We start from the raw sequence: 72,089 nt of genomic DNA, 5'->3' as shown, positions 1-72,089 counted from the left end.
CCTGCTATTGTGCTTGGGAAAGCAGCAGAAAATGACCCAATACTTGGGTCCCTGCACTCACATGAGAGACTCAGATAGGATTCAAAGCTCATGGGCTCATGGCTTCAACCTGGCCCAGCCCTGGTTGTTGCCACCATTTGGAGAGTGAACTACTGAATGAAAGAGTTCTATGTTTCTCCCTCTATCTTTGTAACTGTGCCTTTCTGAAAATAAATAAGTAAATAAATAATTTTTTATAAAAAGGAATTCTTCATGGGAAATTTTCATAGAGGTAATTCAGTGTCCTCTACAACCCACTTTTGTCTTGACATTTCTCTCCTTCTGATAAGAGATATTTGTACATTGCTATTTTGGTGTCACGGAAAAATTACTCAGAACTGGAGGGTTATTATGCAAACTGACCTGACACTTGAGTGCTCTGTAACTTTGTTATTCAACTTAACCAACCTGGATTGTGGGTTTATCATTTGTGCATCCTATCCTAATAGAAGAGTATAGCTATTGAAATTGACAAATACTGCCACATCATGAATCTAAATCAATACTGAAGAACAGTGGTCAGTCCCAAACTCTAGTTCATGCAGTATTTTCTAGTAACAGGGATGGGCAGGAACCTGCAGGGGATATCCTGTTCCAACGGGCCCTGGAAGGAGGGATCCTGATTTCTTAGAAGAGAGTCCACCTTCCCCCACTCTCTACTTTCACCCTGCCCCCAGGGCATTGATCATTGCTGCAAAGATCAAGGACAGCAGACCTTCAGTCAGGGTTTCTGTGATTCCAGCCCAGTCTGCCAACCATTGCTCACAGACGGCAACTGCAGGATCAACCTCACTGGGTTCCAAAACTTCAGCCAAAAGTGGTCTGGGACAGTAATACAGTGTCTAACTGAAGTCAAAGTAACGGCCAGCACAGAGGTGTAGCAGGTTAAGCCTCCAACTGCAGGAATGGCATCCCATATAGGTGCTGGTTCAAGTCTTTGTTGCTCCACTTCCCATCCAGCTCTCTTCTATAGCCTGGGAAAGTAAAAGAAGGCGGCCCACGTCCTTGGGCTCCTGCACCCACCTGGGACACTCGGAAGAAGCTTCTGGCTCCTGGCTTCAGATAGGCGCAGCTCCAGCCGTTGTGGCCATCTAGGGAGTGAAGCAGCAGATGGAAGACCTCTCTCTCTCTGCCTCTGCTTCTCTATAACTCTGCCTTTCAAATAAATAAATAATAAATCTTTAAATAAAGAAAAATCAACAAAAACAATGGATCATCAAGGGGCAAATATATCAATGTATGGACCCAAGAAATATGAAAAAACAGAACAAGTGCCTTCAAAGGAACGCAGTAACTCTTTAACATCAGACTGAAGAGATTGCTGAAATACCTGATAAAGAAAGAAAATGAATGATTATAAGGATATTCAAGGAGATATAAGGGAATACAGGCAGATATTTAAATAAAATTAGACAATCGATTCATTATATGAATAAGAAATTCAGCAAAGAGTAAGAGATCTTCAAATAGAATAAACCAGCAGAAGAAAGAATATTTGAGCTTCAAGGCAATTCTTTTGAGATATCTCAGTCAGACCAAAAAAGTAAAAAAAATGAAGAATCCTCTGAGATTTTGATAGCATTAAATAAACTAATTTTTCCATAATGGAAATTCTGAAAGGAGAGAAGAGTAAAGGCACATAAAACCTATTTAGAAAAGTAATAGCTGAAAACCTCTCCAATATGAAGACAGATGTGGAAATCCAACAAAGCTCATATGACCTTAAATGACATGACCACAGGGGCCAGTGCTCATTTGGTTAATCCTCTGGCTGCAGCACTGGCATCCCATATGGATGCCGGGTTCTAGTCCTGGTTGCTCCTCCTCCAGTCCAGCTCTCTGCTGTGGCCTGAGAGGGCAGTGGAGGATGGCCCTGGCACCTGGCTCCTGGTTTTGGATCAGGGCAGCGCCGGCCGTAGTGGCCATTTGGGGAGTGAACCAATGGAAGGAAGACCTTTCTATTTATCTCTCTCTCTCTCTGTGTGTCCATAACTCTACCTGCCAAATTAAAAAAAAAAAAAAGACACGATTATAAAAGATTTTAATGACCATACATTTACAGTCAAACTTTCAAAATACAATTTTAGAATTCTGACATTTGAAGAGAAAATGCCATGTTACTTTAAAGAAAGCCCAATTAGAGAAACAGCAGATTTTTTTGAATAGAAAATCTACAGTTCAGTAGGGAGTGAAATGATACATCCCATGTTCTGAAGGAAAATAACTGTCAATCAAAAATATTTTATTCAGGAGCTGATGTTTTGGCACAGTAGGTTGAGCTGCCTCTTGCAATGCTGGCAGCACACTGGAGTGTCAATTCAAGTCCCGGCTACTGTGCTTTCAATCCTGCTGCCTGCTAATGCACTTGGGAAAACATCAGAGGATAGCCCAAGTATGCTGGCCCCTCCCAACATAGACTGAATACCTAGCTCCTGGGCTCTGCCTGGGTCAGCCCTGGTTTCTGTGGACATTTTGGAGGGAGTAAACCAACAAATGGACGATTCTCTCTCTATCTCTCTCTCTCTCTCCCTCTCTTTTCTTTCTTTCCTTCTCGCTCTCTCTCTCTGTCTCTCCTCTTTCTTCCCTTCCCTCCTCTTTTCCAACATCCCTCCTGCCATCTCCCTCATTTTGCCTGTCCTATAAATACATATTTTTAAAAAAATGCATTACCTATGGGGCCAACACTCCAGTGCCGGGATCCCATATGGGTGCCAGTTCGAGTCCCTGCTGCTCCACTTCCCATCCAGCTCTCTGCTATGGCCTGGGAAAGCAGTAGAGGATGGCCCAAGTCCTTGGGCCCCTGCACCTGAGTGGGAGTCCTGGAAGATGCTCCTGGTTCCTGGCTTTGGATCAATGCAGCTCCAGCCATTGCAGCCAATTGGAGAGTAAACCAGCAAATGGAGGACCTCTCTCTCTCTGCCTCTCCATCTCTCTCTGTGCAACTCTGACTTTCAAGTAAATAAATAAATCTTAAAAAAATACTTTACCTATTGAAAATAATTTACATAAATTAAGCACCAATACTTTCTAAGACAAGCAAAAACTGAAGCTGCAGGAATTCATTATCAGATGAACTTATAAAATATCCCTAGGAGTGTTCTACATACAGTAACAAAAAGAAATGTAGCATCATGAAAATATGTGAAAATGCAAAATCCACTAGAAAAGTAACAAACTATCTTCAATAAAACAAAAGAAATTTGAAAGAGAAAAATTAAAGAATAAAGTCAATAAAATCAATAATTTTGAATATAAATGGACTAAATTACCAAACTAAAAGATGCAGACTAGATGAATGGATTAAAAAAGGAAGTATGCGGCCAGCGCCGCGGCTCACTAGGCTAATCCTCCGCTTAGCGGCGCCGGCACACCGGGTTCTAGTCCCGGTTGGGGCACCGGATTCTGTCCCGGTTGCCCCTCTTCCAGCCCAGCTCTCTGCTGTGGCCAGGGAGTGCAGTGGAGGATGGCCCAGGTGCTTGGGCCCTGCACCCCATGGGAGACCAGGATAAGCACCTGGCTCCTGGCTCCTGCCATCGGATCAGCGCGGTGCGCTGGCCGCGGCGGCCATTGGAGGGTGAACCAACGGCAAAAGGAAGACCTTTCTCTCTGTCTCTCTCTCTCACTGTCCACTCTGCCTGTCAAAAAAAAAAAAAAAAAAAGGAAGTATGCAGCTAAGGAGGGGGAGAGCATAGAGCAGAATGTGGAAGTTGGTGAAGCAGAACCCTAATGTTCTGAACTGAGAGCCTCTTACTGACATTGAGCCTAGGAGAGATGCCTGAGTGTGATCTCCTCAATAAACAACCTCTTTATCTATTTGGTCCTGCTGCAAGCAAGTCTTTTTATCTTAAAATCTTAGACAGCATAGAAAGACTGGGCATCACGTGTTAATGCATGATTTGAAGAACCTTGTTGCAGTCTCTACTCCTATTTGCAAATTAACAAGCCCAGAAAGGTTTGAAGCATTCTTTCATTTATGAGAATAAACATTCCACTTACTAAGAACAAAAGTGTGACGCTAGTAACTGACTTTCATATATAAAATATAATATTTGAAACTATGAAAAGATATGTTGTGGTCATGGTGTGCCTTATATCTGTGATATTCAGACCCTATGAATATTGATGTAATCATTAGTAATATCAAATCCATTTTAGGGCAAGCCAATTACAAAGTAATTATGTCTGAAATTGCACTATCTTGGCAGTCATTTCTGTTTACCTTTTTACTTCGATCTAGAATATATTCATGAAAAGTCTCATAATCAGTTTCATCTTCTGGAAGTCGTCCCACAACCACAATGACATTTAAATACTAATCTGTATTTTTAATGAATTTACCAATTAAAGAGAAAATAGATTCAATGATATGCTGCTGATAAAAAGTCACATCAAGAATAAAGACATAAACATACTGAAAGTGAAAAGTTGGAAGAGATATTCCATGCAAATGAAAGTGAAAAGTGAACAGGATTAGCTATAGTTATAACAGAAAAAGTAAATTTTAAGACAAAAACTAAAAAGGGACAAACAAGTTCATGACATATTCATCAAGGGATCAATTTGACAAGAACATACGATGTTTATAAATGTTTTATGAAGCAAACATTATTAGATCTAAAGAGAGATAGGATGCCATACAACAATAGTGAGGGACTTCAACAGCCTACTTTCATCAATAGATAAATCATTTATACAAAAAGTAAACAAAGAAATAGCAGAGTTAAACAACACTATAGATCAAATGAACCTAGAAGACATTCAAAGAGCATTCCTACTACCAGATGAAGAGTATACATACGTTTCAACAGCACTTGGAACATTCCCAAGGATTGATCATATATTAGGTCACAAAATAAGTCTGAATAAATTCAAAGAAATCAAAGTCATATTATGTATCTTCTCTAGCCACAGTGCAATAAAATTAGACCACAAAAGAAACTCTATGTACTTTAAAGATACATAGAGATGGAATAACATGCTCCTGAATGAAAATTTGTTCATTGAAAAACCCAAAGTGAAATTACAAACAAATTTCCTTTTTGGATAGGCGTTTAGTGCCACAGTTAACACATACTTGTTAGGATGCTCCATCCATGCCAAAGTACATGAGGCTGAATCTCTGATCTGCTAGCTCTCAGTTATTGCCCTACTAATGCACACTTGGTAAACAGCTGGTGATGGCTCAAGTGGTTGAGTTCCTAGATCCCAGGCTTTTGGAGAATGGAGAATAAATCAGTGCATGAAAGCTCTGTATCTACCTGTTTTCTTTCTTCGTGTGTGTGTGTGTGTCTGTGTGTTTTAAAATGATAGTAAAAAATTTCTTGATAGTAATAAAAATAGAAAACTAACCTACCACACTTATGGGATACAGAAAAAGCAGTACTAAAGGGGAAGTTTATAGCAGTATGTGCCCACATCAATTTAAACAAAAACCAGAAAATATCAAATAAACAACCTTATAATGAATTTGGAGGACCTAGAAAAACAAGAATATACCAAAGATAAGTTAGTAACAGGAAATGCATAATAAAAATTAAAGCAGAAATAAACCAATAGAAACTAAGAAAATGATAGCAAGGACAATTAAAGAGTTGCTTTTATTTCTCTCTATTTTTTGAGATAATATTTTTATTTAAACTATAGTCAGAGGCTTGATGCTTAACTAAATAAAGAGTTCAACATATAAAAAGTTGATAGTTCAGTCAGAACATAGACAAGATCTATAAGCAATAATCAAATGAAAATATGTTCTACTTCATTCCTATGAAGTAAATTTTAAAATAGACATTAAAAATGTACTAGCATATGATTCTTAGCTATTTTTCGACAAAGATTTAAAATAACATTGACAAAATACTGTATTCAGCACAAAAATGATACACACATACATTTCTCTCTTTTCATTTTTGTTTTTTTTTTGGTAATTTAAAAAATTTTAAATGCTAGAAATAAGGTAGAACATGAAGTATCTATCATTTACCATTTTGTGTCTGACTTATTTTACTCAATACAATGCCATCCTGTTGCAACCATTTGGATGCAAATGACAAAATTTCATCCTTTTTAATAGCAAAATGATATTCCACTGTACCTGTATACCACATTTTCTTTATCCATTCATTTTATGATGGACACTTTGGTTGGTTCCATATTTTGGCTATTGTGAATGATGCTCCTATAAACATGGTGGTATTTCTTTCATACAATGTGTTCTTTTCTTTTGGGTATATAGCTGTTTGTGGATTAGTGGATTACATGGCCAGTCAATTTTTAGTGTTTAAAGAAATCTCAGAGCAGTTTAAGCTGCCACCTGGGATGCTGGCATCCCATATAAGTGCCAGTTGGAGTCCTGGTTGCTCCATTTCCAATTCAGCTCCCTGCTAATGTGCCTGGGAAATCATCAGAAACTGGTGCAAATACTTGAACCCTTGCACTCATGTGGGAGCCCCCTCCTGGCTCAGCCCTGGCAATTGTGGGCATTTTGACAACTAGAGGATGGAAGCTCTCTCGTTCTCTCACTCTTTCTTTCTCTCTCTCTGACTCTGCCTTTCAAATAAATGAATAAATCTTCAAGAAAGAAATGCATGTATTAGAAAAATAAAGGACATATTTATAAATACAAGTATGATCTGACCAATGCATAAAAAGGGAATGATTATCGTTTCACTGTTTTGTATTAATACAGCATAAAACAAATTAATGTACCAACTTATACTAAGAATGACCTTGATTTTGCCTATAGCCTCAAGTCATTTTATTCCATGCTGCTGATATGCTTTTCCATAGAATCTATGATCCTGTGTACATATTTACTCTAAGCTTAAAGGGTATGCCCTCTTGCAGGTTGAACTTTCAAATATGGTCTCAGTAGTTTTTTACCAAGAGTTGAAACCTATTGACCTGCCCCTTGAACGCTGTCATGTCTTTGTGATAGTCTCAAGTCATACAGCAAAAGAAACGATGATATGTGATGGCAGGGGAACTGTACCCCAACAATCTTCTGACTTCAGACACTTAAGAAAGTCAGAGCAAGAACTTCAAAATAAGCCCAGCCTCCAAACCAAGAGAAAAGCAAAAGTTTGCTATAGTTCAAACTCATCATTTTGGAGTGGTTTGTTATACAGCAATAGATAACTGGAACAACATATACAACTTTATGCAAGCCATTGATAATCATATAGAATCAGATATGGAAGTAGTCATTCACACAAGTAGCTGTGTTTGAAATTCTTCTGATGTGCAAGTTCAAAATGCAGGTTCCTGAACATCATAATCAGAGAATTATGTTTCAAAAATTGTTTATTTAAAAATTACAGGAAAGGGACCAACAGATATCTTCTATCTGCTGGTTCACTATCCAAATGGCCAAAACAGCCAAGTCTGGACCAGGCTAAAAGCCAGAATCAGGAACTCCATCCTGGTCTCCCACATGGGTGGCAAGGCCTCAAATACATCAACCATCTTCAACTGCCTTCCCAGGTACATCAGGTCTTAAACTGTCCCTGCAACACGACATGACAGTGTCACAGAAGCAACATAATCCACTGCACTGTATCACTGTCTCTGAGAGGTATTTATTGTTTTGGCATTTATTTTGTACTGGGAAAACACATGCAAGATTTGCATTGTGATCTGTAAAAAGCATACGAGTATGTAGTATTAATTGCATTCATAGTTCTCTGCAACCAATATATAACTCCAGGAATCTTTCATCACACTAAAGAGGAATTTCATACCCATTAAAAAGCAACTGAAAATAATAATTCTGCATTCTGTTTTCCTACAGATTTCTGCATTCTAGATATTTTAGATTTTTGAAGTATTTTGTTGAGTGGTGGTTTTTTAAAGATTTATTTATTTGTTCGAAAGGCAGAGTTAGTGGCAGAGGCAGAAAGAGAGAAGAGAGAGAGAGAGAGAGAGAGAATAAGCATGCTTCCATCCACTGCTTTATTCCCCAGATGGCCAAAAGAGCCAGGGCTGTGTCAGGCTAAAGCCAAGAACCAGGAGCTTCATCTAGGCCTCCCATGATGGTGGCAGGTGCCCAAACACTTGAGTCATCTGCTGCTGCTTTTCCTAGGCCATTAACAGGAAGCTGGATCATAAGTGCATCAGCTAGGACTAGAACCAGAGCACATGTTGGATGGCAGCCTCACAGGCAGCACCTTTATCAGCTAAACCACATGAGCCCCAGCCTAGTGATTTATATGCATATCAGTACCTGTTAGCTGATAGGCATCTTAGAATCAGTACTACACTATGTACAGTTAGAAAGTTCTCTTCAGTTCAACATAATCTAATCTAGAGTTCAGTGCCAATTATATTGATTTCACTTTATATTCTGTGTCTAAATGTTCATTTTCCTTTCCACTTTGCACAGTAGGCCTCCCTTATCCACACTTTCACATTCCACAATTTCTTTTTTCTTTAAAAGATTTATTTATTTATTTTAAAGTCAGAGTTACACAGAGAGAGGAGAGGGAGGGAGGGAGAGAGAGAGAGTTTTCCATCTGATGGTCCACTTCCCAATTGGCTGTAACGGCCAGAGCTGTGCCAATCCGAAGCCAGGAGCCAGGAGCCTCCTCCAGGTCTCCCACGTGGGTGCAGGGGCCCAAGGACCAGGGCCATCTTCTACTGCTTTTCCAGGCCACAGCAGAGAGCTGGCTCAGAAGTGGAGTGGCTGAGTCTTGACTGGCATCCATATGGGATGCTGGCACTTCATGCTCCCTGCTCCACAGCTCCGGTGCCTCTACAATTTCAGTTACTTTCAGTAAATAATGGTCCAAAAGTATCCGATGGAAAATGCCAAATAAACATTTCATATATTTTAAGTTGTGCGTAGTTTTATTTAAAAAAAAAAACAACTCTACGTTTACTTATTTATTTTAGAGGCAGGGAGCAGAGAGAGAAAGACAGCTCTCATACTCTGATTCACTCCCCAAATGCCTAAGAGCAGTGGTTCACACAGGTTGGGAGCCAGGAATTCAATTCAGATCTCCAGGTAGAATGCAGAAACTCAGCTACTTGAACCATTAGCCGCTGTGCCCCAGGTATACCTTAACAGGAAGCTCGGATCAGAAGTGGAGCTAGGACTCGAACCCAGGAGTTCTGAGATGGGATACCAGCATCTTGATGGGCATATTAACTGCTAGGCCAAAAGTTGGCCCAAATGTGCCCAGTTTTGATGACTGTGAAGAAATCCCACACCATCTACTCCACTTCATTTGGGATGTAAATCACCTCTTTGTCCAGCATATTATCAGGTATACAGTACCTTCCTGTTAGGCACGTAGCAGCCATGTAGGTTGTCAGATTGATTTTTTTTTTATTGGAGTTCTTGTGTTCAAGTAACCCTCATCAGTAGCCTAACACAGTTTCACAATGCCTTTGTCATTCACCTCACTTTACCTCATTATGTAAGCATTGTTATCTCACATCATCACAGAGGAGGAGTGACTTCATGCAACACAGAAAATTCAGTAGCCTGAGTTTCCTCATGCATCACACAGTAATAAAAAGTACCTATATTACAGAATAATCATGAGGTTAATATGTAGATTCAAGTACAAAGAATATGATAATGAATGGTACTAATCTGACACATCCTTGAACTTGGCATTCTGCACATATTATCTTAATTTATCTTCAAGCTTTAAATAAACATACACACATATTTCTAATTTAGAGGTGAAGACACTGATCTGAGCCCCTAATGATAACTGCAGCATGTCGTCCTGAATAAGTTCTGGTGGAAGTCTTTTGCTCTAAGAGGAAGCAGTAGGTGGAAAAGTTGTGTTCAAAAAGAGACACTGTGAATAAAGAGCATGAGGGAGCAGGGCTCTGTGACATGCTCATTCTTATCATTTTGCTCCTGAGGGATCTTATTTGCTGAAGGCAACGTATGAGATGCAAGCACATTGACAAGTTCTGAAATAAGGTGAATAAACATCATAAGTTTTAATAAAATTCAGGGTAACTTTGCAGTCATTTGAAGTCACTTTTGTGATTGAAGTCACCTTCATCTTGATTCCTGAAATATGCCATCTTATTATGACAGAAAAATAGGAATTTGTTTTCTCACCTTTTTAAAATGAGTGCAGGATAATCACTTCTAACATCTCTACTTGCTATTAAATGCTTTCATTGCTCATTAAGTATTTGACTCAGGGATTTCTTTCACTCCTAAAATAATTTTACCCTTTTAACAACAATGTCGTGTGTTTTTATTTTCCTTTTGAAATAACTGAAAAAGTATAAGTCTCAAATTTTGTTGGCTCTAACTTTATTTTTTAAATAATCACTTCTTCAAGGTTGTTTGGTGAAGTTTTAGGTTTACAAAGCAATTCGAACTGTTGAGTGGATACTATAGAGTATCACATACACACCCTGCTCCCACTCCCACTTCTGGTACCAAGCCTTCCCTATTCATTGACATCGGTGTGGTAAATTTGTTACAATTAATGAACCTATGTTGATGCATCAGTGTTAACAAAGCCCATGAGCATTGAAATTCACTTTTTTTTTGTAATACAGTTATATTTGTTTTAAAAAACACATGATGCATACATGCAAAACGCACTGTCCTACAGAATATTTCCACCCTCCTTAAAGATTCTCTGTGGATGTAGGCTCATGTGCCTTCATATTTCATGTTAAAAACACCAAAGTTGGGGCCAGTGCTGTGGTGCACTGGATTAATCCTCCGCCTGCATCCCATATGGGCGCTGGTTCGAGTCCCAGCTGTTCCACTTCTGATCCAGCTCTCTGCTATGGCCTGGGAAAGCAGTGGAAGATGGCCCAAGTGCTTGGATCCCTGCACCTGCATGGGAGACCTGGAAGAAGCTCCTGGCTCCTGGCTTCAGATTGGTGAAGCTCCGGCCATTTGGAGAGTGAACCAGCAGATGGAAGACCTCTCTCTCCGTCTCTCCCTCTCACTGTCTGTAACTCTTTCAAATAAAAAACAAACAAACAAAGATTCCCTGTGCTTCACCACTTCATTTCTTTCCTCTCCCCTTGAGGCCTGACATCAAAGTCTTTTTACTGTTTGTATAGTTTCGCCTTTTCCAAAATGCCTATGGTTGGAGCCATACAATATCCTGCATTTCCTCAATGGCTTCTTTTTCTTAGTAACACGTATTTAAATTTCTTCCATGTATTTTTGTATTTTAATGGTTTCTTTTTTATTGTTATATAATATTCCATTGTATGGTTGTATTACAGCTTGTTTATGCATTCATCTACTGAAGGGCATCTTGGTTTCTCGAGTTTCAAACTGGATGAGCATGAATGCTGGACTGTATGTGTAGGCTAACATACTGTCAAAATTAATGTGCTCCCAAATATATTTACCATTTTGATTCCCACATTCAATAAAACTTCCTACTACTACCCATTTGGCATTATCAACTTTTTTAAAATTTTAGCCATTTTTTTTAAACTTTTATTTAATGAATATAAATTTCCAAAGTACGACTTATGGATTACAATGGCTTCCCCCCCATACCGTCCTTCCCACCCACAACCCTCCCCTTTCCCACTCCCTCTCCCCTTCCATTCACATCAAGATTCATTTTCGATTATCTTAATATACAGAAGATCAGCTTAGTATACATTAAGTATGGATTTCAACAGTATGCTCCCACACAGAAACATAAAGTGAAAAATAATAGATGATTTTTTTTAAATGATGATGAAATCAGAGCAGACCTATTGTCATGTTTAATCCCAGTGAGAGTCAAGTTGGGAATTGATAATTTCTTTTTTTTTTTTTACAGAGGATCAGTTTAGTATGCATTAAGTAAGGATTTCAACAGTTTGCACCCCCATAGAAACACAAAGTGAAATATATTGTTTGAGTACTCGTTATAGCATTAAATCTCAATGTACAGCACACTAAGGACAGAGATCCTACATGAGGACTAAGTGCACAGTGACTCCTGTTGTTGACTTTACCAATTGACACTCCTGTCTATGGCATCAGTAATCTCCCTATGCTCCAGTCATGAGTTTCCAAGGCTATGGAAGCCCTCTGAGTTCTCCGACTCTTATCTTGTTTAGACAAGGTCATAGTCAAAGTGGAGGTTCTCTCCTCCCTTCAGAGAAAGGTACCTCCTTCTTTGATGACCTGTTCTTTCCACTGGGATCTCACTCGCAGAGATCTTTTGCCAGAGTGTCTTGGCTTTCCATGCCTGAAATACTCTCATGAGCTTTTCAGCCAGCTCCGAGTGCCTTTAGGGCTGATTCTGAGGCCAGAGTGCTATTTAGGACATCTGCCATTCTATGAGTCTGCTAAGTATCTCACTTCCCATGTTGGAGCACTCTCCCCTTTATTTACTCCATCTGTTAGCATTAGCAGGTACTAGACTTGTCTATGTGCTCCCTTTGACTCCCAGTCCCTCCACCATGACCAACTGTGAACTGAAATTGATCACCTGGAACAGTGAGATGGCATTGGTACATGCCACCTCGATGGGATTGAATTGGAATCCCCTGGTATGCTTCCAACTCCACCACTTGGGGCAAGTCAGCCTGAGCATGTCCCAAATTATACATCTCTTCCCTCTCCCATTCCCACTCCCATGTTCAACAGGGATCACATTTCAGTTAATTTTCAACACTTAAGAATAACTGTGCATCAATTACAGAACTCAACCAGTCATATTAAGTAGAACTGATAAAAAAACTACTAAGAGGGATAATGTATTAAGTTGTTCATTAACAGTCAGGGCTATGCTGATCAAGCCACCGTTTCCCATAGTGTCCACCTCACTGCAACAGGTTTCCCTCTTGGTGTTCAGTCAGTCGTCACCGATCAGGGAGAACATATGGTATTTGTCCCTTTGGGACTGGCTTATTTCACTCAGCATGATGTGTTCCAGATTGCTCCATTTTGTTGCAAATGACTGGATTTCATTGTTTCTTACTGCGGTATAGTATTCTAAAGAGTACATATCCCATAATTTCTTTATGCAGTCTATCATTGATGGGCATTTAGGTTGGTTCCAGGTCTTAGCTATTGTGAATTGAGCTGCAATAAACATTAGGGTGCAGACCTCTTTTTTGTTTGCCAATTTAAATTCCTTTGGGTAAATTCCAAGGAGTGGGATGGCTGGGTCGAACGGTAGGGTTATCTTCAGGTTTCTGAGGAATCTCCAGACTGACTTCCTTAGTGGCTTGACCAGTTTGCATTCCCACCAACAGTGGGTTAGTGTCCCTTTTCCCCACATCCTCGCCAGCATCTGTTGTTGGTAGATTTCTGCATGTGAGCCATTCTAACCGGGGTGAGGTGAAACCTCATTATGGTTTTGATTTGCATTTCCCTGATTGCTAGTGATCCTGAACATTTTTTAATGTGTCTATTTCCCATTTGGATTTCCTCTTTTGAAAAATGTCTATTGAGGTCCTTGGCCCATCTCTTAAGTGGGTTGTTGGTTTTGATCTTGTGGAGTTCCTTGATCTCTTTGTAGATTCTGGTTATTAACCCTTTATCTGTTGCATAGTTTGCAAATATTTTTTCCCATTCTGTCGGTTGTCTCTTCACTCTCCTGACTGTTTCTTTTGCAGTACAGAAACTTCTCAATTTGATGCAATCCCAATAGTTGATTTTGGCTTTGACTGCCTGTGCCTCCCGGGTCTTTTCCAGAAATTCTTTGCCTATGCCAATATCTTGAAGGGTTTCTCCAATGTTCTCTAGTAACTTGATGGTGTCAGGTCATAGATTTAGGTCTTTAATCCATGTTGAGTGGATTTTTGTGTAAGGTGTAAAGTAGGGGTCTTGCTTCATGCTTCTGCACGTGGAAATCCAATTTTCCCAGCACCATTTATTGAATAGACTGTCCTTGCTCCAGGAATTAGTTTCAGATCCTTGATCAAATATAAGTTGGCTGTAGATGTTTGGGTTGATTTCTGGTGTTTCAATTCTGTTCCATTGGTCTATCCATCTGTTTCTGTACCAGTACCATGCTGTTTTGATTACAACTGCCCTGTAGTATGTCCTGAAATCTGGTATTGTGATGCCTCCAGCTTTGTTTTTGTTGTACAAGATTGCTTTAGCTATTCGAGGTCTCTTGTGCCTCTATATAAATTTCAGCACCATTTTTTCCAGATCTGAGAAGAAGGTCTTCGGTATCTTGATTGGTATTGCATTGAATCTGTAAATTGCTTTTGGGAGAATGGACATTTTGATGATATTGATTCTTCCAATCCCTGAGCATGGAAGATTTTTCCATTTCTTGGTATCCTCTTCTATTTCTTTCTTTAAGCTTTTGTAATTTTCATTGTAGAGATCTTTAACGTCTTTGGTTAAGTTTATTCCAAGGTATTTGATTGTTTTTGTAGCTATTGTGAATGGGATTGATCTTAGAAGTTCTTCCTCAGCCATGGCATTGTCTGTGTATACAAAGGCTGTTGATTTTTGTGCATTGATTTTATACCCTGCTACTTTGCCAAACTCTTCTATGAGTTCCAATAGTCTCTTAGTAGAGTTCTTTGGGTCCCCTAAATACAGAATCATGTCATCTGCAAAGAGGGATAGTTTGAGTTCTTCCTTCCCAATTTGTATCCCTTTAATTTCTTTTTCTTGCCTAATAGCTCTGGCTAGAACCTCCAGAATTATATTGAATAGCAGTGGTGAGAGTGGGCATCCCTGTCTGGTACCAGATCTCAGTGGAAATGCTTCCAACTTTTCCCCATTCAATAGGATGTTGGCTGTGGGTTTTTCATAGATTGCTTTGATTGTATTGAGGAATGTTCCTTCCAAACCCTGTTTGCTTATAGTTTTCATCATGAACGGGTGTTGTATTTTATCAAATGCTTTCTCGGCATCTATTGAGATAATCATATGGTTTTTCTTCTGCAGTCTGTTAATGTGGTGTATCACATTGATTGTCTTGCGCACATTAAACCATCCCTGCATACCAGGGATAAATCCCACTTGGTCTGGGTGGATGATCTTTCTGATGTGTTGTTGCATTCTATTGGCGAGAATTTTATTGAGGATTTTTGCATCTATGTTCATCAGGGATATTGGTCTGTAATTCTCTTTCAGTGCTGCATCTTTGTACCAAGAAATATACTAGTTTACAATTCTCAAATTATATCAAACTTTACATCGCTTTTTTGAGGTGCCTGCTTATATATTTGGTCTATTTTATTTTTTGATTTCTTTTTTTTTAATTTTTAACTTTTATTTAATGAATACAAATTTCCAAAGTACAGCTTATGGATTACAATGTCTTCCCCCAATAACTTCCCTCCCACCCGAAACCCTCCCCTCCCACTCCCTCTCCCCTTCCATTCACTTGAGGATTCATTTTTGATTCTCTTTATATACAGAAGATCAGTTTAGCATACATTAAGTAAAGATTTCGATAGTTTGCACCCACACAGAAACATACAGTGAAAAATACTGTTTGAGTACTAGTTAGAGCATTAAATCTCAATATACAGCACACTAAGGACAGAGATCCTACATGAGGACTAAGTGCACAGTGACTCCTGTTGTTGACTTAACAAATTGACACTCCTGTCTATGGCATCAGTAATCACCCTAGGCTCTTGTCATGAGCTGCCAGGGCTATGGAAGCCCCCTGAGTTCACTGACTCTGATCATATTTAGACAAGTTTGTAGTCAAAGTGGAAGTTCTCTCCTCCCTATTTGGTCTATTTTAAAATTTGGATTATTTGTTTTCTTATTGTTGTACATTGAGTTGTTTTTTTTTTTACATTTATGGATATAAGTCCTTTATCAATTTAGGGTTTTCAACGTGCTTGTATTTTTCTTGCAACTTTTGACTTTGATTCGTTTAGCAATATCTTCAGCAGTTTTAAAATTAAGTCCAACTTATTTTTTTTTCTTTCAGTGATCATGCTTTGATAATATATCTAAAAATCATCCTAAATCCCACACAGGTTATATTAATTATTCAATGCTGTCTTCTAGCAGTTCAATAATTATGTATCTTACACTCAGGTATAAATCTTTTTGAGCTATATGTTGTAAAATGTGTAAGCCTGGTGCTGGTGTGGCATACGGCACTGTCTGCAATGACACCAGCATCCCACATGGGCACCACTCTGTGTCCTATTGTTCTTCCCATCCAGCTCCCTGCTAATTGCCTGGAAGTGCAGCTGAAGATGGTGTCAGGCCACCCACATGAGAGACCAAGAGCCCCTGACTCCTAGCTCCTAGCTTTAGCCTGACCCAGACCTGGCTGTTGCAGTCATCTAGGTAGAGAACCAGCAGATGAAACATCTCTGTCTCTCTCACTCTCTTCCTCTCTCTGTAACTATGCCTTTCAATTAAATAAATTTTTTAAATAAATGTATATAGTCCATGCTTGGAGTTGTTGGGTATACATGAGATTATTTGATTATTCCAGCATCATTTGTTGAAAAGATTATTCTTCCTTCACTTGCCTTGGTTATTTGTCACTAATCAGTTGTGTGGGTTAGATCTGGGCTACATATTATGTCCAGATGATTGATTTATCAATTCTTTTGCCAATCTATACTCTCTTGATTAACAGTTTTACAATAATTTGTTCCAGGAGTCTTTTTATTTTATTTTGCCAATTCTTTGAAATTTGCCACATAGACAATCATGTTAGGCACAAGCAGGTGCTATATTTCTTTCCCAAGTATGTATAATTTTCATTTCTTCTTCTCTTTCTAATTGCATAAGGTAACTCTTTCTGTGCAATAATGAAAAGAAGTGGTAAGGGGAAGTTTATGTCTTTTTTCTGATTTTTAGGGGAAGCATTCTTTTTTTCTCCAGCACATGTGAGGTTACCTGTATTTTTTTTTTTTTTTTTGTATGTGCTCATTATCAAGTTAGGAAGTTACCTTTAATTTGTTGAGGGCTTTTCATGAATAGACACTGCAGTTTTGTCAAATATTTTTTCTTCATGTGTTAATGTGATGGCAGCTTTTTTTTTTCTTGTATCAATTCAGGTAATGAGTTCCATTAACTGAATTTTGAATGCTGAAGCAGTCTTATATGCACAAAGTACATCATCCTGGATGTATTCTTTTTTAAAAAAAACTTTTATTCAGCAAATATAAATTTCAAAAGTAAAGTTTATGGATTACGATGGCTTCCCCCCCCCATAACTTCCCGCCCACTCGCACCCCTCCCATCTCCCACTCCCTCTCCCATTCCATTCACATCAAGATTCATTTTCGATTATCTTTATATACAGAAGATCAATTTAGTATATATTAAGTAAAGATTTCATCAGTTTGCACCCACACAGAAACACAAAGTGTAAAATACTGTTTTGGTACTAGTTATAGCATTACTTCACATTGGAAAACACATTAAGGACAGATCCCACATGAGAAGTAAGTACACAGTGACTCCTGTTGTTGACTTAACAATTTGACGCTCTTGTTGATGGCGTCAGTAATCTCTCTAGGCTCTTGTCATGAGTTGCCAAGGCTATGGAAGCCTTTTGAGTTCGCTGACTTTGATCTTATTCCGAAAGGGTCATAGTCAAAGTGGAAGTTCTCTCCTCCCTTCAGAGAAAGGTACCTCCTTCTTTGATGGCCCCATTCTTTCCACTGGGATCTCACTCACAGAGATCTTTCATTTAGGCCTTCTTTTTTTTTTCCAGAGTGTCTTGGCTTTCCATGGCTAAAATACTCTCATGGGCTCTTCAGCCAGATCCGAATGCCTTAAGGGCTGATTCTGAGGCCAGAGTGCTATTTAGGACATCTTTTGCTTGTATCTTTGGGTTATATCTGCTAATATTTTTGAGAATTTTTGCAATTATATTTATTAAAGATACTGGTTAGCAGTTTTCTTTTCTTATAATGTTTGTATTTTGATATTAGAACTGGCATACACAGAGTATACAAGGAAGTAGTCTCAGTTTTTCCTTTTTCTGGAAAACATTGTGGAGAATAGGAATAATTTTTTCTTAAATGTTTGGTGGAGCTCAACAGTGAAAATCTCTGGGCACAATATTTTCTTTTCTCAATAGTTTGTAAATAATTGATTAATTTTTAGTAGATATAGGCCTATTTATATTTTTTTTAAGATTTCATTTATTTATCTGAGAGGTAGAGTTACAAACAGTGAGAGGGAGAGACAGAGAGAAAGGTCTTCCATCCATTGGTTCACTCCCCAAATGGCCACAATGGCTGGAGCTGCGCCAATCCAAAGCCAGGAGCCAGGAGCTTCTTCTGGATCTCGCTTGCAGGTCCAGGGGCCCAAGGACTTGAGCTATCTTCTACTGCTTTCCCAAGCCATAGCAGAGAGCTGGATTGGAAGAGGAGCAGCTGACGCTGCAGGTGGAGGATTAACCTACTGCGCCACCGTGACAGCCCCAGCCTATTTATATTTTCAACATCTCTCTGTGTGAATTTTAGAAATTTGTGTCTTTAAAGGAATTTATCAAGGGCCAGCATTATGGCCTAATATATTAAGTTGCCACCAATAATAATGGTATCCCATAAGGACACTGGTTCTAGTCCAGGCTGCTCCACTTCTGATCCAGCTCACTGCTAATGTGCCTGGGAAAACAGCAGAAGATGCCCCAAGTGCTTAAGCCACTGAACTCATGTGGGAGATCCAGATAAAGCTCCTGGTTAGGTGGGTCTGGACTGCCACAGCCTTGGCCACTGTGGCCATCTGGGGAGTGAACTGGTGTATGGAATATCTCTCCTTTGTTCTCTTTTTTGTAATTGCATTTCAAGTAAATAAAATGAATGGGTTTTTTTTTTTAAAGGAATTTAATTTTTTATCAAATTAGTGGACACTGAGTTGTTCATTATCTTCTACCTGCAGACCCTGAAATGTATGGATGAAGTCCCAGTCTTGTCATGCCTACGAGAGGCTTCTGTTCTATCCCTATCTCCTAGCTTCAATGCCAGACTGATCCCAGCCATGGCATTTATTTGGGGGCATGAACCAACAAATGAGATCTCTCTCTCTCTCTCTCTCTCTCTCTCTCTCTCCCTCTCTCTCCTATCTTTCTGTCAAACAAATCTTAAAAATTTTAAAAATCCATTAAGGTGTGCTTGATCAATCATACTGTGGCCTATCCTAATAAATCTTCCTTCTGACTTAAGAATAGGGTGACTCCTGCTTTTATTGGATGAGGTAGTCTATAAATGTTACTTATATACAACTGATTGATTCAACCAAATCTTATTATTTTTCCTCCCCTTGGATATGTTAATTTCTGATGAAGGAATGTTACAAATATCTAAACTTAGTTATAAATTTGTTGCTTGTGGCAGTTTTATCAAATTTTGGCCTCATGTATTTTGTTACTCTGGTGTTAGAAAAATACACATTATATGTGTTCAGACAACTGAAACCTTTATTATTGTGCAACTCTTTTTGTATTCCTGATAATTTCCTTTCTAATTTGCTTTGTCTGAAGTTAATGTGGCTACTCCATCTATCTGTTGATTAGTGTTAGTATGGTATATATTTATCTAATCTTTTAATACACCTTTGTATATTTAGTATGAATTTCTTTAGACAACATATAGTTGGTTTTAATATGTTTGTCTTATTTACTCTAATAACCTATGTCTTTATTTGCTATATTTAGACTGTTCACATGGAATTTGATCTTTGCTGCAGTCAGATTAATGTTTGCATATTAATAATTGCTTTCTATTCATTGTATTTATTTTTGTTTCTTTTTCATTATTAGTCTTTCCCTTATTTTATGCTTCACCTTGTTTAATTCAGCATTTAATTTATTCTAATTTTTCTCCTCTCATAACAAATCAGTTGTCTTTCTTTTAAAAATGTTTTAAGTATTTTACCCTAGAGTTTGAAGTGTACATTTACAGAGAATCTAACTTGATTTTCAAATAGCACTGCACTACTTCATGGATAGCAAACTAACCTCTAAAAGAGTGTTCCAATCCTTTTGTCTGGTATGTCTGTCTTTCCTTGCACTAATCCTTATGTTCTTAACGCACAATTCATTGTTGTTATCATGGCTTTGAGCAAATACCTATCTATTAGATTAAGTAAAAATGGAAAACTTTATTTTAGCATTATTCCTTGTTCTTCCTTTTTTGTGTCAATGAGAATTTCTGACATATTTGAAATTGTAGTCTCTCCTCTAAATTAATTGTTAGAATGGGATTATAAAAACAATCTTTAGTACTTTTAACTGCTCTTAAATGTTTTGATTACTTGTCAAATGCTCATTTCAAGGTTTATTTAATTCTCTAAATAAATGTTTATCTTTTTATAGCAGTGTTGTACATTCTTATTTTTCTCTTAATTAAGCCAAAAACCATTACTCTGACACTTTGTTTCTTTTCGTTTTATTTTCAAACCCACAGGCAATTTTTCTTTAAGATCTCATGATTAAATATGACAATAGTCTATGAAACTTAAAAAATAAATTATGCATGGTTGACCAAACTGTTGTTAAGAGTAATTGCATTTTAAAAACTTTTCATGCAAGTCTCCTTTATAATTAGATATCTAAATATCAAAATTATATGAACAAGTCTATATAAGTGATTGGTCATCTTTTGAAAATACTAAGCCAGGTCATGCTACATTAATAAATCAGTTTAAGAAAAATCTGGTTGATTATAAGGCTCTTTATTCTCTTACTATTAAAGTAGCCCCTTCCTCACTCCCTAAGCAATTTTTTCCCAATGGCTAATAGTCACCCTAGGATTTTTTTGGAGTATTTGTACACTGGTATGGCTCAACAGGAATGCCTAAACAGAGCATGAACATGAGCAATGGTGTAGGAAGACTAAATATTAAGAGCTCCATTTAATTTTCTAATCACTGGGAGGGCATTTTGCCCTTGGGATGCTTCCTATAGCAGGTCGCAAACCCAAGAACCGTATATAATAGGAGTACTTTGATTTGTCTTGGAGCTGAACTTCTTTTAAGATAAAAATTTTTAACAAGCATAGATACTTTGGATTACATTGATTTTAGCTGCTTTTATTTACTTCTTAAAGTTGAAGGGTATTATGAGAACAAATGGGATAATATTTATTAAAATATTTAAAATACTGTGGAGAAATTTTCTTTTTTCCAACTGTTGTAATGCTGATCATCACTGAGAGACCTCTCTACCATCATTTCTCTGTGTAATGTTGTGAGATAGTAAATAATTCTACATTCAAGTCCCTGTGCCATACTGGGCATACTCTCTTACATGCTGTATCTTATTTTATCTTAATGAGCATGTTGGACCTTTCTGCTTATATACATCCCTAGTTCTTAGCAAATTAGCTGATGTGCTACATAATAGCAGTTGAATTCATTAACATTTGTCAGTATTTTTATTTGACTTATATTTTAGCTGTATTATTTTCATCCTTATAACAGTGATAGAATTTTAGAGATATTAAGTCACACTAAAGATCATTGCAATGATTATTAAGAAAGGATTCAAGTACGAATTCAAATTGCTATCTGTCCCATTCCAAAGTCTGATTTTCCACTAACAAAACTTGTAGATATACTCTTGAATAACTTAAGAATTGTGAATCCTTAGACACAATGGGGAGTAATAATCCTGTAGTTTATATGCTATGTAGTCTGAGACACTAACATGAAAAATATAAAACTAAATAATGAAACTAATGTGCATGTGAGAATAAAGTTGGCTGCTAAAACAAGTAACCTCAACTCATAAGTTGTCAGGAAGAAGCTTCATTTAAAACTCATGTAAATTGTTTTCAAGTTGTTATTTTTGATGGTGGGCAGACAGTATGTTATTCCCCTTAGAGTGTTTCAAAGTCTCAGGATGATGCAGTCTGTGCTACACTTGCTGGTATACTTGGGTACCAGTCCTCCAAGCAGTAGAAGAAGAATTTGGAGGACCACCCACAGGAACTTTACATGGACAAGATATAGTCATTGTGCACGTCAATTCCATTGTTGACAACTCAGTACAATAAGTATAACCAGCTTCTTAGGAGGCTGGAAAATATAGTTTCCATGCCAGAAATACAAGAGAGAAACCTGCTTTAATAAACATGTAGCCAGTTTCTGTCATGTTGATCTGATTACTAATATCCATTTCCCTACCCTCCCTAAAGGACCAACCTCATGGTTCTATTTAAGCACTGCATTAAACTAATTTGGTTCAATTAGTGCTTGCATTTGATATCTTAAGGAACATTCTTTTCCAGTTTTGACCTCAAATTTATGAAATATGAACAGCCAAAACCAATGTCAGGGATCTGGTGCTAATAAGACCTCCTATTTGATATATGTAAAGTCTCACCTCCTGACTGAGAACTCACTCTTTGCTAACATTTGGCTTAGATATACTCCTATAAAATTCATTATATTATGTTTTATCCCTCCTTAGACTAGAAATAATATTTTAATTCGTTTGTGGAATTTGGAAGAAACCAAGTAGTAAAGAAGAAAATTTAGATGCAAAAATGAATGTGTAAGATAAAGAATGCAGACTCTAGCATTCAAAATTCAGGGTGTACAGCTGTTCCTTCCCTAGGGTGTAGATTAAAACAGCAGAGATATTGTCCCATTTTTACACATGGTGTCGCATAGTTTTATAATGTATAAATATAAAATAAGATGGAATCACCTTCTTTGAATTAATTTTAAAGATATTTTACAAGATGACATAATTTACTTCTTCTGTTCACGAATGCATGTAAGAAATGTCATTGTAATTCTAGATTTCAAGCATTATATTTGCTGAACATGTCTTTTTGTGTTTTTGAAGCATGTGGATCAGATGCATAAAATTGCAAACCACCTGAAATTTTATGAGCATTATTTGTTATGTCACACATAAGCTTAAGTGTAACATATTCTAAGACTAGCAGAATGCTTCATAAATGCAAGGAAAATATGTTTGGAAGTTAATTTACAGCTGACATGAGGCTAATACTGAGTAAGAGAGCTGGCATTAGGAATGCTTACAGAGAATCTGTTCTACAATTTCAGTGTTTTTGGAGTGTGTTTCACACTGGAAAGGATTAATTCAAATTGTCTCTTGGTAGAGGAAAAGAACTCTTTCTTAAAAAAAAGATTTTTTTATTATTTATTTGACGGGCAGAGTTACAGAGAGAGAGAGAGAAGGGCAGAGAACGCGAGGTCTTCCATCTGCTGGTTCACTTCCCAAATGGCTGCGATGGCAAGAGCTGGGCCATTCTGAAGCTAGGAGCCAGGAGCATTTGGGCCATCCCCACTGTTTTCCCAGTCCATTAGGGGAGAGCTGGGCTGGAAGTGGAGCAGCCAGGTCTCAAACTGATACCCTTATGAGATGCCAGAGCCACAGGCAGAGGCTTAACTTACTGTGCCACTGCACTGGCCCAGAAAAGAGTCTTAAATGTTGAGACAAGTTAGAATAACTTGTTTGTCTAGTCACCTTCAGAAAACACATTTGTCTTATTTTTAGTTATTCCACTGGTAAGTATTTATAATCTCTGAGTAATGGCACTTAGTGATGAGAATCTGCTAATATTAACTGCTTGTTATTCATCGTAGCCTGTTCAAAACCATGTCATCATTTTCCATTAAATTAAATTTAATGATTGCATTACATATCTGAAGATTAAAGTTTTTAAGACTTGAACTTCTTGCAATTTGTGTGAACATGTAATTTGTATTTTTTTTTTCAATTTTGTAGGAAGAAATGATCCCATACTAATGAGATTCACAAATGCTTAAGTTTTTACAGCTTCATAGAAATCTTTATTCCACTCATGATAGAGATGGAAAAACTGAGTCTCTAAAAAAGTAAGTAAAGGTAAGTAAATTGGATAATAAGAAATGCTAAAGTTATCAATCAAACTCACTTATTTCTGAAGATATAGGCCAGACTTTTAATTCAAAGTGTGACTGATTGAAAATTGATTGAAACTTGAGGGAATATGGATCAAAATTGGGAGACTATAGGTAATAGAGGCTTGTTTACCACTTGTTTGCATCCCTGGGCCCAAATATCATACTCGGCTTGTGCAGAAATTCATAAGAATGATCTTTCTCCCTCTTCTTTACCATCGGAGAGTCAATTTACATTATGAAATTTATAACATTATATAAAAATTATCTCTGTCCCTTTTATTCATTCCAATTCCATTGTTAACAGCTGTTCTGGACAATGCACTAAGATATTGCAGCTGACTTGAGCCCAATAACTTGCTTTACCCAGGAAGTATGAAACAACTTTACAAATGGAGAAGGCCATTTGTACCAAAAGATTTCTATTGAAAAGAGCAGAGAGAAAACGAGAGAGCCCCCAGCAAAGCAACTGGGAGGGGTCTTTTTCAGAAGAAAAAAGCTCCTGAAGGGGTGTGATCTAGGGATTTTGTGCCCACTGGAAAGTTTGTACAAGTTCATTCAAGAAAAGCGTTTTTTGTAGAGTGAGTTCATCCTGCCTTCTTATCTCTCATGTCTCCAATTTGTTGTGACTTTTACGGGACAGAGAATAAATACTGCCTGCTGGGAGGAGTTATTTGTCTTTACCGTACTGCTGAGTCTGGTCACAGACAGCTCCACTGATGTGACCCTCTGGGTAACCTTGCCATCAGTGCCTGCTTTCTCTTGACCAATCAATGATATCTTTTTTAATGTCTTTTTTATTGTCTTAGTCCCTATTTAGCTCAGGTTGGTTTCCTCATCTAGGCTAAGAAAATGTTTTACATTACAGGAGGGGTCCATTTGTTTTTGTCTACTTTTTCTGCCATTTATATAACCATTGTATTGGCTATTTTAACTTAGTATAGGGAGCCAAAATGTAGAAAAAATCAATTAAAATATTTGCTCAATTTTTCCCCTTCCTGGGTTTTGTTCAACAACTTTCCCAAATAGTTTTACAACAGCATGTATTATGTCAAAATTTATATATTGACATTGTATATAAAAACTTTTGATTTTATATTCTTGTAAAATTTGTCTTAAGAGTCTAACTATGTCCATCTATGAATGTTAATTTTCATTGGAGTAATTTTTAATGACAATGTTTTTAAAGATTTCTTCATTTTTATCTGAAAGGTAGAATTACAGAGAGAGGAGCATACAGAAAAGTTTTCCATCTGCTGATTCACACCTAAAATGACCATAACAGCTAGGACTGCACCAAGCTGAAGCCAGGGGCCAGGGATTCCATCCTGGTCTCCTATCGGAGTGACAGAAGTGCAAGAACTTGGGCCAAGTGGACACTTCTGATGCATTCCCAGGTATATTGGCTGGAGCTGGGTCAGTACAGCATCCGGGGGCCGGCACTGTGGTGCAGTGGTTTAACGCCCTAGCCTGAAACACCGACATCCCATATGGATACTGGTTCAAGACCTGGCTGCTCCACTTCTGATCCAGCTTTCTGCTATGGCCTGGGAAGGAAGTGGAAGATGGCCCAAGTCCTTGGGCTCCTGCACCCACATGGGAGACCTGGAAGAAGCTCCTGGCTCCTGGTTTCAGATCGGCACAGCTCAGGCCCTTGTGGCCAATTGGGAAGTGAACCATTGGATAGAAGACCTCTCTCTCTCTCTCTGCCTCTCCTCTTTCTGTGTAACTCTGACTTTCAAGTAAATAAATAAATCTTTAAAAAAAGGAGTACAGCATCCAGTACAGAAACCAGCGCCCATATAGGATGCCCACATTTCAGGTGACAGCTTACCCTTCTGTGCCACAAAACTGACCCCAGTACAGATAATTTTTATGGGATATGTACTCTATAGAATACAATACAGCAGTAATAAAAATGAAATCTGGTCATTTGCAACAAAATGGAGGAATCTGGAAAACACCATGCTGAGTGAATTAAGACAGTCCCAAAGGGACAAATATCATATGTTCTTCCTAATTGGTGACAACTAACCAAGCACCAAAAAGGAAACCTGTTAAAGTGAAATGGACACTATGAAAAACAATGACTTGATCAGCCCTTGTCCTGACTGTTGAGGAACAACTTAATACTTTATCCCTTTTAGTAATTTTTTTGTTCTACTTAATACTATTGGTTGAACTCTTTAATTAACACAAAATTATTCTTAGATGTTTAAATTTAACTGAAAAGTGATCCCTGTTAAATATAAGAGTGGGAATAAGAGAGGCAGGAGATGAACAGTTTGGCACATGCTCAATCGGACTTGCCCCAAACAGTAGAGTTAGAAACATGCCAGGGGATTCCAATTCAATCCCATCAAGGTGGCATGTACCAATGCCATCTCACTAGTTAAAGTGATCAGTTTCAGTTCATAATTCATCACCCTGATAGGTCTAAGAGTCAAAGGGATCACATAAAAAGACTAGTGTCTGCTAATACTAACTGATAGAATTAAAAAGGGAGAGAACGACCCAACATGGGAAGTGGGATATATAGCTGACTCATAGAATGGCAAATGTCCTAAACAGCACTCTGGCCTCAGAATCAGTCCTTAAGGCCTTCGGATCCGGCTAAAAAATCCATGAGAGTATTTCAGGCATGGAAAGCCAAGACACTCTGGCAAAAAAAAAAAAAATATGACCTAAATGAAAGATCTCTGTGAATGAGATCCCAGCGGAAAGAATGGGGCCATCAAAGAAGGACGTACATTTCTCTGAAGGAAGGAGAGAACTTCCACTTTGACTATGGCCTTGCCTAAATAAGATCGGAGTTAGCGAACTCAAGAGGCTTCTGTTCACCGTGGCAGCTCATGACAAGAGCCTCAGGTGATTACTGATGTCATAAATAAGAGTGCCAATTGTTAAATCAACAACAGGAGTCACTGTGCACTTACTCCCCATGTAGGATCTCTGTCCTTAATGTGTTGTACTATGTGAATAAACAGGATAACTAGTACTCAAACAGTACTTTACACTTTGTGTTTCTGTGTGGGTGCAAACTGATGAAATCTTTACTCAATATGTACTAAATTGATCTTCTGTATATAAAGATAATTGAAAATGAATCTTGATGAAGAATGGGATGGGAGAGGGAGCGAGAGATGGAATAGTTGCATATGGGAGGGTGGTTATGGGGAGAAAAAGCCATTATAATCCAAAAGTTGTACTTTAGAAATTTATATTTATTAAATAAAAGTTTAAAAAAAGACTGCATTCCTGATAGGACCCTCAGGTGTTGATCCTCCAGACTGAAGCAATGGGTCTTTTAAATATTGCTTTTACCACAGGCTACCTGTCACCCATGAGTCTATTCACAAGTGTACTCTATACAGGTAAACAATGAAAACCCCAATCCCAGATGGAGGACTAGACCGATGCAGAGAGGTTGAGGCCTCCTGCTGCAATCACAAGTCCTCCAACTAGGAACTAAGGAACTACCTTAACTGATTCAAGAAAAAAGTGATCCAGCCCTATATTAGATTCTTTATGCCCTGTGCAGCATGGTCTTACAGCCAGCATTATGATAGCCCTTGCCTTCTTTTTCAGACAATGGCCTGCTTATTTGACCGTCACCAGTCTGCTATACTTCAGGAAGGGGCAGGCAATCTCTCTTTTGCTCCGGGTAAACATACAGATTCCTACATATTTTGTTTCCCCCAACTCATTCCCCATCACCTAATGAGACATTCGGTATTCTGTTCCTGGAAAGGGATCTAAGCCAGGGCTGCTGTTGGCAGGAGAACATCAAACCACTACAGTGCTTTTTTTATTAAACAAAAGTTTAAAAAATTTTAAAAAGTCCAAAAAAAGTTAGATTTTTAAAGCTATGAGTTATTCCTTTATATTTCCTCTCATTCTATCTTTAATTATTTTATTTTTTGTTAAATCTCCTGAGATCTTAGGTCTAGTGGCAGGCATTAGCTCCACTATAAATCAGGTACAAAACTATCTTTTGTTCTGCAATCCTTATCACCCATATAGAAGTCTATAATGTGTTTCAAAAGACCTTTATCACCTGTGTGAAAATGATTTAATATCTTCACTTAACAACCCTATTTTCCTCTAACATCCACAAAATTACTTTCATACTTTCTTAAACTATTCTAGATCTTCTTCTTTCTTTATCAAACTTTACATCAATGAATTCTAGATCCATCATGTTGTTGAGAATGATGGATTTCAATTTTTTTACCACTGTGTAGTATTCCATAATGTACATATCCCATAATTTCTTTATCCAGTCTTCTGTTGATGGGAATTTTGGTTGATTCCACGTCTTAGCTATTGAAGTAACACCTTGACAGTAGGGACTGCATTTTGGAGCACCTGAGACTACATCTTGAGAAAACACCCCCTCCCCCGGCATGAGGCTCTGGTCTGAAACTATGATCTAAAGCACTCAGACAATAGCAGTCTACTACATCACACTTGGCAAAGTCTATAAATCCCTAGCTTTATTGTTCAAGCTTAAAAACAGATAGGCTGTACCTGGATTAATGTTAAGAGATTGTAATTTGTCTATTGTCAAGATTGTAATTGATAATTGTTTCGCATAAGCCTTAGGTCAGTTTGATCCTAGAAACCAGGTATTCCCCTCCTGATTTTTTTTTTTTCTTTATAAACCTTGTTGCTTTGGGCTTCAGGGTTAAGAGTTCCTCAGGGCATGAGCCTGCTCTCCACTGTGGTCAATAAAGGACTATCAAATTTTATCAATGTGGGTGCTCCTCTGTTTGCATTCGCTCAGGTACAACATTATGAATTGAGCTGCAAATAAACATCATATGTAGTGAAATAAGCCAGTCCCCAAAAGGCAAATGACATATGTTCTCTCTGATCTGTGAGAACTAATAGAGCACTTAAAATGAAATCTGTAAAAGTGAAATTGATATTTCGAGAAGGAAAGATTTAAGGTGCCCTTGTCTTGACTGTAGAGGAACAGTTTTTTTGTTTGTTTGTTTGTTTTCTTTTTTTTTCTTCATAGTATTTTTTGAACTCTTTGCTTAACATGGAGTTAATCATATGAGTATAAATCAATTGAAAATATATCTCAGTAAAAAATAAGAGAGGAAAGAGGAAGTTTGTAACTGTAAAGTATATGGTTCTGCATACATTCCTAAGGACTTACTACTAAGGGTACAGTTTAAAAACTTGTCATGGGACTCCAAATCCCATTAAGTTTGATGGTAAAAATGCCATTTTAATTGTTAAAGTGAACATACTAAGTGTTAAAGTGAACATATAAATAGGATCAAGTGTCTAGTTATAATAATAGAATTAAAAAGGAAAGAATGTTCCAGCGTGGGAAACAGTCCACACAGCAGACTTATAGAATGACAATTGCTTTACGTAACACACTGACCTCAGAATCATCCCTTAAGGCTTCCTGGTCCAGCTGTGTTTTGTGTGTGTGTGTGTGTGTGTATGCAAATTGTTGAAATCCTTACTTAGTATAGAGTTAGTCTTCTGTGTACAAAGTTAAATGAAAATGAATCTTAATGGAGAATGGGACTGGCAAGAGAAGAAGAAGGTGGAGGAGGGGAGGGAGGGTGGGTATGGTAGGAAGAATAGCTACAGTCCTAAAGTTATACTTATAAAATTTTTATTTCTTAAATTTTAAAAAATTTAAAAAATATATAAATAAATAAATAAATTAATTCTTTGTTTTGTTTTCTATAAACATCTTAATTCTACACTACATGGATTACATTTTTATTTTTTAAAGATTTATTTAATGGAGGCCCAGTGGTACAATTGGTGTAAAGATTTACTTATATATTTGAGAGGAAGAGTTACAGACAGAGAAAGGGAAAGATAGAGAGAAAGGTCTTCCATCCACTGATTCACTCTCCAAATGGCTGCATTAGCTAATGCTGGACCAATCTGAAGACAGAAGCCAGGAGCTTCTTTCAGGTCTCCTCCGTGGTTGCAGGTACCTTGGGCCACCTTCTGCTGCTTTCTCACAACACTAGTAGGAATCTGGATAAGAAGTGGAGCATCCAGGAATCAGACCAGTGCCAAATGTGATGCCAGTGTCACAGGCGGAGGCTTAACCTGAGATGCCACAGAGATGAGCCCCATGAATTACTTTTAAATCCTTAGCTTCCTTATTAATTAAAAAAAATCTTAGTTTCGCTCTTTATGATAATTAGAGGAACTCACAAAAAGCAAATTAATAATGACAAAATAATTACTTAGAAATAATTCTTATTGAGGTGCTTTTTGGTGTTTAATTCTATTTTACTACTATACTGGAAATCTAGAGTTATATATGGGTCATACTAAAATCATCAAACATTGAGTATTTTTATTTTAGAATCCAGCTGTTGATGTGTTATATACGACTGCACATATATAGTATTTTTTAAAAAGAATTTAAAATATAAGAGGTTGATTGATAGAATGCTCCAAATTATTTCACATTAATACAAAAACATTTTATTAAACTATTTCTAGATCGCAATGTATTCTAAAATTTCACATAATAGTATACTTGCGATGGACTGGATGTTCTCCAAAGGTTCTGAAATGTAAAATAAATAAGAATATTGAAACTACAAATGAAGACTAAAATGATCTGTATGAGAACATATGAAGTAGGCAATAGCATCATATTCTGATGAATGAGTGAAGAAGGCAAATATTTTTAAATTATTGCTGTTGGCAAGATCATGATGATTACCAAAACAATGCATCAAATTTCAGTCACTGTGATTTGGGCTATAATAAAATCATCCCTTTGTGTAGCAATCATACTACCAACCACCAATTTTTTTAAGCAACACATAAATTGTCTACATTTGAATATTAACTATAGCAATTTATCCAATGTATTATTTGTATGCTAATACTTTTTAATTATTGAGTCAAACAATGCTTCTTGTACTATGTTCAAATTAAAATAAATGATGTTGAATTGGGGTAGAAATGCCTAAAATATTAACAAAAGCAGTCACTAAAATATCCTTAAAAAAGAAAATATTTATATTTCATATGGCTGACTTAAAAATATTATGGAAATAATATGGAAAGTAGAGATGATTAGATTATTCTATAGATTACATATTGTTGGAGTAGTTGTAATCTTAAGTCTTCTCAGGCATGTTCAAATTACCTAAGTGATCTGATTCAAATAACAAAAATATAACTGAATATTGACGTGTCTATTCAAAGCTATTCTACAGGACTACTAAGAAGCATTATCTTTTTTAAAGATTTACTTTTTTATTTGAAAGGTAGAATTACAGTAAGAGAATGTAAGACAATTACATTAAAATAATGAGAGACAGAGAGAAAGACAGCTCTTCTATCCACTGGTTTATTTCCCAAATGGCCACAACAGCCTAGGCAGGGCCAGTCCACAGCCAGGAAGATGAACTCCATCCAGGTCTCCAACTTTGTGATAGAGACCCAAGTAACTTGGACTATCTTCCTCTGCTTTCTCAGGTACGTTAGCAGAAAGTTGGATTGGAAGCAGAGCAGCCAAGACTTCAACTGGTGCTTGTATGAGATGTCAGCATCATAGGCAACAACATAACCTGCTATACCACAGTCTTGGCCCTCTATGAATTTTAGTTTACTTTTTTCTTTCTTGAGCTAACATTGATTATAAGTTTTATATTTAGGGTATGGTTTATTTTGATATGTGCATGCATTAAGTAATAATTTCCCAAATCAAGCTAATTATTATATCCATCAATTCACATAACTATCTTTTCTGTGTGTGAAGTGAGAACATTTAATTTCTACTCTGTAATTTTCAAGTTTACTCTAAATATTACTAACTATAGTCACTATGTTGCATAATAAAGCTTTAGAATATGTTCATCAGGGACTAGCATCATGGCACAGTAGGTTAATCCTCTGCCTGTGACACTGGCATCACATATTGGCATTGGTTTTAGTCCGGCTGCCCCTCTTCCAATCCAGCACTCTACTGTGGCCTGAGAGGGCAACAGAAGATGGCCCAAGTGCTTGGGCCCCTGCACTGCACCTGCATGGGAGACCAGGAAGAAGCACCTGGCTCCTGGCTTTGGATCAGCGCAGCTCTGGCTGCTGTGGCCATTTGTGGAGTGAACCAATGGAAGGAAGACCTTTGTGTCTCTCCCTCTCACTGACTGTGACTCTACCTCTCAAATAAAGAAATAAAAATCTTTTAAAAAAAAGAATATGTTCATCCTGTCCACCTGAAATTTTTACCCTTTGACAAATATCACCTATGACAAACAACCACTACCTACCCTCAAGTCCCTGAAAACCACTATCCTATTCTCTATTTCAAAGAGTTTATAAGCTTTGTCCATTGCACATGTGAGAACAGGTGGTGTTTGTCTCTTTGTGTCTGGTTTAACATAATTTCCTCCAGGTCCATTGTTCTGGGCAAATGACAGGATTTTATTTTTTAAGGCTGAATAGTATTTCATTATATACAAATACTCCTTGACTTACTATTGGGTTACATTCCAATAAACTTATTATAATTTAAGAATCTAATCTGTGAGTTAAGCCAATACTTGTGATGTCAGTATTCCTTATGAGTTTCCATGCCAGACCCAACTGTTCCACTTCTGAGCTAACTCCCTTCTAACACATCTAGTAAGGCAGTAGAATATGGCCCAACTACTTGGGCCCCTGCAACCAAGGTAGGAGACCACAATGGAGTTCCAGATTCCTGGCTTTGGCCTTGTTTAGACCCATCCATTATGGCCATTTGGGGAGTGAGCCAATGGATAAGACATCTCTTTCTCTGTCTCTCCCTCTCTTTATTTCTGTAAATCTGCCATTCAAATAAAGGAGCAATTAAAAAAAGAAATTCACAAGTCAAAATGGGTGTAGTATACCACATTACCAAATATGATAGCTTAACAATATATTACATAGTAGAATGTCAATTGTTTACCTTCATGGTAGCATAGATGACCAGGAACTGTGACACTGTTACTGCCCAGCATCATGAAAGAGTATGATACTGCATGTTGCTAAACCAGGAAAATACCAAAATCAAAATTTGAAATAATGTTTTTATGGAATATGTATCATGTGTGCACCTGATAAAAAGAATATTGCCAGCTGGATTATATGTAAGTCAGATATATATGCTGTTTATAAGAAAACATGTGAAATAAGAAGATCTGTGGGATGGAAATAAGAGGGCATAAAGGTATGTAATACTAACTTCCTAAAAGGCTATGTTGTGTTATTAATATTAGACAAAACAGAACTTTAAGTACATAATATTATGAGAGTCAAAAGGATATTTCATTATAATGAGAAGTTAAGTTCAACAGAAAAACACATATTAATGCCTGAGAGTAGGAAAAGAGAAAATAAACTTCATTATTTAAAGAAGGAACAATGTTTTGTGTAGTAAGGAAATGTTATATAAACTTTAAAAATATTACAAATACATGAATTTAGGAAGATGCCAAATACTCAAATATGAAAAAAAGTTTATATATTTTTATATACAAGAAAAATACTTCAGATAAATTTTAAAAATAGCCTTATAAGGATATCAAGCAATAGAAAATGCCTAGTAATAAATACTGAAGATTATACAAGATCAACTCAGTGAAAAGTAGAAAATATCAATAAGAGAAAGTAAAGAATTAATGAAGGGATATGCTGTGCTGGCATCATTAAGACTTAATATTGTCAACAAATTTGTTTTCCCAAAGGTGGTATATAGATTGAGTGCCTTCCTAATCAAATTGCTAATAGGAATGGTTTGCGGAAAATGTCAGCCAGACTTTAAAATTGGTATAGAAAATTGATGATATAGAATTGCTAACCTAAGAAATGAATTTATGCTAAAGTATATCAAGCTTTTCTAAAAGGACATTAGTGAAGACAGTATTTTATTGGTCAAATATATAGATATATATCAATAGTACAGAACAGAATTGTGAAACAAACTTATACATATATTCAATTACTTGAATTGCAACAAAGATTTCACTGCAAAATCAGTAAACATGGAAAATATGAATAGACATCAGTAATATACTATGTATGCTAATGTAATTACAAATTTATCATATTTTAAACATTCTCAAAGAAACATAATATTCTAATCATGAAATTTAGCTCAGTAACATTTTCTCTAAGAAATGGACATTAAAGACTTACTGTAGAATTAAGAACGTCATTGAAAGATAATGCAAGATTTAAGAAAATGAAAAGTTCAGTCATCTACTGGGAGAAGATATTTAAGTGACATGTATCTTATATGGTCATACCTAGAATATCCTATAAATCAATGAAACAGAAAAAAATGGTTATTTTTAAAGATTATAAATGTTTTAAAAGGCAGAGTTATGTAGAGAGGAAAGAGGGAGAGAGGGAGAGAGGGAGGGAGACAGAGAGAGAGAGAGAGAGCGAGCGAGCGATCCTCCATCTGCTAGTTCATTCCCCAAATAGCTGCAATGGCTAGGGCTGAGCCAGGCCAAATCCAGGAGCCTAGAACTCCATCAGTGTCTCTTACATGGTTGGCAGGGTCCCAAGCTCTTGGATTATCATCCACTGCCTTTCTAGAGTTCATATGAGATGCCAGCATTGCATAGGTGGTTGAACCCCTGCACCACAAATTTGACTCCCAAAAATGTCTTTAAAATGAGACATGGGGCCAGTGTTGTGGGCACACAAAGTTAAGCCATTACTTAGAATTTCGGCATCCCATAGAGGAATACTGATCCAAGCCCAAACTGTTCTGCTTCTGATCTAGCAACCTGCTAATGCACCTGAGAAGACAGCAGAGGACAGCCCAACTACTTGGGTCACTTCCACGCCTATAGAAGATCAAGTCATATTTCCAGGCTCCTAGCATCAGCCCAGACCAGATTCTGCTGTTGCCATTATTTGTGAGTGAACTAGTGGATAGAAGATCTCTCACTCTCCATCTCTCTCTGACACTCTGCCTGTCAAATAAACAAATAAATCTTCAAAAATAAGATAAAATAGAGAACTCTTGGATACACACTAAGGCTAATGACTGGTGAATTTATAGAAGAAATCTTTAATATTATCCCCCAAAGAAGTGCAATCTATAATAGTAATGGTATGCCAAAACATAGCAATGGAAGAAATAAATTTATCTAAGTGTTGGTATTTTGGGGATTCCTAGATGGCAGAATAGGGAAAGACATACTGTGCTGGCTAGGGATACACAGTAAAAAAAGAAATAATAAAAGTGTAAGAAGTGCAGGGAAGAATTAGAGAAAATACGGCAGTGGATGGAAATCCTACAGAAGGAAGAGGACGCCATGAATAACTGTAGAAGGTGTGGACATGAAGCACAAACATGTATACAACAAATGACTGCAGCAACTTAGAGATGGAAGGGAGATCAGACTGCAGAAACTCATGGCGATATAGCCAAAGGAAAAGTGTGGTGTGAGTCCAGTCTGGAGCTAAGGGCTAACGGTTAACTGTGAACCCAGTGGAAGTAAAAGGGGCATGTTTCTCTCACCCCATCCTCCCCACTTCAGCACCTGTCGCTCAGCAGAGAGAGGGTAGATGCCATAATGGGCTTGGGCAGTAGTGGCAGAAGCCTTTGTGCATGTGCACAACAACTGAGTAAGATAGGATGCTGTCTTCTCAGCAAAACTGAGATCAGCTCCAGGAAGAGGGCAACATTTTTGGCCAGTGGCTCTTGAGTATGTGTGTGATACAATATTCTAGAAGAGGGAAAATCCACAGTCTCCGCTGACTGTGAGCCTGGCTGGGAGGATTGAGTGGGGGCTGGGCATCTACGCAGGACTGTGAGGCACTCTCAAAGTCCCAACATACCACAGGCTCTGGGGCTCAAGCCGCCTAGCTGGAGATGGTTCAGGAAAAACTTCCTGTTTGTAGACCTAATAGGCTGACAGGGCAGAGAAGAGCCTCTTCTCCCAGTGACTATGGGAGCCTTGTGTGCTGAGACTGTGGGGACTTGGTGGCTTCTTGAGAGTGTGCAGGGTACTGCTGGCTCTCTTAGAAAATCAGTAGATGAGTTCACATGTGCTCAGGAGACTAAATATTGCTTTCCTAGCTAGATGCCTTAGCAGAAAGCTGGATTGGAAGGGGAACTCTGGGATTCGAATCAATGCTCATACAGGATGCCAGTATTGCAGGAAGCAGCATAACCTGCTTTCCCATGACACCAGCCCATCTTTATGACTTCTTGAAAAAGAGTTGTTATTACCCTGGAAATCATTATTTTTCAAAACACTAGATGATGAGTCTGATGTTAGGAAATGATTTTGCACATGGCAAATGAGATGTATTTCTGAAAAAAAAAATTAATATTTTAAAATTTCATTTATTTACCTGGAAAGCAGAGTGCCTGAAAGAGAGAAAAATAGAGAGGTATGTTCTGTCTGTTGATTAACTCCTAAAATGCCCACAACAGCTAGGACTGGGTCATGCAGGAAGCTAGAACTCCATTCAAGGCTCTCACATGGGTGGCAGGGGCCATCTAAGTGCTTTTTTCCCCGGAGCAATAGCAAGGAGTTGGATTGGAAAGTGGAATACCTGGAACTCAAACTGGTGTTTCTTAACCCATTGTACTACAATGCCCCCAGTGGTCTTCCTGCACAAAAGTATTAGTTAATTAAAGCCATCAATCAAGTGATGAAGCAAAGGAAATTATTTGAGATGGAGAGGTAATGGTAATATAAGTAGTGTTAAGTAAATAAAATGAGCATTTAGAGAAAATTGATTAAAATTACTATAGCAGATTTGTTAAATAATTGACAACAAAGTCACTTGTCTATTGTTTTTCATAGAAGTAATAAAAAACAGCAAAAAACTTGATATTCCATAACTAAATAAAACACACACGTACTTCAGGTTAAGTATTGAGATAATTGTAATTTTCATATGTGCCAATAACCAAATACATATGGGAGAGAACTAATTATTTTGTAGTGATTCTCATCTGAATTCTATCCTTTGATAGCAACACAACTAAGGATAAAGCATTATCCTCTCATTTGTAAAATAAGAATAATAAACGTGGCTCATAAGTGAGGACCAGAAATCAGAATTAAATTAGATAACATAAATATTCTTCTAGCTCCTTACATGTACCTTTGTAAGTACTGTCAGTTAACCAACTAGCTATTTTAATGTTATATGTATTTGGTTGTACTGGCATATGTAGACTAGTGATGTTAATGAATATTTCATATTATTAACTCAGAATTACAGTTATTCACATCCTTTTTAAACTGTAATTATCCCTCTAAAGATACAGCGCTCATCTGTGCTCATCACATTTCGGTGGTGATAAAGGAAAACCAAGAGAGACCTGGTGGAGAAGGCATTGAATGACTGATAAATTTCCTATAGCCCCTGAAGATGAATAATACATAAACAAGACCTTCAAAGATCTCTGTAAGTAGAGTTATTTGGAACTTGTGTAATTTTCTTACATTTACAAAACAATTATATCTAGCTTCCTGGATTTTTGTTTTTATTTTTGTTTCGAACAGAATGGAATGAATGACATACATTATTGAAATCAACATCATATGAAATGCAATTCAAGGCAGCAGGTGCAGTTGGTTCTTATAAAATAGAAATATATTATCCCAATCTATAATAGTGAATGAAAATGATAATAAAACCCAGATATTCACCAAATTATTAAGAACCAAATTGCCTTTTATCATACCTCAAATATTTAGGGAAAGAATCCATTTTGAGAGCACTAAAATGAAAGATTCTTTGTAAAAATGTTAATTGTAGAATTTTTAGAATTTTTAAATTTAAAAATTACCTTGAAGTTAGTTATCTTCCCACTCTTTCCAATTCCTTACCATCCATTTATCCTTACCATTCACTCAAATGTTCTGTCCAAAATGCATCAAAATGTACTCTTAAAAGTCAAACTAGCTTCTAAAACACAATGTATAAAATGTTGTATACTTTTCTTTTCCTTTTTTAAATTAACAGATATATAAAAAATGCACACATTTTTGTATATGATATCTTGTTCCATTTATATATTAGGTAATATTAAATAACAGTAAATATATTTTCCTTTCAAGAATTTAGCATTTCTTTAATGTAAGTACATCCAAAATTCTATCTTCTAGAGTTTTGTTAAATAGAGAAATGGGGGCCAGAGCTTTGGCATAGTGGGTAGCCTGCAGTTCAGGCATTGCAAAGGGGCACCAGTACCTGTTCTAGCTACTCCATTTCCCATCCAGCTCTTTGCTTATGGCCTGGGAAAGCAGTGAAAGATGGCCCAAGTGCTTGAGTGCCTGTACTCAACATTGGAGACTGGAAGAAACTCCAAGCTCCTGGCTTAAGATCAGCCATTACAGCCATTGCAGCCATTTGGGGAGTGAACCAGTGGATGGATGACCTCTCTCTGCCTCTGCCTTTCAAATAAATAAATATTTTTAAAAATAAATAAATAGCATATGAATAATACCTTTAGTCACCAGAATGTGTAGCAGAATGCCAAAAACTTCCTACTCCTACCTGTCAACCTTGCCACATACCTTCCTTCCAACTTCCCTTCCCAGTCTCTGGTAACCACCACTGTATTTTTAAATCCTATGAGATCACCTATTTTTAAGATGCCACATATCAGTGACATCATGTGGTACTTGTCTTTCTGCATTGACTTTTTTTTTTCACTTAGCATAATGACCTCCAATCCCACACATGTTATTGCAAATAACAAAATTTCATCCTTTTATGATGGAGTGATATCTCATTGTGTATATGTACCTTATTTTCTTTACTCATTCATCTTTGGAAGGACACTTACGTTGTGTCCACGTCTTTCTGCTATTATGAATAGTGCTGCAATAAATATGGGCATTCAGATGGGTAACAAATAGGTTTCATTTCCCTTGGATATACACTTGGGAATTGCTGGATCATACAGAATCTCTACTTTTAGCTTTTCTGAGAAAGCTCCATACTATTTTCCAAAATGGCTGTACTATGTACATCCCCACCAATAGAGTACTAGGGTTCCCTTTTTTCCCACATTCATGCTAACAGTAGCTATCATTTGTCTTTTTGATCGCAACCAATCATACTGCAGTGAGGCAATTAGAAATCTGTGTGAATATGAATCCTTATATCAGTTTTAACTAAATTAATCAACCTGTCTTTCCCTAATACTTTCCTTTCATTGTTTGTTTTGCCATTTGGTAGCCTGGTTCTTAAACTACTTCTAAGATGGCAGTGAAAGAAGGCTTATGCTTAGTGCTGTTTCTCACTAATCACGGCTGACCCTAATTCTCTGTTGTTTTCACCCATTCTCTTCCCTTGAGGTGTATTATCACAATTTTATTAATCTTTTTATCCAGATGACACCGGAAGTCCTCTTCTCTCAAACTTTATGATCTTAATTATCCTACAGTTAATTGATAAAAACATTCATGTATTCAAAATACTTCCTTGAGAATTTACTAGAGAAAAATAGTAAAGAAATTTTTGATTTTATGAAGTATTTCCAGCTTCAGTTAATTATTTGAGGAAAAGAAAAAGAGTGGAAGAAATATAATGCAATTGACAGATGGGTGTATGGATAGGGGAAGGTATAAATTTGAAAAAAAAAATAGTAAAAATACTGCAAATTCCATAGTTTTAAGTCTCAAGATCTTGACATATTTTTCTTACTTCACAGTAAGAAACATTCTCAACTTCTTGTATTATATGATAAGTTACTAAATCTTTGCATCTCTTTCAAATCTTATATCTAGCCTTGCTGTTTGATGCACACCCACTGCAACTCCATATTTATAGGCTTAAAAATGTCTATATGTCTATAAGTAAGGTTAATAATGTACCATAAGCCGGTGCCACAGCTCACTAGGCTAATCCTCCACCTTGCGGCGCCGGCACACCGGGTTCTAGTCCCGGTTGGGGTGCCGGATTTTGTCCCGGTTGCCCTTCTTCCAGGCCAGCTCTCTGCTGTGGCCAGGGAGTGCAATGGAGGATGGCCCAAGTGCTTGGGCCCTGCACCCCATGGGAGACCAGGAGAAGCACCTGGCTCCTGCCATCGGATCAGCGTGGTGCACCTGCAGCAGCGCGCTGGCCGCGGTGGCCATTGGAGGGTGAACCAACGGCAAAGGAAGAGCTTTCTCTCTCTCTTTCTCTCTCTCACTGTCCACTCTGCCTCTTAAAAAAATAATGTACCATAGCCACAAAAGCAACCCCTGCTGAATTTCCTATTCCCATTGTATTGGTCAGTTTATTTAATCACCTGCAATATGGTGTATATGGTATTGGCCTTACAGAGAAGCAAATAGCTTCATATTATTTCTTGCAACTGAAACATAATTTTGTGTTAATTTGTTATTGGCAATGAATAATTATATATATTTATGGGGTACATTGTGATGTTCCCTATATGTTGAACAAATACTGTGCAAGCTAATTAACATATCCATCACTTCACAGGCATTCTTTTTATGGTAAGGGCATTAAAAATCTGTTGTTTAAGCAGTTTAGAAATTTGCAATCCATTATGACTAATTGTGGTCATCACACAGAACAACAGACAGCTAAAATTATTCTTCTAATCTAACTGGAACTTTGAACCATTCGAACATCTCTCCTTTCACCATTTTTCCCCTCTAGCCCCAGCCTCCAGCAAATACCCTTCTACTTTCTTCTTATAAGATGGAGAATTTTAGATTCCCCCTATAAAGGAGAGCCTACAGTATTTAACTTTCTGTGCCCGACTTACTATCTTGTTATATAAACTCAGAGAATGCCAGAGTAGATGTTTAATGGTTAAGATGCCCACATGCCACATTAAAGTGCTTGAGTTCAATTCCCAGCTCCAGTTCCTAAGTCCTGTTTCCCACAGCGGCAGATCCTGGAAAACAGCAGTAATCACTCAAGTACTAGGTTCCTGTCACCCACATGGCAGACCTGGGTTGAGTTTCCAGCTCCTGGCTCCAAACATGTCTTAGTCTGCACAGTTGCAGGCATTTAGGAAATGAACAAACAATATGGGCTCTCCTTGCCAGTATGTCTGCTCTGCCTTCCTGATCAAGAAAAAAAGAGGAATTATACACTTCTCCCTAAAGAGCAATAATCATTCTAATTGCATGGTCAATTCCTCCCTCTAATTAGCCTTTCAAAGGGTGTATTTCACTTGCTCTGAACCACTAAACTTTGAAGATTCTTTAAAATATTTTGCAAAACCATATTTTATTATGACTTGGATTGACTCATATTTTACTACTCAACAGAGAAATCCCTTTAAAACTGTTGTGTAACAGGACTTCCTGCCTTTCTTGTTGCTTGATGTTTAAAATTTACATGTTCTTACCATATTCTATGTGGTTTGCCTTTATTTACTCACATGACTCTTAACAACAACATAATGCAGTACATTTCATTATCTTTACAATTATACTATTGGCTCAAGTTTATACAGCTAACAAGTGATGAAATCAGGATTTGACCAAGCTCAGGCTGATCCTCTCTAGTGTCTATGCCTGTAAACATTACTTACATCCAAGTTCTATGTTTTCATCGCCATTTTGTAATTTTTAGGCTTAAAATAGGTAACTAAAGTATGGAAAAGTAATGCAAGTGTTATGAGCAGGCAGACACATGACAATTTGTGTCTATTTCTGATGAAGTATCACAGCATGACCATGTCAATATTTTACCTCCCCTAAGAGCTGCTTGCCCCTTCTACACTCCCCATAAAGTTTCCCAGAGATGCCTTGTCTGGACAGAGTGATGCCTGTCGCCTTAGCTCTCCTCTTGCCAATGCTGCACTCCCAGTTCTGTAAGGTGTAGGAAACCTAGACCTTTGACAGAATTTTGCTTTATACTTCAAAATTTTGTTATTGGCTTACTGATTACAACATTTGAATTCTAATCTAGAAAAAGACTTTAAAGCTACATTGTGCTATCAATCTTATGATTTGTTTTTACATGCTGTAATATGGACACTGTCCAAAGCCCTGAGTTCACTTCCCTTTTCTTTCTTCTTGCAAATTAACTTTGTATTTCACTAAAAGTTTGCTTGTTTGTTTGGCTTTTTTTTTATTTTTTAGGATTGAGCATGACACAAATTTTGATGTAAAGCAAGAAGATGGGATAAAACAGTATTCTACATCTTTTTTTAGCTTAATTTTGATTTTCATCTTCCAAAATACCTAAGTCCACAGCTTATTGCTTGATAATCATTTAGTTGAGTCTAAAATAGAATATTGCCATCATTTGGTTAATTTTGATTAAAGAGTTAGGGCTTCCTGCCAAGTTGATTAACTCTACATGAGGGAAGATAAGTAAAGGATATCTATTTTTAAGATTTTATTTATTTATTTGAAAGGCAGAGTTATAGAGATAGAGAGAGACAGAGAAAGATCTTCCATCTGCTGATTTACTCCTCAAATGGCTACAATGGCAGGGATTGGGCCAGGCCAAAATCAGGAGTCAGAAGCTTCTTCCAGGTCTCTTACATGGGTACAGGGGCCCAAGGACCTGGACCATTTTCTGTTGATTTCCCTGGCCTTCAGCAGGGAAGTGGATTGGAAGTGGAGCAGCCAGACTTGAACTGGTGCTCATACGTGATGCAAGTTTCACAGCTGGCAGCTTAACCTGCTATGCTATAACACCAGCCTTGTAAATGGTGTCTTTAAGAATGAATGTGTTTAGGTCTGGGTGGATGATCTTTCTGATGTGCTGTTGCATTCTATTGGCCAGAATTTTATTGAGGATTTTTGTGCCTATGTTCATCAGGGCTGAAGAGCCCATGAGAGTATTTTAGGCATGGAAAGCCAAGACACTCTGGAAAAAGAAAAGAAAAAAAAAAGAAAACCTAAATGAAAGATCTCTGTGAGTGAGATCCTAGTGGAAAGAATGGACCATCAAAGAAGGAGGTACTTTTTTCTGAAGGGAAGAGAGAACTTCTACTTTGACTATGACCTTGTCTAAATAAGATCGGAGTCGGTGAACTCAAAATGCTTCCATAGCCTTGGCAACTCATGACAAGAGCCTAGGGTGATTACTGATACCATAAACGAGAGTGTCAACTTGTTAAGTCAACAACAGGAGTCACTGTGCACTTACTCCTCATGTAGGATCTCTGTCCTTAACGTGTTGTACATTGTGATTTAATGCTATAACTAGTACTCAAACAGTACTTTACACTTTGTGTTTCTATGTGGGTGCAAGTTGTTGAAATCTTTACTTAATATATGCTAAATTGATCTTCTGTATATAAAGATAATTGAAAATGAATCTTGATGTGAATGGAATGGGAGAGGGAGCAGGAGATGGGAAGGTTGCGGGTGGGAGGGAAGTTATGGGGGAGAAAAAGCCACTGTAATCCATAAGCTGTACTTTAGAAATTTATATTTGTTAAATAAAAGTTTAAAAAAAACAAAACATACAAACAAAAAAAGAATGAATGCATTTTATCTATAGTCTCTCAATTTTAATTGGTATATTAGTTATTCTGAAATTATTATCTGCTACCTCTGGTAATTGTATCATCTCTATATTTGTTAATATTATTGTTTTATCTCTTGATAACCAGCCAGCAATCTTGAGTGTACCTGGTAATTTTTAAATTATGCTTTTCACTACTACTGTAGAGAGACTGAATTATATTGAATTACTCCAAATCAATGATTGGCAACCTTTTTCTTATTGATTCAGATGGCAAATATATTTTTTAAAAGATTTATTTATTTATTTGTAAGTCAGAGTTACACAGAGAGAAGGAGAGACATAGAGAGAGAGATGTCTTCCATCCGCTCCCTAAACTGGCCACAATGGCCAGAGCTGTGCCTATCCAAAGCCAGGAGCTTCCTCCAGGTCTTCCTACGCGATTGCAGGGGCCCAAGGACTTGGGCCACCTTCTACTGTTTTCCCAGACCATAGTGGAGAGCTGGATCGGAAGTGGAGCAGTCAGGTCTCAAACCAGCGCCCATATGAGATGCGGGCACTGCAGGCAGCAGTTTTACCCGCTATGCCGCAGGTTCAGCACTGGCAAATATTTTCGATTTGGAATTTGTACTGTGTCACAACTACTTCCGTCTATTGTTAGAACGTAAATTAGCCACATATTTATGTAAATACATGGTCATGACTGCATTCTTATTAAAGCTAATCACTGAAGTAGGAAGCTAACCCATAGACCAAAGTGTAACAATCCATGCATAAACTCAAGAACGCTGAGTTTGATTATGGCAGGCAGTTAAATTTCAGATAAATAACATTCTTTTAAGGTTTGGTGTTAGTCTGTAGTAGATAGGATTTGTTTTAGCTTTCTGCTTAGACCTGAGTTGTAAGTTTCTTGAAGGGTTTTCCCATTTTCTTAGGGCATGGAGCTAAAATGATATGAAAAGGATGCCCCACATTTACCATGGTCTTTGCACTTTGACTAAACCAGAGATCCAGAGATTCCTAGCTCAGAAGCTATTCTATGCCAAGCCTCCAGGAGCTCACTTAGATGGCTGTATCTGAAGAACTGGGAAGGCAGTTAAGGAAAAACTCTACAAAAGAGTGTAGTAGGGCTTTTTCTTCGTGGTGTTCTTGTCCTGGGCACTGTGGTAGCCCTGAACTCCAATCTTGTTTTCTTCCAAAGTCCTTTCTGCTTTGACTCCACTGTTCTGAGTTTCAGTTAGGAAAGTCAGCAATTTGAAAATCTTGAGAGTTGGACTCAACTTGTGTTTTTCTCCTCTCAAGGATTGCAGCCTTGTGTTTTTTAGTGCTTAAACCTGAAGCTGTTTGTTTTCTATATACTGTCCATTTCTGCATTTGTTATCATGGGAGTGAAATCTGATATTAACTATTCCATCTTGTACAGAACCTGAATTCCAATGATAAGAAGAAAATTATTTAAATATCAGATATTACTATCTTAAAATGAAGTGGATATTTGGGTTTTTGTGAAGTTAGACAGACTTATCAGTTAGGACTGATCACCTGAATTCAATTAGCTACTGACTTCTGATTGAGCTGAATTCTGTTTGAGTTTGAGTTTATTTAGGCTTAGTCTACTTCTGGCTTGGATCCATTCCTAGAATATAACCATAAGTCTAAGGTCAGTTTTTATATGATAACTTGCTGAGATCATCACAGCTTCATTCCAAAGCAGAATCTGAACTTTCCTACTTTCAGTGAGACTTCTGAAAAACAAAACAAAACAAAAAACTAAAGAATTCATTCAATAGCTAGGAGAAACTGAGAAATTACTAAGAAAAATTGAAAGTTTTACTCAAAGTCACTCCTCTAGCTTTCAAAACATTTTTAATTTTTTAAAAATTTATTTATTTGAGATGTAGAGTTACAGACAGAGAGGGGAGACAAAGAGAAAGGTCTTCAATATGGTGGTTCACTCCCCAAATACCACAATGGCTGGAGCTAGACCTATCTGAAGCCAGAAGCCAGGAGCCTCTTCTGTGTCTCCCATGTGGGTGCAGGGACCAAGCACTTAGACCACCTTCTACTGCTTTCCCAGGCCATAACAGAGAGCTGGATCAGAAAAGGAACAGCTGGGACAAGAACCGGCACCCAAATGGGAACCAGCTTCGCAGGTGGAAGCTCAGCCCACTATGCTGCAGCGGTGGCCTCTCAAAAATTATTTAGTAATATTTTGGAAAAGTATGGACATATCTTGGAGTATTACATTTCTAATGATATTTGAGAATGTTCTTAAACACAGAAAAATATATTATTCTATCAAGAAAGAAACCCTATTTGGGTTGCAGTGGAATGGCCTTTGATCTCAATTCAGGGTCTCTCTATCTCTAGAGATATACCTAGATGAATGCACTTACTGTAGCCAATTTTGCCTTGGTTTCTGGGGCAACAAAAATGGCAAGTTTGTACTTCAGCTGAAAAAACACTTTTTCTCTGAATTTGGAAAAATATTCTTCTCCCTATTTGTTAAGAAAAACAAATAGAAGATTTAATGGCATCCATAAAAATAATAAGCCCAAGAGATCTTCAAAATGTTCATGGAAAAGGCATATTTTCCACCAATTTCCAATTTTCTAAACAAGGAAAAATGTGAAGAGGTAAATTGAACTGTTTTTAAGGCTCTGCCGATGTTTAAGCAGAACTACTTTTTATCATAGAAGTTCACAACTAAAATAAAAACAAAACAGAAGGAAGAAAAGCAAAGAAAAACTAAAGCTGTGACAATCATTGGCTATTAAAATATGAAGTTGGGTCTGGCATAGTGGTTAAAGTTGTCTCCTGTGACTCCAGCATCCAATATTGGTGCTGGAGTCCTAGGTACTCCACTTCCGATCCAGCTCCCTGATATTGGCCTGGGAAAAGCTACAGAAGATGGCCAAAGTGCTTGCGCTCTGCCACCCTCATGGGAGGCCCAGATAGACCTCCTGGCTCCTGCCTTCAGCCTGACTTAGCCCTGGCCATTGTAGTCATCTAGGAAGTGAACAAGCAAATGGAAGATCTCCTTCTCTCTCTCTGTCTCTCTGTCTCTCTGTCTCTCTCTCTGTGTGTGTGTGTGTGGGGGGGGGGGTTCCTCTTTCTCTGTAACTCTGACTTTAAGGTAAATAAATATATCATCAAATAAAATAAGTCAAAAAAGTATGAAAATAAGGTTGAGAAAATTTCACTCTTTTAAGTCTAATCTTTTCAACAGTTTAGAGACTTTTAACTAGACTTAAATTAGAAAGAAACTTTCTTATGTTCCATTGACGTGAATATTTTGACAAATTAGAATGGTTTGATAATTCTTGTATCCAAATATCTTTTTTAATTAATTTATTTATTTTAGAGGCAGAGAGAAAAAGAGGGAGAGAGAGAGAGAGAAAGAGAGAGAGAGAGAGGTCTCCCGTCTGCTGGTTCACTCCCCAAATGGCCGCAATGGCCAGACCTGGGCCAATCCAAAACCAGGATTCTGGAGCTTTTTCTGGGTCTCCCAGGTAGGTGACTTCCATTGCTTTCCCAAGCCATAGCAGAGAGCTGGATCAGAAATGGAGCAGCCGGGACTCGAATCAGCACCCAAATGGGATACCAGTACTGCAGGTGGTGGCTTTACCAGCTATGTCACAGCGCCAATCCTTCAATAGCTTTAAGTTTTCCAAAAGTTCATATGTTGAAGTTTTAAGGCACATTGGTTATCATTCCGCCCACAAAATGTTTTCAGGTCATGAGACCATAAAGAGTACTTCCAAAAGTTCATGGAAGATTAAATTAAACTATCAGATTATTGTCAGATATTTGACCTAGAAATAAGACATCTGTGTTCTGTATCTGAGTGGCAGAGTTCTATACCTGTCTCTGTCTCCATCCTCCCACTAACGCAGGATCTGGGGGTGAGGGGTGATGGCTCAAGTAATGGGGTTCCTGTCACCTGTCAATTCGAAAATTGTAGTTTCATCCTCAACCCAGCACTGGCTGTTACAGGCAATTGAGGGAATTAGTTTTTTGTCTCTCTGTATCTCAAATAAGTAGTTTTTTCTTTTTTTTTTCCAAGAAGATAAGCTTTTTTTTGGTTCGAAACCATTCTGAATTCTACACATAGATTTTTCATATTATGCATTATAAATAAACTTTTTCAAAGATCTCTCACATGCAAGGGAGTCTGTGATGGAGATCCCAGTGCCCTGACTTTGGTCTGGCATGAGCCCCTGACCATTTCAGACATGTGGGGACTGAACTCATGGATGGAAGTTCTCTCTCTCTTTTTCTGCCACTCTACCTTTCAAGTAGATCAAAATAGAAAATATTTTTAAAAACTATCTAAAAAATAAAATAAATCAGAATTGTTGAAAGAAGTACAATACACAATTTCTGGGGCTACTTGATGGGACTTTTAGAAAAATTAGATTGATTTAATTGATAGTAATGTGTTTGATCTGTTGTTTTTAAAGGGGTGAGATGGAGAAAGAGAGAAAGAGAGAGGGAAAGAGAGAGAAAGTCTGGAGCCAGGAACCCCATCTGGTCTTCCACAGGGGTGGCAGTGTCTCAAGCACCATTCCCAGGCACATTACAGAGAGCTGGATCAGAACTGGCACAACTGTAACTCAAACCAGCACTCCTATATGGCTTGCTGGCACAACAAGGCATCTTAACCTACTGCACCCAGCACCCAGTTTCAAAGTGATCAGACTTGAGATCCAGGTTTTCCATTGCCTGACATGATATTAGAGACTTGGTGTTATAAAATTATTTGTAAGATGTGTTTGAAGTTTAATATTCTAAGGATAGTTTTTAAAGTATTCTGTGTACATTATTTGAGAATGTTTTGTTTTGCTATAAAGACAAGAAAATAAATGGAATGGATGAAACTTATAAGATGTACTACATGTATGTAAAAAAGTAAGCAGGTAGTTGAAATAATGTAGACAAAATCATTAAACACATCATTGCAGATAAGTAAGTTAATAAATTGTGAAACGTATGAGGCATGAATTAAAGGAAAATGTTAATTTGTGAGACATTTTAAGCAAAGATAAATTAAAGAAATAATGTCTTTGCTGAACAAAGATTAAAAAGGGATGAAATGACCAGAAAGTCCTGCATACTCATGATATATTTACTATTGATGATTCAGTGAATATTCATGAGGTGATAAATTAGTTATCCCATGATGGTAGCCATTACAGTCCTTTGAGATCCCACTTGAGAAATGCAAAGAAAATCCGGAATGGCTCCTAAGAGTACTGGTGACCTCTGGCTGCAGAACAAGCAAAATTATGATTGTGTTTGTCCAAGATATCAAGTATCTGTTTCACCATATTCTGTTTCCTGAGCACTTTTGATCACACCTCAACTCTAGTCCTCAAAACTGCTTTCAACATGCAAGGCTGATGCATCAGAAGGTGAGACAGAACCTAAGAATATTCTATTTTCTCAGTTTCATATATCGCTGACCTTCTGCCAGTGTACCCTATCTTAGGTATATTAATCTACTTCACCTTTTCCCCCTATTTACTACTATGTATTTTAAATTCATTTACTACATTATATAATTCTTTTCCATGACTTCCAATCTGCAACTAGTGTGTGGCATATGGTTGGTGTTCATTCAACTAATTAATGAGTGAATAACTAAATACTTTATATAATTTATCCATTGTAAATTTTTAAAATTATTCCAAGACTAGTTGGTATTTTGAGAGAAATTAATATAGCTACCTGTTGGAAGAAAATTATATAATTCACTCTAGAGAATAATTTGGAAATAGATACATATTTTTAAATTGTCCATGCCATTTTGAATTATGTATTCAATTTAGAGTAAAATAATTAAACTATACAGAAGTTTGCTAACATGGTTATTTATGAAATGTATCAGCATTTTTCTGCATAAATTTATTCAGAAAATATCTCAACTTAAACTTTTACAATTTCATCTTTTTTCAGAGAATTGTAGGATTTCAAGCATTGTTATTTGTTGTTGATCATGCATTGCATAAGCTTTGGCCAATATTTCATAGTAGTGATAATGGAGTTATTTCTGAATTTTTACATCAAGTTGGATACATTTTTTTCCTGAAATAGAGAAGGACTTTTCAATTTTCCTAAACTATAAGACTGTAGGCTATTGATATTAATAATCATGCTCTAGTCCTATTGATTGAAATCAGCATAACAAACTGTAAATACATTTAAAACTAAGCATGCATCTTAAAGTGCTTTTATCAAAAAGATTAATTTCACATATTATAAAGTTTATGGTTCTATGTACTGGAAATCTAAATTGATTATATGTGACATGGTTTTATTATTACTTATTACAACTTTATACAGTTTACAGCTTCTAATTGATTGTACCATGTATCTCAGGTCATTTATATCACTTTATAAAAAATATTTGTCTTTTGTTAATATTCCTTGATTATTCAAAGGTATCATTCTGATTATCTATTAATAAAAAGCAAATTATCCATAACACTAAGGTAAAAAACTACCCGTTTGTTACACCCACACATTCTGAGTCAGAAATTCAGGGCACAGTGTCAATTCTTCTTTCTGCTTCACTACTTCTGAATTCTCAGCTGGGATTGTTATGGGACAAGGGACTCCATGCTAGACTTCCTACAGGTTCTTCCTTCCATAAATGAAATATTTCAAAGGTGAGGGCATAAAAACATGAGAGCAAGATTTACTTGGATCAAATCAAAATGCAAGCTCAAGAACCAAGTCATGCATGAACAACCACAAATGCAAAAAGGCCCCAAACAAGGAAAAAACTTTGACTGTAGAATAATTTCCAACAGTGAAAAAGCTCTCCATAAAGGGAAAAGCCTTGTCAACAAAGTTAAGCTTTCCTTTGTTCCTTCCAAAAGCATAGAGCATTGTGTCTAGGGAGGAGCCCAGCTGAATATTTGATGGGGGAGGGGTCGAGTTAAGGGGCAGGGCTCAAGCTCTGCCTGATTCGATGCCCATTTTCAGAAATATCAGAAGTGTCATAGTATTGGGGCATTATTGAAATGGACATGCCCCACATGAGAATTTTATTATAATGGCATTAAAATGACCTAAATATCATGGGGGAGAGGGTGTTGGAGGGGAAGATATCCTAGAGACATGTTAGATATTTTCAGCTAAGGCTGCTTGAAAGTTTGCAATGCTATGGAACACGGGAGGTCTGCTTGCACCATGCCCAGAAAGGGAGGCCGGGCTTATGCACAAGAAGGGAAGGGAGCCTGGATGGTGTGCAGAAGGGGAATTGTCATGTGTGCTGGGCCAGGTTGTTATATGAGCTGGCTGCAACTGTCCTGGTGTGGGTGAGCTGTGGTTGTCAAAATGTGAATTGCCAGGAGCTGTCAATCAGGGACTTTCACAGGTGCCAGGAGTTGTCAGCATTGGGGAGATTTGACTGGAGCTGTCAATTGTAGATCAGACCCACCCCACAGTAAGGTGAGGTGCTGTCCAGAAGTAGTTTGTCTGGAGTTGTCATATCCATGCTGTCAGACAGGTCAGCAAGGGGCTGTCAGACAGACCTGAGCTTCTCCACTACCTACCTGATGTCCCGCAATAGGATGACTTAACTGGGTGCCTATAATAACTCAAGACAACAGTGGTAACTGGAGCAAACACTTCCAAAATTGTTTCTTTTTTTTTTTTTTTTTTTGAAGAGTTATTTATTTATTTGAGAGGCACAGTAACAGAGAGGGAGAGAGAGAGAAAGAGAGAGAGAGATCATCCACTTGCTGTTTCACTCCCCAAATGGCCACAATGGCTAGTGCTGGGCTGATCTGAAGCCAGACTCTGGGTCTCCTAGGTGGGTGCAGGGACCTAAGCACTTGGACCATCCTCCTCTACTGCTTTCTTAGGTCATAATCAGAGAGATGGTTCAGAAGTGGAGCAGCTGGGACATGAATCACTGCCCTAAAAATGGTTTCTTTACCTACGTGTTCAGAACATGGATTGGGATGAAAAATTGGTTTGGGATAAAGTCTTCAGCCGTGACTCTCAACAGATGCACTTAAACTGCTCTTTCAACAAGTGTAGCATTAGGTCTACATGAAAGTGAGGGCTCCAAGCCTGAGTGGACAAACAGAAACAGCATGGACTTTTCTGAGTTACACTTGCAAGTCACATAGTGTGGCCCTGTGGGACAAAGCAGTGGCAAGTACACCCAGATTCAAAAGAATAACAATGAGAAGGGTGTGAAAACATTTGCTGATAGATTTTTAAATCACCAAAAGCTTAAACAGAAATTCAAAAGAAAGAATATGGTTAATAAAAGTTATGAGAAAAGTATTAATGATTCTTGTTTTCTTCAGAAATTGGGATATGTAGGAGGAAAAAAACTATTTAAGAATCTGTTGCTCATAGAGCAACTGTTTTATGATACTAAGATAAAGAATCATGGGGAAAAAAAACTACACAAAGAAAAAGATAATTATAAATGCAAACAAAAAATTATTTGAGAGATATTATGGTGCACTCCAAGCAACTGTAAATCAAGGCTAATATGGATTATAAAGGCCTAGGAAAAGTGATGATACTGGAAAATGTGCTTTTAAATCTCTCAGACTTAATAATGCCAATGATTAAAGTGACTTTACAGTTAATATGGTACATTATTTGATTTTATGAAATGAAAGGATTGCATGAGATCCTTAAGACTATACTGGGATTTGTGTGGAAAGTCAATGATATTGAGTTCTAGAAAAGGACTCCTAATTTAAGACATACAAGGCCAGAAGTTTGCTATAGATTTAGTTTATAAATGTCTGATTGTGTAGAGGCTTTATTTGGCCATTCTATTTAAGTAAATGTAATTGAAATAACAAGATTATATACATATGATGTGTGAAGGCAGTTTATAGAATTTTACTACTTTAATAAATGATTTTATGCATGGGGAAATAATAAACTAAATGATTATTTAGTGTACAATAACTTTCCTTTTAGAGCAGAATGAATTTACCAAAGGATGTACTTTACACTCTAGCAACATTGTTTCTTTGATGTAGCTAAGATTGTAGACAAGTTTGTTCTGCCAAACCTGTGGAGAGACAGGCCATAGTGATTCAGCCTTGGCAGTAACCTCAAATGCCATTTCTCAGGAACAAATACAAGTATATTAGCACATATTCCTACTTTGCCTAAGATATCTGATGGTAAAGAAAACATAACATATTGAGAACAGTAAACATGCTTCAATGCTCAATTGTGGATTTGTGATAGTAAAGAGAGTGAGATAGGTGTATCATCATCAGGGAAATAGAAATCAAAGCTACAATGAGATACACATCACTCCAGTTAAATTGACCATTATCAACAAGACAAAAGATAAAAAGTGTGGGCAGGGATGCGGAGAAAAGTGAGCCCTTGCACAATGTGGTGGGAATGTAAATTAAAACAGTCACTGAGGAAAAAAGATATGGAAGTATGGAAGTCCCTAAAAAACTAATTATAGAACTACTCTATGATCCTGCAACTCCACTACTGGATATATATCCAAGGGAATGAAATTATTCTATCAAAACTCATGGGAAATCCCATATTTAATGTAGCACTATTCAAAAGTGCCAAGAAATTAAAACAAGCTAATTGTCCATATAAATTAAATGCATCATGGTAGTTACCATAAGCTGTGAAGTGGGGTGAAAAGAGGTATGGGAAAAATTTATTGGTGGGGGGTGGGGTGGGGGTGTAGGTAGCGCTGTGGTGTAGCAGGTAAAGCTGCTGCCTGCAGTGCTAACCACTCATATGGGTGCCTATACAAGTCCCGGCTGCTCCTCTTCTGATCCAGTTCCCTGATATGGACTGGGAAAGCAGTAGAAGATGGCCAGAGTCTTTGGGCCTCTGCATGTGTGTGAGAGACCAAGAAGCTCCTGGCTCCTAGCTTTGGATTAGCCCAGCTCTGACTGTTGTGGTCATTTGGGGAGTGAATGAACAGATGGAAGACCTCTCTCTCTCTCTCTTTCTCTCTCTCTCTCTCTCCATCTCTTCTTCTCTCTGTAACTCTGCCACTCAAATAAATAAATAAATCTTTTAAAAAAAGATAATTAGGAGTAAAACCTCTTGGTTTTCTATTGCTCAATAAAGGTATTATAGAATAAGATTATATTATCTCTCTGAAAAAAACACATTACAAGAAGATTGTTAGAGGTTTGTGTTTTTTTTGTTTTTGTTTTTGTTTTTGTTTTAAGATTTATTTACTTATTTGAAAGGCAGAGAGAGGGAGAGAGATCTTCCATCCACTGGTTCACTCCCCAGTTGGCTGCAACAGCTGAAGCTGTGCCAATCAGAAGGTAAGAACCAGTAGCCTTTTCCAGGTCTCCTACTTGGGTGCAGAAGCCCAAGGACTTGGGCCATCTTGTACTGCTTTCCCAGACCATAGCAGAGAGCTGGATCAGAAGTGGAGTAGCTGGGACTCGAACCAGTGCCCATAAGGGATGCCGAGACTGCAGGTGGCAGCTTTACTCACTACACAACAGCGCTGGACTCCAAGAAAAGATTTTGAACTTTTTATAAAAAAGAAATGCTAAATGCTTAACATGATTGGTTATTATGCACTGTATACATGTATAGAAATATCATTTGAAATTCTATTAAAATATTTCATGTGTTATTCAAAAATAAAATTTTTATAAAGATAGAAATAGCCTTTGCCTGAATACATATATTTTCTCTCTCTTTCTTGTGTGTGTGTGTGTGTGTGTGTGCCATAGCTATGACAAAACAGAGGATAAGAAGAGGAGATCATTATAAATGAAACTTCAAGAGCAAGTGATTGGATGTAAGAGTCTTCAGAAGTGTGATAATGATTTTCAGGAACCATGGTCAGGAGTCCAGCTTAGTTGGTTTCTGGAGAGACTGGCTTACAGATAGCCATCTTCCTTCTGTATCTTTACATGGTCTTTACAAGATACGTGCACAATGGTAAGAGGGAGAAAGACCTCAAATGTCTCTTCTTACAAGGATACTAAGCCTACTGAAACAGGCTCCCAATCCATAGTTGCCACATTTGAAAAGATAACCACAGGGGTAGTTAGGATTCTGAATATTAATTTGGGAGCATAGTAGTATAAAAGTTAATTCCATAAAAGTTGGAGAAATATTTACTGAAGAGGTTATTATTTATAACTTTGCTTCATTTATCTTCCAAGAGCCAATAATTCATGCAAGCCCAAGACTGCATGGTGAATTATTTTAATAAGTAGTGGCTAGCTAGAGATAGATTGCTCTAAAAAGTTTAACAGACAACAATAATACTGGGAGTAGAAGTTATGGGGAAAAACAGGAGAAATTGCTTTAATAGAATTCAAGAATCATAAGATTTCAGAGAAGGAAATAAACAGGAATAGAGTGCTATTGAGATGCCAAGGAAGATAGTTATTATCATTCTGACAGATTATTAAATCTGTTCTGAGTCACTACTTAAAAAACTTGAAAAACAATTTTGAATATTCAGTTTCTTTCTATGCAGGAGTAGATTTGTGACATGCTTATCATTTGAGAAATAACTGACCTACAAATAACTTGGTCATCAGAGTGAATTATCTACTCATTAACTCACCACTCAGAACAAGAGGCTGAGGGATTTTACAAACAAACATATAATCATATACCTAATCATATCTATATGATACACATCTTTTCTTCCAAAATTTAAGTAAGTATGGTTATGCTGAAAATATATATAATGATAGTTTTAGGTTTAATAATAAAATTATTTTAAAGAAGATCTTTTAATATTTTTTGAAAATTTTATTTATTTACTTGAGAGATAGAGTTACAGACAGTGAGAGGAAGAGACAAAGAGAAAGGTTTTCCATCCACTGGTTCATTCCCCAAATGGCCACAATGGCTGGAGCTGAGCTGATCTGAAGCCAGGAGCCAGGAGCTTTTTCCAGGTCTTCCATGGAGGTGCAGGGGCCCAAGGACTTGGGCCGTCTTCTACTGCTTTCCCAAGCCATAGCAGAGAGCTGGATCAGAATTGGAGGAGCCAGGACTTGAATCGGGGCCCATATGGAATGCTGGCCATGCAAGTGGAGGATTAAACCACTTGCCACAGTGCCGGCTGTGGGGAGCAACTGGGAGCAACTCGGACTAGACTAAGTTACTGGAATTAAGACTTATTCTATGCATCTGCTCTCCCACAATATGGCGCTGGGAGAGGAGGAAACAGCTTCTACACAGCTGCCTCCAGTTCAACCAATAAACTGTAGGAGCTGCTCCTGATTGCAGGAGAGCAGCGTACTCAGCGTGTGGGTAGCAGAGTTGGGATTGGTGGAAGAGGACTATAAAGGAGGAGAGAGACAACATGCACCAGGAACATCTAAAGGGAACACCTGAGGAACACCTGTGCAGCCCCCGAGAGAGCCGGCCGGTGGTGTGCCGCTCCCCCATGGAAGTGGGGAAAGTGGCAGGGGGCCCACCCTTCCACGGAGGTGGAGGGACGGTAGCCAACCCAGGAAGAACCAGCAGCGAACCCGGGGAGGGCCGAGCAGACAAGAGAACAGCGCAGGGTCCTGTGACGTTTCTCCACGAAGACGGGGAGCGACATAATGGTGCCGTGACTCAGATATGAAGCCTAGGCAGGGTTTAGTGTCGTTCCTCCATGAAGAGGGGGAGCGACATAATGGTGCCGTGACTCGGATAGGAAACCTAGGAGGGAAGAAGGGGAAAGTGAAAAAATACCGGAGAGAGAGACTAGCAAAGAGCCTAGGGAAAAGCCGGATGGAAAAGGTGCCGGAAGAAGCTATCGAAAGCCTAGGCATAGACTCGGATACGGACTACGGGGGGAAGCTGGGAGAAATCTCTAAGGTTGAAAGCGAAAGTGAAACCTAGAAGAAACTTAGACTCGGATACGGACTGTGGGGAGAAGCCAGGAGAAATGAGAGGGGAATATTGTTGGAAGAAAACTTAGGGAAACATACCGGGTAGAGAAAAATGTTAGGGAGGATGAAGCCGCGGGGGCAGGCCGAGGCGGAGACGTAAGCCAGCTTGGGATTCATCAAGTCAGCCCGGGGAGCAAAAGGTGAAAATCTGGAACCAGAGGCAGATACGTGGGCCGCCAGGTTGGAATCCATCAGATTAGCCCGGGGAGCAAAAGATGGGAAGCCAAACCGTAAGGCGGAAACGTAGGCTACTTTGAATTCGCCAGGTTAGCCCGGGAAACTTAGACTGAATACCGGTGGCGGAAACGTGAGCTAGGCTGTGTGACTCGCGGAAGCCGCCGCGTGCAGAAAGAGCGCGTGGGGTGTGAATAGATAGGGAACGCAGGGCTAGCGCGAAGGCCGTGGTGCGGGCGCGAAGGGCGTGGAGACCGCGGAGAGGGCGCGAAGCCAGGAAGCGGCTCAGAGCCGGAAGCCGCCGCAGGGGAGGCGCCGAGAAGCAGCCTCGGGGCGGGCGCCGGGAAGCCGCGGGGACAAGAGAAACAGAAATTTAGAAGTAAAATGAGAGAAATAGGAATGCTGGCAGATAGAAGTAAAATGGGAGAGATAGGAATGCCCGGAGATAGAGAAATAGACAAAAATAAGGCCTCCCCTCAACATGGCAATGAGAGAGCTTGGATTCGGTCTGCCTGATTAGGACGATAAGCACCTGCGGGCGGCTAGCAGCTTATGCGCCGCAGGTCACCGAAGACAGGCACGAATCAACATCAATAAGTCTCCCCACAATACGGCAATGAGAAGGCTCGGATTCGGTTTGCCTGATTGGTAGGGCTTGTAAGCACCTGCAGGCAGTTCGAGCAGAGCAGAGCATGTGCTGCAGGGCACCGAACACAGGCACGCATCAGCGCCTAAAAACCTCCTCACAACATGGCGAAGAGAGGACCCAGATTCGGTTTGCATGATTGATAGGGCTTGTAAGCACCTGTGGGCAACTCTAGCAAGCAGAGCAGAGTGTGTGCCGTGGGGCACCGAAGACAGGTGCGTATCAACGCCAAAAATAAAAAGAAAGGGGGATCTGTGGGGAGCAACTGGGAGCAACTCGGACTAGACTAAGTTACTGGAATTAAGACTTATTCTATGCATCTGCTCTCCCACAATATGGCGCTGGGAGAGGAGGAAACAGCTTCTACACAGCTGCCTCCAGTTCAACCAATAAACTGTAGGAGCTGCTCCTGATTGCAGGAGAGCAGCGTACTCAGCGTGTGGGTAGCAGAGTTGGGATTGGTGGAAGAGGACCATAAAGGAGGAGAGAGACAACATGCACCAGGAACATCTAAAGGGAACACCTGAGGAACACCTGTGCAGCCCCCGAGAGAGCCGGCCGGTGGTGTGCCGCTCCCCCATGGAAGTGGGGAAAGTGGCTAGGGGGAACCGCCCTTCCACGGAGTTGGAAGGGTTGGCAGCCAACCTGGGAAGAACCAGCAGCAAACCCGGGGAGGGCCGAGCAGACAAAAGAATAGCGCAGGGTTCAGTGTCGTTCCTCCGCGAAGAGGGGGAGCGACAGACGGCCCCTAATAATAAAACTTAATCCCATTCTTTAGATATAACACAAATTTCTCTTTCTGGTTCATACTACACAAGATAAGCAAAAAGAATATTCTACAAGATGAATAAATATAAAAATACTTTTGTAGGAAACCTTAAAAATGACCAAGCTAAAGACAGAAGCTACCACCTAAATGAAAGATCTCCACGAGTGAGATCCCAGGCACGTGGATCCGGCTGAAAAGCCCATGAGAGTATTTCAGGCATGGAAAGCCAAGACACTCTGGGAAAAAAAAAAAAAAAAAAAAAAAACTAAATGAAAGATCTCTGCAAGTGAGATCCCAGTGGAAAGAACAGGTCTTCAAAGAAGGAGGTACCTTTCTCTGAAGGGAGGAGAGAACTTCCACTTTGACCATGGCCTTGTCTGAATATGATCAGAGTCGGTGAACTCAGGGGGCTTCCATAGCCTTGGCAGCTCATGACAAGAGCCTAGGGTGATTACTGAGGCCATAAACAAGAGTGTCAATTTGTTAAGTCAACAACAGGAGTCACTGTGCACTTACTCCTCATGTAGGATCTCTGTCCTTAATGTGCTGTACATTGTGATTTAATGCTCTAACTAGTACTTAAACAGTATTTTTCACTTTATGTTTCTGTGTGGGAGCAAACTGTTGAAATCTTTACTTAATATATGCTAAACTGATCTTTTGTATAGAAAGAGAATTGAAAATGAATCTTGATGTGAATGGAATGGGAGAGGGAGCAGGAGATGGGAGGGTTGTGAGTTGGAGGGACGTTATAGGGGGGAAAAAGCCACTGTAATCCAAAATCTATACTTTGGAAATTTATATTCATTAAATAAAAGTTAAAAATAAAATAAATAAATAAATATAAATTTACAAAGTACAGCCTTTGGATTACTGTGGCTTTTTCCCCCCATAACCTCCTTCCCACCCGCAACCATCCCATCTCCTGCTCCCTCTCCCATCCCATTCACATCAGGATTCATTTTCAATTCTCTTTATATACAGAAGATCAACTTAGCATATATTAAATAAAGATTTCAACAGTTTTCACAGAAACACAAAATGTAAAGTACTGTTTGAGTACTAGTTATAACATTAATTCACATTGGACAACACATTAAGGACAGAGATCCTACATGGGGAGAAAGTACACCGTGACTCCTGTTATTGATTTAACAATTGATACTCTTGTTTATGGCGTCAGTAACCACCCTAGGTTCTTGTCATGAGTTGCAAGGCTATGGAAGCATTTTGAGTTCGCCAACTCTGATCTTATTTAGACAAGGCCACAGTCAAAGTGGAAGTTCTCTCTTCCCTTCAGAGAAAGTTACCTCCTTCTTTGATGGCCTGTTCTTTCCACTGTGATCTCGCTCACAGAGATCTTTCATTTAGGTTTTTTTAGTTTTGGTTGTTTTCTTTTTTTTTTTTTTTTTTCACAGTGTCTTGGCTTTCCATGCCTGAAATACTTTCATGGGCTTTTTAGCCGGATCTGAAGGCCTTAAGGGCTGATTCTGAGGCCAGAGTGCTGTTTAGGACATCAGCCATTCTATGTGTCAGCTATGTATCCTGCTTCCCATGTTGGGTAGTTCTCTCCCTCTTTAATTCTATCAGTTAGTATTAGCAGACACTAGTCTTTTTATGTGATCCCTTTGACTCTTAGACCTATCAGTGGGATCAATTGTGAACTGAAACTGATCACTTTGACTAGTGAGATGGCATTGGTACATGCCACCTTGATGGGATTGAATTGGAATCCCCTGGCACGTTTCTAACTCTACCGTTTGGGGCAAGTCTGACTGAGCATGGGCCAAACTGTACATCTCCTCCCTCTCTTATTGCCACTCTTATATTTAACAGGGATCACTTTTCAGTTATATTTAAACACCTAAGAATAATTGTGTGTTAATTAAAGAGTTCAACCAATAGTATTATTTAGAACAAAAAAAATACTACAAGGCATAAAGTATTGAGTTGTTCCTCGACAGTCAGGACAAGGGTTAATCAAGCCACTGATTCTCATAGTGTCCATTTCACTTTAACAGGTTTCCTTTTTGATGCTTGGTTAGTTGTCACCAATCAGGGAGAACGTCTGATGTTTGTCTCTTTGGGACTGGCTTAATTCACTCAGCATGATGTTTTCCAGTTTCCTCCATTCTGTTGCAAATTACTGGATTTCATTGTTTTTTACTGCTGTATAGTATTCTATAGAGTACACATCCCATCCTAACTCTATTACCTATTATTCACTGTGAACAATATTTTACACGAGCAATGTTGATTTAGAAGGGTAGTGCAGGAAAAATACATGCAATTTATTTATCAGACCAATAAAGTAGCATTTATTAACTTTTAGGCTAGCAAGGTCGACCTACATAATGCTACCACTGTTTTATTACCAACTCTTACCTTGAATGGTGGTAGTAAGTTTGATGTATATTTAAAGGGAAAATTAATTAATTAAGTAATTCTCTTTAAACAATTCAAATAAATACCACCAATATTGAGTCAGAGTGCTAGAATTATGAAAAGAATTCATGGCAAAGAGAAGGTAGAGTTGAATCAATGCTCTTATGCATAATTACATCCAGGATATGCACAATATAGCAAGTGTAGAAGGTAGAAAGAACAAACTAATGCAAAAAATAAAGCAATGAAATGATTGCATGTAGACAAGAGCAGAGTGAGGTTCTAATAGTAGAAGAATGAAGATGCTAGGCTAGCAGTATGAGGGTGAAACACATACTGAGAAACAGAATTATGAATTCATCTCTCTATGAGACAAAAAGACTCTTTCATCATTGTCCACTATTCTTATGCTTCATTTTCACTACTATAGAGATGTACCTCATTTTACTGCATTTCACTTTAAGGTACTTTAGAAATGTTGCAATTTTACATATTGATGGTTTGTAACAACTCAGATTGATCATTTTTTCAAGATGAGGCACTCACTTCATGTTCCTATATCATACTTTTAAGTAATTCTTGCAATACTGTAAACTTTTTCATTATTATATGTGTTATGATGATCTCTGATTTTTGATATTGCTATTGTAATTGTTTTGGTTGTCCATGGACCATGGCGATGTAAGTTGGTAAATTGCATAGACACATGTTGTGACTGTTCCATCAACTGAACTTGCCCCATCTGCTTTTCCTTAGGCCTCTCTAGTCCCATAAACTAAAAAAAAAAAAAAAACAATTTAAAGTAATAATTTTCCAATGGTATCTAAGAGTTCAAGTTAAAGGAAGAGTGATCTACCTCTAATTTTACATCAAAAGCTATAAATAATTAACCTTAGTGAAAAAGGCGTGTTGAAAATCATGCTAGGCCAAAAGTTAAGACTCTAGAGCCAAAGAGTTAGCCAAGTTTCTAATGCAAATTTCTTGAAGGAAATTAAAATTCCTAATCCAATGAGCACATGGATGATTTCTTTTCTTTTCTCTTTCTTCCTTTCTTCCTTTCTTCCTTTCTTCCTTTCTTCCTTTCTTCCTTTCTTCCTTTCTTCCTTCCTTCCTTCCTTCCTTCCTTCCTTCCTTCCTTCCTTCCTTCCTTCCTTCCTTTCTTTCTTTCTTTCTTTCTTTCTTTCTTTCTTTCTTTCTTTCTTTCTTTCTTTCTTCCTTCCTTTCTTTCAGACCGGCAGAGTGGACAGTGAAAGAGAGAGAGAGACAGAGAGAAAGGTCTTCCTTTTCCGTTGGTTCACCCTCCAATGGTCACTGTGGCTGGCGCACCGCGCTGATCTGAAGCCAGGAGCCAGGAGCCAAGTGCGGTCTCCCATGCGGGTGCAGGGCCCAAGCACTTGGGCCATCCTCCACTGCCTTCCCGGGCCACAGCAGAGAGCTGGACTGGAAGAGGAGTAACTGGAACAGAATCTGGCACCCTGACCGGGACTAGAACCCAGTGTGCCGGCACTGCAGGTGGAGGATTAGTCTATTGAGCTGCGGTGCCGGAAGCATTTGGATGATTAAAAAAAGTGGAAAAACTGTAATTCTGGTAGGGAGATGCTTTTTAATAGTCAGGATAAAAGATGAAACCAGCCACAACATTCCTTTAAGCTAAAGCCTAATCCAGGGCAAGGCATGAGCTCTCTTCAATGAATGCTGTGGAAGAAAAGTCATAAATTATAGGTTGGTTCATGAGGCTTAAGGAAACAAGGCACTCTCCAAACAACAGAGTGAAAGGTGAAACAGCATTTTGATGAAGAAGCTTAAGCAAATTTTCCAGAAAGCAGCTACATTAAATAACAGACTTGTGATGTAGGTGAAATAGCTCTGCATTGCGTGAAGATGCTATCTAGTACAAATATCCAGAGGGAGAAGTCAATACCTCACTTAAAAGCTTCTAATGTAATGCAGCTAATGACTTTATATTGAAGCCAATATTCATTTGCATTAAGAAAAACCCAGGGCTCCTAGGAATCATCCTATATATTCTTTGTACTATATAGACTGTATAGATTTAGCCTGTGATTCATAAGTGGAAAAACACAGTCTAAATAAAAATATATCTGTTAAAATGAAAATATATCTGTGCCAGAGCCGTGGCTAACTTGGTTAATCCTCTGCCTATGGCACCAGCATCCCATATGGGCACCGGGTTCTAGTCCCGGTTGTTCCTCTTCCAGTCCAGCTCTCTGCTGTGACCAGGAAGGCAGTGGAGGATGGCCCAAGTGCTTGGTCTCCTACAGCTGTGTGGGAGCCAGGAAGAAGCACCTGGCTCCCGGCTTCAGATTGGCATAGCTCCAGCCATAGCAGCCATTTGGGGGGTGAACCAATCGAAGGAAGACTTTTCTCTCTGTCTCTCTCTCTCTCACTGTCTAACTCTATCTGTGAAATTAAAAAAAAAGGCCGGCGCCGCGGCTCACTAGGCTAATCCTCCGCCTAGCGGCGCCGGCACACCGGGTTCTAGTCCCGGTCGGGGTGCCGGATTCTGTCCCGGTTGCCCCTCTTCCAGGCCAGCCCTCTGCTGTGGCCAGGGAGTGCAGTGGAGGATGGCCCAGGTGCTTGGGCCCTGCACCCCATGGGAGACCAGGAAAAGCACCTGGCTCCTGGCTCCTGCCATCGGATCAGCGCGGTGCGCCGGCCGCAGCGCGCCAGCCGCGGCGGCCATTGGAGGGTGAACCAACGGCAAAAGGAAGACCTTTCTCTCTGTCTCTCTCTCTCTCACTGTCCACTCTGCCTGTCATAAAAAAAAAAAAAAAAAAAAAAAAAAAAAAAGAAAATATATCTACAAGCAACATAATTTGATCCCATTGTTAAGATCTGCTACTCAGAATAAGAACAATAAAAAAATTCCTTTCAAAATACTATTAGTGATTTACAATGCAAATTGTCACCCAGGCATTCTTGTAGGGATTTGCAATGAAATTGTTGTTTTGTGCCTGCTAACACACCATTCATTAACTCAAATGAAGCCCATAAATTAAGTGTAATTTTGATTTTCAATATTATTGTTTAAGAAACACATTTCATAAGGTTAAGCCTTCCTAGGATAGCGATGGATAGTGATTCCTTCTATGGATCTGGATAAAGTAAGTTGAAAATCTTCTGGAAAGTATTCACTATTCTGTCTTCCAATAAGAGAATCTGTGATACATGGGAGGAGATCAAAATATCATCAGTAATAGGAGTATAGAAGATATTGATTACATTCCTCACAGATGACCTGGAGCGGTTGGAGACATCAGCAGACAAAGTAACTGTTGAGGTGGTAAATATAGTAAAACAACTTAAATTAGAAGTGGAGCCTGAAGATGTGATTGAATTGCTGAAATCTCACTAACAAACTTGAATGGAAGATGAGCTGCTTCTCATGTATGAGCAAAGAAAGTGTTTTGAGTTGGAAGCTAGTTTGGAAAAGATTCTCTGTACGTTATCAAATGACAAGTGCTTTAGGATGGTTCATAAACTTAGTTTATAAAGTAGCAGCAGACTTAGAAAGGATTGTCTCCAATTTTGGAAAAAAGTTTTATTATGGATAAAAGGCATCCAAACAGCAACACACATTACAGAGAATCTTTAGGGAAAGAAAGAATTAAATAAGACCAACAGCTTCATTGTTGTCTTATGTAAGCCACTGCAAACTTCAGCAAATGCCATGCTGAAAGGTTCCTCCAGGTCTCCCATGTGGATGCAGGGACCCAAGTACTTGGGCCATCTCCTGATGCCCCCATGGCACATTATCAGGGAGCTCGATAGGAAGTGGAGGAGCTGGGACTCAACAGGAGCCCGTATGGGATGTGGGTGTCCCAGGCAGCAGCTTAAACCACTATGCTGCAATGCCGGCCTCTATATTTTGTTTAAAGCTTCATAGAATTCATTTCTTTGAATTATTTTAAAAATGTTGTTTGTCTTCTGGGTTCATAAAAAGAAATAATAGGCCTAAAGTATCATTTTCAACTCTTGTCACTGAAATGGCTAGAGCTTGGTTAAGTTATTCACCCTCTATTCTTCAATTTCCTCCTACACATTGGATAAAAGTATCTAAAATCTACAGAATACCATGCCATCATATTTAATTAAGTAAAGTGGATAAAGAGCAGAAATGGGAGTCTAACAACTATGTTGCTGCGAAAAAAGTGACATAATTACGGCAACATTTCAGATCCACTTCTCTTTCAAAGGAATATGCTACTTCCTTCCTCTGATTAAGTAGTCCTTGGTTTCCTGTCTTATAACTGAAATGTACATTTACTGCTGAAGTTCTAATTTCACTGTCAGAGTAGATACCTAATCATTTTGAATACTATTTAAAAAATCTAATATCTCTAATTAATTGACTGTAATACTTTTTTTTAGAAAGATTTATTTATTTATTTGAAAGTCAGAGTTACACAGAGAGAGAAGGAGAGGCAGAGAGAGAGGTCTTCCATCCACTGGTTCACTCCCTAGATAGCCACAATGGTCGGAACTGTGCCGATCTGAAGCCAGGAGCCAGGAGCTTCTTCCAGATCTCCCACTTGGGTGAAGGGGCCTAAGGACTTGGGCCATCTTCTACTGCTTTCCCAAGCCACAGCAGAGAGCTGGATCGGAAGTAGGGTATCCGGGATTCGAACCGCTGCCCATATGGGATGCCGGCACTGCAGGTGGTAGCTTTACCCGTTAAACCACAGTGCTGGCCCTGACTGTAATACTTTTATAAAATAAAAAATGACTGATGTTTGCACACTCTATCGATGAGCTATAATAATAAAAACTATTGAGAAAAAGATGGAGATAGATATATAGAAATTTGTATAGATAAAATTGTACTCCACATGATTCTGAAGATAATTTGAGAAGACTATAAAATAAATAGGATTAAAGAAAAATGTAAAATTCAGAAAAAAATAAGTGAAAATAGTAATTATTTTTAATAGAAATGTGCAATTTATTTCCTCAATCCCTTTCGGTATTTTAAAATTGATAACTCATTCCTCAATCACATTCCAACTGTTTGTATAGGCTGCTGATATTTGCAGCACTGCATTCAAGAAATAACATGACATTACAATGAATTCCTTCGATGTTTCATGTACTTTTATATACTTTTTAAAAATATCAACACTAATTTAATTTTGATTCATAAATAAATATTTATTCAGAGAAATAATTTTCTTTTGATTATAAGCCTTGTTACCCCTCCTCCTGTCTCCTGTTTTCCCTGACTATACGTGTGTGTGTGTCTGTGTACATTGTTTTTACTCAATTGTTTTTATTTTATTTGAAAGAGGGACAGAGAGAAAACCTCGATCCACAGGCTCTCTTCCTAAATACCTGCAACAGCTAAGGCTGGTCCATACCAGAGAAATCCAATTCGGGTTTCTCACATGAATGGCAGGGACCCAAATACTTGAGTCATCACCTGCTGCCTCGAAGAATGCCAATTATCACATAGCTGGATTGTGTGTTGAGCTCTGACTTGAACCTAGACCTGCAGTATCAGATGCAGTTATCCCAAGTGGCAACACAGCAGTTGTACCAAGCATCTGACCTATCCTAGTAGATAGATGATAGATAGATAGATGATAGATAGATAGATGATAGATAGATAGATAGATGATAGATAGATAGATAAATGTGGATTCCTTTATGCCTTCTAGACTCTAGAAGCCTGGAAGAGAGATGCTTGTTCCTAAGAAGAATTCATAAAAATGCAACAAATAGCTCAAAGCTTTAAACGCTCTGTTTAAGCTAATACCAGAGAACCAGAGAGCTTACCTGGTGATTGTAACACAACTTTTTCCATCTTGTAAATACAAGACCAGCTTCACTGTGAATCAGATTCAAATTTTCATCGTGTTATTACATAATTACTTATGTTGAACTATTACGGGTTTTAGAGTTCATGTCAGATTCAGGATGGAATGAGTGGGTTTTTGAAATAGGAGCAGCTCAGTGGATTCAGACAAAGCTGAGAATCTGAAAGCTTTTCCTAATGCGGTTGCTTTCTTCCTGTGATCACTCAAGCCAAGATCTAAACACTGTTTCTATATCCTTTCTTTCCCTCTCCTCCCCATCCAATTAAATGCCAACCAGCCCTTTTCATTTCTTTTTTTTTTTTAAGATTTATTTATTTATTTGAAAGGCAGAGTTACAGAGCAAGAAGTAGACACACACGCACACACACACACACACAGAGAGAGAGGGAGAGAGAGAGGTCTTATATCCACTGGTTCATGCAAAAACCAGGGAGGGGCCGTGCTGAAGTTAGGATCGAGGAGCTTCACTTGGGTTTACCGCATGAGTGCAGGGGCCCAAGTACTTGGGCCATCTTCCACTGCTTTTCCCAGGCACATTAGCAGGGAGCTGGGCTGGAAGTAGAGTAGCTGGATCAAAAACCAGCCACCATATGGGTTTCTGGTGTCATAAATGGCGACTTCACCCACTATGCCACAATGCTGGTCCCAGCCCTTTTCATTTCTAACTCTTAAAAATGTTTTATCTTTTTGATTGCCTTTGCCATTAATCCATACATAAATTATTAGTACATACTCCGCTAGGGATGATATTAACTCGCTCTCTCTGTTACCTCCATATTCTATGTTTTGTGTTTTCAGTCTTCTAATTCCAATTCAAAATTCAGTATATTAAATCATCTTAGAGAAAACAGTTGGTGTGGTGCGTGCACTCAGTATGTGATGTGAGCGTGAAGTGTCACATGCCTGGAGCTGTTTACAAGGCAGTGAGTAATTTATTGCTTTGATAACTCTTCAGTTTAGAACAGAGGTTTACATTTTAGTCTTGAGAAGTAGTTATTATAAAGAGAAATAATGCAAATAATCTAAGCAGAGTGTGCTGAAGAGTGAGCTATTAGTGTGACAAAGTTTATTTTAGTATCTTGGTTAGCTTTTATAAATTCTATGTTTGAATCATAATATTCAAGTATAAACAGACTCCATTTAAGAAATGAGAAAACTAAGACTTCGAGAAGTTATTTAAAACAATGTCAAAGACATACAGCTCCTTCATTAGCCAGAGTAAGTGTATCTACATTAGTACTCAGCTAACTATTTTTGGTTGAATTTTCTTTCTTCTGTGCCATTTTCTGTGAATCTAAAATAGTCTAAGTCTGGGGTGGGGAGAAGAAAAATAGCGTTCGCATAAGTACTCAGTTTCTGACATACTTTTTTTTTATGAACTTCACAATGTTGATGTCTCTTGTCTAGGTACCGGAAGGGATCTGCCTCTACACAGTCATGCCTCAGTACCAGCAGGGGACTGGGGATTGCTTCCAGGACCCCATGGACACCAAAACCAGCAGATGCTTCAGCAGTTTATTTCCCATGAACTATATATTTTATTTGTTAAAAAACCTTGATTATATCCATTTCCATAAGACATACACACTTAAAAAGAAATACACAGTAATAGAAAAATGCCTAGTATTTGTGCTTTTCCTAAACGCACAAAACATCTGTTGTACAGTGTTTATTATATGGATGCTACTTATTATTCAAATAGATTAAGCATTTTTGTAACAATTACAGTAAACTAATCAACTTAATATCTGACTCCCCTCAAAATCACATTTGTAGTGTTTAATAAACTATTCCTTACTGTTATTTCCTTCGAATTCCATCTCCACAAAGGTTTTTTCTTCTTGTCCAAAAAAATTAATGTACAGTATTAAAGTTATTAAAGTTTTTCACAGCTTTCACGAACAACTGAATACAAATGATAAATGTTTATATACACACATAAGCTCTACTGCATAATAGAATTTAGCTAATTCATACAGAAGATAATAATTATTAAAAAGCTACTACATTTATTATATGTCCTACTTTATCAGTTAGGTGTACAGTGTTATTTCTATTTTAGAGATGAGAAGTCTAATATTTACATTGGTCAAACAGATGGCCATTGGTCCCTCTGATATTAAATAGTGAAACTGAGAATATATCTGTTTTCAAGAAATCCTATGAATATGTTCATTTGAATATACATACAAATATTATATAATACACTTATTTTTACTTTTGCAATTGCCAATTTATTTTTTTCGTAATTTATATTAAGAACTGCTGTTAGTATAGGTGTATACATTTAAAGCATCAAACTATGTATTCTTTTGTTCTTCAAGATTTTTTTTAACTTTTATTTAATGAATATAAATTTCCAAAGTACGGCTTATGGATTACAATGGCTTCCCCCCCATATCGTCTCTCCCACCTGCATCCCTCCCCGTTCCCACTCCCTCTCCCCTTCCATTCACATGAGGATTCATTTTCGATTCTCTTTATATACAGAAGATCAGTTTAGCATACATTAAGTAAAGATTTCAACAGTTTGCTCCCACACAAACATAAAGTGAAAAATAATAGATGATTTTTTGAATGATGATGAAATCAGATCAGAACTATTGTCATGTTTAATCCCAGCGAGAGTCAAGTTGGGAATTGATAATTTCTTCTTGTTCTTTTTTTTTTTTTTTTACAGAAGATCAGTTTAGTATACATTAAGTAAAGATTTCAACAGTTTGCACCCCCATAGAAACACAAAGCAAAATATACTGTTTGAGTACTCATTATAGCATTAAGTCTCAATGTACAGCACATTAAGGACAGAGATCCTACATGAGGAGTAAGTGCACAGTGACTCCTGTTGTTGACTTTACAAATTGACACTCCTGTTTATGGCATCAGTAATCTCCCTATGCACCAGTCATGAGTTTCCAAGGCTATGGAAGCCCCTTGAGTTCTCCGACTCTTATCTTGTTTAGAGAAGGTCATAGTCAAAGTGGAGGTTCTCTCCTCCCTTCAGAGAAAGGTACCTCCTTCTTTGAAGACCTGTTCTTTCCACTGGGATCTCACTCACAGAGATCTTTCATTTAGGGTTTTTTTTTTTTTCTTTTTTTTTTTTTTTTTGGCCAGAGTGTCTTGGCTTTCCATGCCTGAAATACTCTCATGGGCTTTTCAGCCAGATCCGAATGCCTTTAGGGCTGATTCTGAGGCCAGAGTGCTGTTTAGGACTCCACCATTCTATGAGTCTGCTGAGTATCTCACTTCCCATGTTGGATCACTCTCCCCTTTATTTATTCTATCAGTTAGTATTAGCAGGTACTAGACTTGTTTATGTGCTCCCTTTGACTCTTAGTCCTTTCATTATGATCAATTGTGAACTGAAATTGATCACTTGGACTGGTGAGATGGCATTGGTACATGCCACCTTGATGGGATTAAATTGGAGTCCCCTGGTATGTTTCTAACTCACCATTTGGGGCAAGTCAGCTTGAGCATGTCCCAAGTTGTACATCTCTTCCCTCTCCTATTCCCACTCTTATGTTTAACAGGGATCACATTTCAGTTAAATTTCAACACTTAAGAATAACTGTGTATTAATTACAGAATTAAACCAGTCATATTAAGTAGAACAGACAAAAAAACTACTAAGAGTGATAATGTATTAAGTTGTTCATTAACAGTCAGGGCTATGCTGATCAAGTCACCGTTTCTCATAGTGTCCATTTCACTTCAGGAGGTTTCCTTTTTGGTGTTCAGTCAGCATGATGTGTTCCAGATTCCTCCATCTTGTTGCAAATGACTGGATTTCGTTGTTTCTTACTGCGGTATAGTATTCTAAAGAGTACATATCCCATAATTTCTCTATCCAGTCTACCGTTGATGGGCATTTAGGTTGGTTCCAGGTCTTAGCTATTGTGAATTGAGCTGCAATAATCATTAGGGTGCAGACCGCTTTTTTGTTTGCCAATTTAAATTCCTTTGGGTAAATTCCAAGGAGTGGGATGGCTGGGTCGAACGGTAGGGTTATCTTCAGGTTTCTGAGGTATCTCCAGACTGACTTCCATAGTGGCTTGACCAGTTTGCATTCCCACCAACAGTGGGTTAGTGTCCCTTTTTCCCCACATCCTCGCCAGCATCTGTTGTTGGTAGATTTCTGCATGTGAGCCATTCTAACCGGGGTGAGGTGAAACCTCATTGTGGTTTTGATTTGCATTTCCCTGATTGCTAATGACCTTGAACATTTTTTCATGTGTCTGTTGGCCATTTGGATTTCCTCTTTTGAAAAATGTCTATTGAGGTCCTTGGCCCATCTCTTAATTGGGTTGTTGGTTTTGTTTTTGTGGAGTTCCTTGATCTCTTTGTAGATTCTGGTTATTAACCCTTTATCTGTTGCATAGTTTGCAAATATTTTTTCCCATTCTGTCGGTTGTCTCTTCACTCTCCTGGCTGTTTCTTTTGCAGTACAGAAACTTCTCAGTTTGATGCAATCCCAATAGTTGATTTTGGCTTTGACTGCCTGTGCCTCCCAGGTCTTTTCCAGAAATTCTTTGCCTGTGCCAATATCTTGAGGGGTTTCTCCAATGTTCTCTAGTAACTTGATGGTGTCAGGTCGTATATTTAGGTCTTTAATCCATGTTGAGTGGATTTTTGTGTAAGGTGTAAGGTAGAGGTCTTGCTTCATGATTCTGCACGTGGAAATCCAATTTTCCCAGCACCATTTATTGAATAGACTGTCCTTGCTCCAGGAATTGGTTTTAGATCCTTGATCAAATATAAGTTGGCTGTAGATGTTTGGGTTGATTTCTGGTGTTTCAATTCTGTTCCATTGGTCTATCCATCTGTTTCTATACCAGTACCATGCTGTTTTGATTACAACTGCCCTGTAGTATGTCCTGAAATCTGGTATTGTGATGCCTCCAGCTTTGTTTTTGTTGTACAAGATTGCTTTAGCTATTCGAGGTCTCTTGTGCCTCTATATAAATTTCAGCACCATTTTTTCCAGATCTGAGAAGAAGGTCTTCGGTATCTTGATTGGTATTGCATTGAATCTATAAATTGCTTTTGGGAGAATGGACATTTTGATGATGTTGAGTCTTCCAATCCATGAGCATGGGATATTTTTCCATTTCTTGGTATCCTCTTCTATTTCTTTCTTTAAGGTTTTGTAATTTTCATCGTAGAGCTCTTTAACGTCTTTGGTTAAGTTTATTCCAAGGTATTTGATTGTTTTTGTAGCTATTGTGAATGGGATTGATCTTAGAAGTTCTTCCTCAACCATGGCATTGTCTGTGTATACAAAGGCTGTTGATTTTTGTGCATTGATTTTATACCCTGCTACTTTGCCAAACTCTTCTATGAGTTCCAATAGTCTCTTAGTAGAGTTCTTTGGGTCCCCTAAATAAAGAATCATGTCATCTGCAAAGAGGGATAGTTTGAGTTCTTCCTTCCCAATTTGTATCCCTTTAATTTCTTTTTCTTGCCTAATAGCTCTGGCTAGAACCTCCAGAACTATATTGAATAGCAGTGGTGAGAGTGGGCATCCCTGTCTGGTTCCAGATCTCAGTGGAAATGCTTCCAACTTTTCCCCATTCAATAGGATGTTGGCTGTGGGTTTTTCATAGATTGCTTTGATTGTATTGAGGAATGTTCCTTCCAAACCCTGTTTGCTTAGAGTTTTCATCATGAACGGGTATTTTATCAAATGCTTTCTCAGCATCTATTGAGATAATCATATGGTTTTTCTTCTTCAGTCTGTTAATGTGGTGTATCACATTGATTGTCTTGCGCACATTAAACCATCCCTGCATACCAGGGATAAATCCCACTTGGTCTGGGTGGATGATCTTTCTGATGTGTTGTTGCATTCTATTGGCGAGAATTTTATTGAGGATTTTTGCATCTATGTTCATCAGGGATATTGGTCTGTAATTCTCTTTCAGTGCTGCATCTTTTCCCGGCTTAGGAATTAAGGTGATGCTGGCTTCATAGAAAGAATTTGGGAGGATTCCCTCTTCTTCGATTGTTCTGAATAGTTTGAGAAGAATTGGAGTTAGTTCTTCTTTAAATGTCTGAGAATTCAGCAGTGAATCCATCTGGTCCTGGGCTTTTCTTTGTTGGGAGGGCCTTTATTACTGTTTCAATTTCTGTCTCAGTTATGGCTCTGTTTAGGTTTTCGATGTCTTCCTGGTTCAAT

The 72,089-nt window shown here is 38.2% G+C and overlaps 1 long non-coding RNA gene across 2 annotated transcripts; it reads left to right on the top strand.

Moving 5' to 3' along the window:
* Nucleotides 1-32,477: 32,477 nt before the first annotated feature.
* On the top strand, nucleotides 32,478-67,724 carry LOC127493946 (uncharacterized). Of its 2 annotated transcripts, none has more exons than XR_011388304.1 (3): nucleotides 32,478-32,999; nucleotides 37,068-37,213; nucleotides 67,319-67,724. It is a non-coding gene; the product is annotated as an uncharacterized lncRNA (long non-coding RNA). The 2 variants fall into 2 exon arrangements; XR_007924541.2 differs by lacking the exon at nucleotides 32,478-32,999 and adding an exon at nucleotides 34,567-34,698.
* The last annotated feature ends 4,365 nt before the right edge of the window (nucleotides 67,725-72,089 follow it).

This window comes from Oryctolagus cuniculus, chromosome 4, assembly GCF_964237555.1.
Source record: "Oryctolagus cuniculus chromosome 4, mOryCun1.1, whole genome shotgun sequence".
NCBI lineage: Eukaryota > Metazoa > Chordata > Mammalia > Lagomorpha > Leporidae > Oryctolagus > Oryctolagus cuniculus.
The sequence above is the reverse complement of the archived record's forward strand: the minus strand, read 5'-3'. Positions and strand labels throughout refer to the sequence as shown.